Source organism: Macaca nemestrina, chromosome X, assembly GCF_043159975.1.
Source record: "Macaca nemestrina isolate mMacNem1 chromosome X, mMacNem.hap1, whole genome shotgun sequence".
Taxonomy (NCBI): Eukaryota; Metazoa; Chordata; class Mammalia; order Primates; family Cercopithecidae; genus Macaca; species Macaca nemestrina.
The window spans coordinates 61,128,526-61,200,614 of NC_092145.1; the positions used below are offsets into that span (position 1 = coordinate 61,128,526).

Sequence of the window (72,089 nt, forward strand, 5' to 3'; positions counted from 1 at the left end):
TTTATCTTGGATTCAAGGGTTGCATGACATGTGCAAGTTTGTTACATGGGTAAATCAAATAACACTAAGGCTTGGTGTACAAATGATCCCATCACCAAGGTAGTGGGCATAGTACCTGATAAGTAGCCTTCCAACCTACAGCCCCCTTCCACCCTCACCCTTCAAGCAGTCCACAGTGTCTATTCTTCTCATCTTTGTGTCCATGTGTATTCAGTGTTTAGCTCCCACTTATAAGTAAGAACATGCGGTATTTGGTTTGTAAAATATAATAAAAATAAAATACTAGAAAAATATTTTTGTACTTGGATATTACAAGTATGCATTATTTCTGTATGATTGTTTAAAAATATAAGTTTTCTTATTTATCTTGTCGTAGACTAATGACGAGCAGTTCATGAATCGACATGAATCCATTACTTTCAATAACACTGCCATAGATGCCTTAGTAAGACATGTGAATGCCAGAGAGTGGAAGATAAATTACACAGAAGTTCAAGACCTGCCACATTAGGGAAGAGTCCAGTGGTCTAGGGTATATTGGGAAAATTTCTTTCAAAATGAGAGACAAGTTGTTTTACCTTTTACCACCCAGCCACCCCCCCCCCCCCCACACACACACGAGACATAATGCTTGGCGGACCTCTTTGAATTTGGAAGGCAACATATAATACACTTGGCATGCTGCTCTGACAGTCTATTTGGTGATCTGTAGAGCTTCTAATTTTAAGTGAGTGCTAGAAAAGAATGGGCTCTCCCTTAGTTCCAGGCTGCAGTGCAACATGCTTGACTATTAAGGCTTTATGAGCCAAAGGTCCTGAAGGTATGCAAAGTTTTGTGGCAGAAAGAGATGTTGTATGTGATCTCTGGTAACTCCAACTGGACAAAAATAGCACAGAATTGCTGGGTTTAAGAGAAAAGTCTTACCCTATTTCCATTAGACAAGCAGCTCCTGCTTTATGAATGGGCCCTAGAAAAGACTGTATTGCTCATCATTAATTGGTGATATCTGATTCAGATAACCATGAATTTGGATGTGCACAGAAACTTTTCATTATAAAATAGAAATGATATATACCTGGCCTAAATATATTTGAAAGGCAACATAAAAATTATGAGCAGATGATCCAGCAATCGCACTTCTTGGTATTTAACTAAATTAGTTGAAAACTGATAGCCACACAAAACTTTGCATACAGATGTTTATAGTAGATTTATTAATAATTACCAAAACTTGGAAGCAACCAAAATGCGCTTCATTAGGTTAATAGACAAATAAACTGTGGTACATCCAGACAAGGGGATATTATTCTGTGCTCTAAAGAAATGAGCTATCAAGTTGTGAAAAGATATGAAAGAACGTTAACTCCATATTACTAGGTGAAAGAAGCCAACCTAAAAAGGCTACATTACCATATGATTACAACAATATGATATATGGAAAAGGCAAGATTGTGAGGACAATAAAAACTTCAGTGGTTGTCAGTGGTTATAGAGGGGCAAGGGATGATTAGATGGAACACAGAGAATTTTTAGGGCAACGAAACCATTCTGTATGATATTATAATGGTGGATACATGCCATTATACATTTGTCACAATCAGTAGAATGTACAACACCAAGAGTGAACCCTAATGTAAACTATGGATTTTGGGTGATGATGGTTTGTCAATGAAGAATTATCAATTGTAACAAAGGTACCACTCTCGTATGGAATATTGATAGTGAAGGAGGTTGTATATGTGTAGGAAAAAAGGTATATGAGAACTCTATATACTTTCTGGTTAATTTTTGTGTGAACCTAAAATTACTCTAAAAATAGTATATTAAAATTATGGACAATTATCTCAGGCTTTAATGTTACTTGATTATATTGTTTTGCCACTTGCCCTCAACCACACCTATTACCCCATGAGGAGTTCCTCATGAGTAGTTAAAGAGGAGGAGAAAATGTGGGTTTGATTTACCTATGGATATGCATGCTATGCCAATATGACCAAGAAGAAATGGTTGTGAAAAACAGTGGTGAAAGGAAACCCTTCCAGTTAGCAGAATATTTGGCAGTATATGTGGTTTTACACATCAGTGGAAGGAAAGATAGCTTGACATATAGATTTAGATCAATTAATGAACAAAGGCTAACAGGTTGGTTAGGGATTTGGAAAGATCATAATTGGGAAATCAGTAAAAAGAAGTCATGGGAATGGGGGAAGGTACTTGGATGAACCTCTTAGAATGGTTCCTCTTAGAATAGTGTAAACACATTCATAGCCCATGCAAATGCCAGCCAGGGGGTATCCATATCCGAGGAGGCTCTCAATAATCAGCTGGGCAAGATGACCTGTTCTTTCAATGAGTCAACCTTTCCCCAGTTACCTTGATGCTTATTCAATGGGTTAACATACAAAGTGTACATGGACTCAGCAATATGGTCTTTCCATTGCCAGAGCTAACTTGGCTACCAACTCTTCTGACTGCCCAACCTGCTAATAGCAAAGGCCAATGTTGAACTCCTATTATGGTATAATTTGCCGTGCATTAGCATGTGGCAGATTTGTTATATTGGACCCCTTCCCTTATTAAGGAGAAAACTTTGTCCTTGATGCGATAGGTCAGCACAATTGTTCTTGGACTTACAGAATGCCTTTATCCATTGCCGTGGCATCCCACACAATATTGTCTTTAACCATAGGACACATTTATAGTAATGAGTTCACACCTACAGAATAAACTGGTCTTATATAGCCTACTAAAGATTAATTTGTTATTCCAAATTGGAAAAAAAAAAAAAAAAAAACCTGCAAGGTTAGGACGCTATTCTGAACAATACAACGTGTGGCTTAAACCATGTGGCCAATAAGTGGTGCAATTTCTTTCATAACAAAGAATTAAAAGGTAGGTAGGAGGGGCTCTTCTTACTAGTACAATTCATAATTTCCTTGAACATTTTTTTTTTCCGTTTTCACAGTCTTGATCTTGGTATGTTTGGAAATCCTAGTGTACAAAATGGAAGAATATTTCTACCAGAAAAAAAGGAAAAAAAATCACGTGTTTGATGAGTAGGAAGCTGAGACTACCCCCATGGCCTTTTTTTGAGCTCCTGATGCCACTAAACCAACAAGTAGAGAAGGGAGTCACTGTATCGGACTAGGTAATTGGTTGTATTTTTAGGGGAAAATTGGGTTGTCGCTACACAATGACAGCAAGAGGATTATGTTTAGAATCCAAGTACTCCACTGGGGCACCTCTTGTTATTTACTCCCTTGTCCAATTGTCCTTGTCAACTGAAAACTGCAACAACCCAATAAAGGCAGGACCACAAAGTCTCAGATCCATCAGGAATAAAGGTTTGTTATACCCGAGTAGGTAAAGAACCCCATCCATCCAGGTGCTGGCAGCGGGTAAGGGGAGCATGGAATGGAGAGGAAAGGTAGCTATGGAAACCTATTTAGCCTCATGAACAGTTACAGAAGAGAAAGATGTAGCACTATGTTTTATGTTCCTTTTCCTCTCACCTTCCCATACCCCATCACTATTTTAATGAATAATGTCAGTGGTGGCTGATATTTTACTTGCAGTGTGATCAAACTGACATCACCTTGAGATGATATGAAACTTGTGTGACTTCATGAAACTTCTTGGCTGGAGACATAAAATGTTCACTCAGTCGAAGGACAAGAATGAATGCTGAAGTGCAAAAAAGGTGTGCAGTCCTGGGTATACCTTTCATTTGCCCCTCCAGCTCCACTCTCTATCCTTCTTTCACCTTCCCCGTGCCTGAGGAGGCTGACCTGTATAAATAACATCAATGAGATCCCATGACTTCTGATTTCCAATTGGGATCAGCTAATGGGGAAGCAGGGCAAAAGATCAGAAGAAAGAAAGGAAGTGAACTCAGAGTATTTATTTGTTTAAATGACAGCTCAGTTTTAGTCTCTTTGGGTCTAAAAGTAGTGATAGCTCATTGTTACTACCCTCAAGGTTTCCGCACTAGCCCTGTGGTTCTCCTACACTCTACCAACACCTTTGTAAATAGCCCTTTTGTAAATAAACCCTTTTCAAATTATCTGGAGTGTGCCATCTGTTAAATGATTGGATCTCTGATTGATGCAATCTCCCAGGGAATGCTCTTGGTACAGCCTACAGCCTGCTATCAGTGGCTGGGCAGGTATATGACAGATATTTACAAGAAATTTTTAAAGGGTTTATACATGTGCATATATGGTTATATATTGGGGATAATCAAATCTTGTCCTGCTAATTGATTGCAATGACTTCTAGAATATGATAGATAAAGATCTATGTGGTATTTCAAAAGACCATTGGACTTATAGAAATTATTTATATAGGATTCTTGGTTAGGTCCAGAAATACATGTCCATCAAGCAGGAGTAGTAACTGCTTAATGACCATAGTATGTCTTTTGTAAAGTCTCCATTTTTTTGGTTGACATTTATCTCTATTTTTATCTTATTTTTATGTACTGGAACATTATTAAGATCATTTAGAGTTACACTAGCTCGTGGATTTCATCCACTGGTTTCCCCCTGTTCATTTGTAATAGATGTAATAGGGCCTTAGCTGTGGTTCTTTACTTCGTATTATGTTTGTTGTACTAGTAAAATATTTATGTCAGTAAAGAGACTATAATAGAGAAAATATATTCTTGTGTATTATATCTGAATAGTGTCTAGATAAATTAATCCTGTGAAGGTTTGAGTAGTGGGTAAATGGGACACATCTTAAAAACAAATTTAGTTAAAGTAATTGAATGAAGATGGGACGGTGGGTGGATGGGTTGAAAATGAGATACTAAGTAATAAAGCTATTTGGGGGCACTAAAGGAAAAAAGGATTACAACGACTTCTTTGAAGGGAGATAATCTGTGTCTTTGATCTTTGTAAACAGCTTCTGGGAAAAGACATTTCAAAACACTAGAGTTCTTGACTAAATCATTCAGAGTAGTAGCTTATTGAAGGGAAAATAAGCATATCCATGCTCTCCTTAAAACAATTTTAACTTGCCAAGTTTCTGAACACAAATCATACTCATGCTGGGTTAATGTTACCTGTATCTATCATAAAAATTGACCCAATTTCTCTATTAATTCATATTTGAATATTTTTACATCCAAGAAGTATAAACTCTCAATAGCCTTCTGTATAATCAGTATTTTTAAATCAGTGCAAGTCGGATTAATGATGTCTGGCATATTTAAATATGGAAGATTTTTTTTTCTCTTGGTTCTAGCAGAAATTCTATGGACTGCATTAGATTTTCTTTCTTTTTATCTTGATATAAATGCTCTTAATACATACCAAATAATGGATGAATATTGAAAATATACCAAGTGAAAGAAGTGTCACAAAAGACCATAATTATATAATTCCATTTATATGAAATGTCCACAAGAGGGAAATATACAGAGTCAGAAAGTATGTCAGTTGTTGCTTAAGGCTTGAGAGAATGGGTGGGGTAGGAGTAGGGAAGATAAAAGGTACAAAGTTTCTTTTTGAGATGATTTACATGTTCTAACATTGTGGTTATATGGAATTCTTGTTTAGGTCCAGAAATATATGTCCATAAAGCAGGAGCAGTGACTGTTTAATCGCCCTAGTCTGTCTTTTATAAAGTCTGATTATGTCTCCATTTATTTGTAAATACACTAAAAACCATTGAATTGTATACTTTAAAGAGGTGAATTTTATGGTATATGAATTATATCTCAATTCAGCTGCTGTAAAATGTAAGGCAAGGAGCTTACACACAACATCTAGTACACTACATTCATTCAGAGTTTTCTTTCTCCCAAGTCTTGATCAACTAATTCAATTTAATGAAAATTAGGAGACACCCGTTATATGCAAAACGCCATGTATTATCATTGTTAGAGTTAAAAGATGAAGCAGGAGCTACTTTTTAAAAAGTTAAAATGCAGCATAGGAGGTGGTGATATCATAATAATGAAATCATCATTATTATGTCGTATGTGATAATGATGATAATTGGAGGTGGAGGATGAGAAAAACACATTTATTGAGCATTTACTATGTGCCAGGAACGTTTAAATACTTTCAATGTTATTTTATCTTATTTTCATAACAATCCTAGATATAAGTACTGATGTGGTTTAGATGTCTGTACCCTCCAAATCTCATACTGAAAAGTGATTCCCAATATTGGAGGTAGGGCCTAATGGGAGGTGATTGGATCATGGGGGTTGATCCTTCATGAATGGTTTAGTACCATCTCCTAGGTGACAAGTGAGTTCTCACTCAGTTAGTTCACAAGCGATCTGGTTGTTTAAAAGTCTGGGACCTCTCCCCTTGCCCTTGTTGCCTGTCTCACTATGTAAGGTACCTACTCCTGCTTCACCGTCAACCATGAGTGTAAGCTTCCTGAAGCCTTCACCGGAAGCTGAGCAGATGTTGGTGCCATGTTGTACAGCCTGTAGAACCGTGAATCAATTAAACCTCTTTTCTTTACAAATTACCCAGCCTCGGGTATTTCTTTACAGCAATGCAAAAATGGTTTAATACAGATACCATTTTCTCTGATTTTGTATATGAAAAAATTGTGTCATGGAGGTGGTGAAATAACTTATTTTGGGTCACATGTCAAGAAATGGCAGAATGAAAATTCCAACCTTGTGCTGAGCTGAGAGCTGAGGCTCATAACACGTAGAGTCCATAAGTCTACAAAATACATAATATAAAGCCAATTAAACTTAAGTGGCATGAAGAGTCAAGAAAAAGTGCTAGAGCCATATGATGAAAGAACACACTTTGTTTGCAGCTCAGGCAGGAATGAGAAAGTCAGTTCAACATTAAATTACATAGATGATTTTGAATGGTTGTCTATATTTTCATGAGACATGATGTAGTTACAAACCTGTATCTCAGATTAAATATGTCTTTTTTTGTAAAATAAATAGGGCCAAACAGAAATGACTACAGAAATGTTACAATGTCAAATGAAACTTTTCTTCAAAATAAATTTATAATTATCAAGAGAGTTGTCACAAGATAAAAAATAAGAACTCTAAATTTTATTGTTTCCTTATCTCCAATCTAAATCTTCACCTGAAGCCTGAGATGTTTCAAATTCCTTTTGTGATCAAAATTAAATTGTGAATTTAGAGTGTATCGATTTTTCCCATCTGCCATCTTCTTTCTTATTTACTCTCTCACTGCTGCCCTTTCCATAGCCAAAGTGAGTTGAATGTTATAGCTAAAGCTATACTCCTTACTAATCACATAAGGCAGATCACTAATAACCACTTTAGTGCTTTTCAAATAGGGACAAAATTATGTTGCTCTTAATTTAGAAGCTACATATTAAATGTTCAACTAAATCTATTCAGTCTATTATCCTCCATATTTCTATAGCACTTGTCTCTGCCATAAGTTCTATAATTAATATAAAAAATGCCATTCCTCTTCTTCATCAAGTCCTCATAAGTACTTTTAAAATTTCCTTCTCAAACACTTTACTGGAACTTTTTTACTGCAATCAACAGAATAATGTAGTTTTATTTCCTAGGCAGCATTTCTGATAAGCATGAAATATGGTAGACCACTCTCTCCCTCAATCATTACACAAAAACCAATGCAAATAAAATGAGTATTTCCTTCTACTATGGCATAAATATCACTTCTGAGTCAATCTGTAGACTATGGAAGAATGTGATACAAGGAGGTGAGATATTTTACATAAATAATTAAATAGATGTTCTAGAGTTCTGTGTTATTGGTCAGATTAGGTTAGGTGATTCCGCAGTAATAAAAAGACCCCAAATCTCAGTGGTTTCACACATAACAGTTTATTTATTACATTTAAAAAATGTACTGCAAGTCCATCAGCACTCCAGTCAGGTCCCTTCTATAAATAGCGACCTAAGGATCCAGGTTGCATCCGTCTTGTAAGTATGCCATTTGGAACATCTTGCTTTCAGGTCACCATGACAGGCAAAAGAAAACTGGAGGGTCATGCAGAACTTTTTACAGTCCAAAATAGAAATAGAAAATCACTTCTGTTTACAATCCCTCTGCTTGAAGTAGTCAAATGGCATTGCCTAACTACAAGAGGTTTGGAAGTGAATGGGAGCAAATAGATATACGATGAGCTGTAAATGCTTTTGCCATATTCTACAAATAATATAAGCTTATAAAAAGCATTTTAATGAACAATTCTGAAAAACTCTATATGGATACAAAATATCCCATAAATGTAATAGTTTTTATCAGCATAAACATATATTCTTAGGAAAAAGCCAAAGTTATGAAGCTCCAAGGTGATCTAACATGGCATCACTATATGTTCCAAGAACATTAATGAGAGATTCCAGTATTTCCAATGCAAAAAATTTGGCAAGCCAACATGTTATTTATGTAGCAGATGTTTTTTATCCTTATAATTTTACTTGTGATTGAAGGTAGCTGAGATAAAATCTGCTATTTAAAAACAATAGCTATTGAGCCTTTCATCATGCCAAAATACTTTGTACCTATGACATTACAATTAGCACATCCTCCATCACAGGTGGTTTTTGAGACACAAATTTATAATTTATGTTACTCTGATATATAAAAATGTAAAGTAAAAATATTTTTTCACTTATTTTTACACTAGTGGTAAAAGTGAATCAGCAACAGATACAAGGCACCAAATTGTAGTAAAATATGGACACAGGAAGATCAATGATGTCATTATCACCTACATTTAACTTCTATATAAATTCAATATTAATGCTTAAGACAACAATCTTTTCAACAACAATCTTACTAAGATTTTGGCAGTAGTTTCATGTAACACACGGCGTACTAGAGGTCTGGCACTCAACTTGCGTACAGTAACCAGCTTCAATATGAAGGCATTACATATTTTTTTTAAAAAAACCTTCTCACATGCTAAATATTTTGGCAAGGGTGCAATTAAATACAGTAATGAAATTAATATAGCAAGGTTAAGAAACTACAAACTTGAAACTTATATCCTAAGCATAAATCATATCTTAAAAAAGGATCACCAGTTATATAGAATATGGTCAGATAATTAAAACTTAACAGTATAAAACATGCAAAAAAATTTTCAGAATATTTCTTAATCAAAAAAAAAACAGGGTCTGTTTGGAATGATTCCCATACAAAATGGGTATAAAGTTATTTCAAATCATGTAATATTGTAATACTAAATATTATTCAGTACTGTATAGTAAACAGTGCTGAAGAAGAGGTAAATTTCATAGATACGGGGGCTTACTTATGCTGTAAACTTCTGTCCTTCTTGTTCACTTGAAGCAGCATACAACACCCCAGAATTTCATAAAGTAAGAAAAGGATGGCTGCTGCTCTGGCAAAAATAGGATGTGTAAGAGTCAAAGGCACACTATTCAGCTAGCCACAGTGATTAGCAAACACTTACCCTTCCCACCCCACATGCTCTTTCCCCATGTAAACAAAGATTCATAAAAGAAAAAAGTAAAATGAACTAAACTTATCTACAAAAGCAAGGAATTTGAGACATCAATATTAAGTCCTTGCATCAAAAACACCAACTACAATTGTCTGGAAATTACGTTTATATTTCACTTATGATGATATTTCAAAGATGTATTCAAATTAAATACATTTAACCTTAGATACACTTTTTTTTTGTCAAAGTTATTCATTATCTAACACATTTTACTTTAATTTCAAACATTTTATTCACTGGTATGACAACAGAATTTTAGCTCTCAGAGGAATTAACCATTGGAAGGAAGGACAAGCAAACAAAGAAACATGTATATTTAAGTTGCCAGCAGCCATTATGCCCCTTTCTGGCACAGTGGGATTTGACAGGCAACTCAAAGTCCAGAAATAATTCTACTAACACAGGGAAACTCGGCAAACTCATTCTTGCTTTTTTTCTTGATGTTATCTTGACTTGTGACTTGATCCAGACTTCTTTTTCTTCTTCTTACTACGTTTCTTGTGCTGTTTCTTCTTCTTCTTCTTTACTTTTTCCTTTGCTTGTTCTCGCTCTTCACACCGTCTCTTCTTTTTTGCTTGCACATCCTCTTCATAATCTGATTCAGATGAGGACTCAGATGATAAAGGTTTATCACCAGGATAACTTTTCTTTCTCTTCTTGCTGAGGCTTCTTATATCCTTTTCCTTCTCTGTTTCATCCTTTGACTTCTTTTTCTTTTTTACAGACTCCTTGCTCTCTGATTCTGATTCGTACGTAGAGCTTTGGGATGATTTGTATGAACGGTTCTTCTTTTTCTTTCTTCTTTTTCCTTGTTTCTTTTCCTCATCCTCAGAATCTGAAGAACTGCTTGAAGAATCAGAGCTTGATGAAGAAGATGAAGACCGACAAGATTTCTTCTTTTTCTTTCTCTTTTTTCCTCTTTTTTTAGATGAGCTCTCATTTCCACTTAATAATTTCTCTCTGCTTTTTTCAAGTTCTTTCTTCCAATTTTCATTCATTTTTTCTTCAAATTCAGCTAATGCTTTTGAGCCTGTTTTTTTATTTTCTAATTGTTTCTTTACTTCTTCCCAGGTGGGCCTGGGTCGATTTAGATAATCTTGGATTGTTGGGCCCACAGATTGAGTTGGGCCTCTCCATCTGGCCATTGCGATAGGATTCATATAGGCTACCCGATTATCCCGCTTCCCCATGGTGCCTGATGTTTCCAAGGGCAGACTCTCAGTTGCCAAAGAGAACAAAGATAGATGCTCTCCTTAAATTCTTTATTTAGAGAAATATTAAGCAAGCTCCACTCTGTAAGAGAAGCAGATGGAATGATTACAAATCACCTTTAATATAAAGACAAAAGAAACATATAAGCTTAATTGTTCACTGCCTATCACATAGTACAGTAGAAATTTCCAAAATCTTATACCATGGGAACAAACAATATATACATTTAAAAATTTTACATATTACAGACACTGTGGTATAAACATAATATAAACTAAAAGTGTTTCATGTACCTCATGTAAGATTCTGACAGACCCTTAAAATATTTAACAGCCATTTTCTCTCACATTGTATGATACTTACCCTTTTCCTTTATTTCATTCCTGCTTTATATAGTATTCATAGAGAAATTCATATAACTAAAATCTGTACCACACAGACCTTTGCCAATTCAGGAAAGTGCAACACAACCCTCTCCACTCCTTTTGACAGAAGTCCAGGAGTCATAATTGAAAAATCCTTCCCTCAACTGTCAAATCCAATACATTACTAAACCCAGATATTTAAACCTCCACAATAGGCCTCATATCCATTCACTTGTCTCCAAATATACTGTCAACTTAGTCCAGGCCATTATCATCTCTCACTTGGGCTATTAATCTCTAGTACCTAGTTAGTGTTTATTCTCCATCAAGGACTGCTTAGTGTTTGCAATGGATTATCTCATTCAATCTCAAGGCCAAACCTATGAAGTTGGTCCTATCATTGTCTCTGTTTCACAGATAGATAAACCGAGGTTTAGAGAATTCGAGTAAAACTCAAAATTTGAACATGAAGTAACATGGCTAATAAATGGCATATCCAGGATTTAACCGAAGGCAGTCTGATTCCAAACTCTGCACAAATAAGGCAACACCAAATTTTCTCCTTACATCAACCTCTTAATAGCATTTTTCCACCCTTACTCCCTTTTATTCTAGTCCCACACTGTAAACAGAGGGATCTTAAAAAACTCCAGTGGCTTTACATTTTAATGAAAATCAAATCCAATCTCCCATAAAGTCCTACATGATGTGCCCTACTTCTGTCTCTTACTTTTGTCTTGTTTCACTCACTCTTTTTCTCAATTCTTTTCATTTGGTTCCTGAAACATGCTGAATTATAGGCTTAGCCAGCATGGCCAATTCCACCTCATCCTTCAGGTTTCAGCTTAAATGCCAATTCCTCAGAAAGTCAACTATTAGGTTAAACTATGTAAAACTATTTTATGGGACACAAACAGTTTAAAGAGCAACAACTTTTTATGGCTTAACCTTATACTAAAGTGGTTTGCCTCTCTGTCTAACGCTCATCTTCATTTTTCTGTATGATAGTTCATTGTTTCTTTTATTCAAAACATTTATGAAATTGGTAATTATTTTATTTCTGATTATTCTGTTATACGTGTAACCACTGCTAAAGGTCATGTGTGGCCTATCTTATTCACCATGGTGTTCCCATTACATGACATAGAATCTGGCCCATATTAAGCACTCAATAAATATTTTCTCAATAATAAACAAACAAATAAATGCATGGATGGATGGATGAGTAACTCTGGGAGTGAGGAAGATTCAGGGGGAGCATTCTAGAGGTGGTGATGTCTGTTTAGGGTCTTAAAGAATGAACAGGCATTTACCCAGAAAATGAGGAAATTAAGGACAATCTTGGCAGAAGAATCATGAGAAAAGAGCAGCAGATATTTAGTGTTGATGGAACCTAAAGATCAAGAGGGCCGGGGGAAGGAGGTAAGTTTGCAGAGATAAAAAGAAGCCTAAATATGGAGGCCCTCTTAGGTCATTTGAAAATCTTGGATTTTGTCCTATAGTTGATAGGGAGCCAATAAAGTCTTTTATATAGAAGAGAAAGATGATCAGACATATCACAGATTTTTCTATCAGTCTCCATCTTAAATGTGAACCTTTAAGTCAACCTAGCATACCGATCCATCATAAGCTCAATGCTATAGACATTTCAGTGACTCTTGATGATAGTTTCCAACATCTTATTTTCTGTGTTCTTGATCTTATGCTCCTTCCTCTTTAGTTATAGGCAGCCCTTTTACGTCTTTCTGTAATTTTCATTTTTACTCTCAAATATCATCGTGTCTCTGATTTGACCATCTGAAAATCTTAAATACTTCAGTTCATATTCAACTGGCAGCTTCTTTCTGTTACTTGACACAATAGAATAATCCATTCTAATTTCAGTTCCTTGAGACCTAGTCCTGACATCAGCTAGAAAGATAGGCAAAGGCCAGGTAACAAATGCTTTGGGTGGTATGCTAAGGAAGTTGGAATCTCTCCTGTGGGATTTACAGTGAAGCTAATGGGGAGACATTATTTTAAGCAGAAGAATGATATGGTAATATTTGAGTGTTTAAGGACAATTATTTACAGAGTAAAAGATCGACTGAAGTCAGGTTAAGAAAGAAGGCAATGAGATCACTTAAGTTTTCATGTAGACAAGAAATGAAAAAGTCTGAACTCAAACAGCGACGCTGTGAATGATAATACTGAGAAATATATGAGATATGTTGAGAAGATTCTATTGAAATTAGTGACAAATTGGATACAAAGGGTGAAAAAGAGAAAGGAATCTGGGGTAAGGCTCTGGCTTGACACATTAGACCAAAGGCAATGACAATGACTAGGTAATAGAGAAAATGGCACAGACTTCAAGAAATGGTTGTAGTTTCCATTTTGGACTCCTGAAGTTTGAAGTGTCTCTGAGATTTATGAATAATTATGCATGTAAAAAAGAGGATGTATGGGTATTGGCCCTTTGGAAAGTGATCTGAGTTAGAGATACTGAGCTGGCAGTCACTGAGTGATAGCTAGGGTCACGATAGAAAACTAAATTACTTTGCAGGGAAATTTCAAATGAAAAATGTTTGAGCACTGGATCCAACTGAACACCAACATGCAAGGGGTTGGCAGTGAATGAAAAACCTACAAAGTATACGCTAAGAAATTAGCCAGAGTGGTAAGAGCAGGACCAGTATTAGAAAAGAGTCACAGAAACACAGGGAGAATAAAGTTTCAAGGTAAGCGTAAGAATCCTTATGACTCTGTAATGTTTAAATTTTCTACAAAAAGCAAGTATCCTTACCTTTGAAAAATTCATAAAAATAGAAAAGATGTTACAGACAACAGTATTAAATGCAGCAGATCAGTCAAATTCAGATCTGAAAATGTCCATTATACTTAGCTATTAAGAAGTCATTAGTAACCTTTGTTAATGCAATCTCAAGTAAGAGGTAAAGGCAGAAGCCAGGTGACAGTGGGTTAAAAGACTGAATTGAAAGGAGAATGTAGAGACCTAGAGTACATAGACAGAGTCGATATGGAAAGTAAAGAGATAAGAAGGCAACCATGAAAGATGTGGAGTTAAAATTCTTTTATGGTTTTTTTTTTTTTTTTTTTTTTTTACATGAAGAAACTTGAGCATATTCAGAGGGCATCTAGAAGGATAAAGTACAAAGAAAACATGTTTTAAAAACATAGGTAAGAGAAGAAATAGCTAATGTGGCAATATCACAGAGAAAACAGAAAGGAGCCGGGCGCGGTGGCTCATGCCTGTAATCCCAGCACTTTGGGAGGCCGAGGCGGGCGGATCACAAGGTCAGGAGATCGAGACCACGGTGAAACCCCGTCTCTACTAAAAATACAAAAAATTAGCCGGGCGCGGTTGTGGGCGCCTGTAGTCCCAGCTACTCGGGAGGCTGAGGCAGGAGAATGGCGTGAACCCGGGAGGCGGAGCTTGCAGTGAGCCGAGATCGCGCCACTGCACTCCAGCCTGGGCGACAGAGCGAGACTCCGTCTCAAAAAAAAAAAAAAAAAAAAAGAAAACAGAAAGGAATGAAATTAAACTCAGAGGTAGAAAGAATTTCTTTTCCCAAGAGAATGGATGCAGGATTTTTTGGAGGGTGGTAGGAGGTAAAAGGGAGAAAGATGAAGTACTTCTCACATAATAGCCTTCATTTTCATTCAGTGGTAGGTGCCAAGGTCGTCTGTCTGCTAAGATTAAGACAGGATAGGAGTTTTGAGACCAGTAATTAAAATTTCGAGTAACAGCAGAGAATGGGAGAGGGTGTTGTCACCATGTAAGTGTTGCTGGAGTTATTCTGAACTGAAGAATCTGTATGATCCTTTCCTAGAGGATAAATCATATTGAGAAAAGAGAAAAAGTAACACCAACAAAGTCTCTTGCTCAAATACTCTGTTTTAAAAGCATTGTGGCTTACCTTCTCTATTTCTATTATAGAACAAGAGTAACTTGATTTTCTGTACATCTACTTATTTTCATGAAATACGGTAAAATCCTATAAAGGTTAGATGTAAATTGTGACAATCATGCTAGTAATCTGGATATTATAATAATATTTGTTCATTGATTCTTACAATTCCCTTTTGATCATATATTATGTGCCAGATACTATGCAATGGATATGACAGTTTAGTAAAGGTAATAGTTATTACACAAATATGAAACAAATGAGTATATAATCATAATCATGATTGGGGAGATGAAGGAAAAGTACAGGATGCTATGAAAGAAACAGAGACATAATTCAGAAGGGAAGGTCAAGTCTGAATTACTGACATATCATCTGAGACCTGTGGCATAAACCAGAGCTAGCCAGAAAAAGCAGTTAAACAGGATGGGAGTAATAAAAGAGCCAAAATTGATTCAATGCCCCAAGCAGAAGGAATATCAGATGCTAAGGCCTTGAGGTACAAAGGACAAGCTGAATACAGTGCAAAATATTCATATTACTTTTATAAACTAGTAATCATCTCAATTTCTCCTTTTTGAAAATGATTATACCATCTGTTATGAAACATACTTAGGTAAATGTCAATATAAATGTAAGCTCACAGAAAAGATATTTTAATGTTTCACAATGTAGTTTCTACCACAAATATCACTAAAACTAGTTATTTTAAAGGCCACCTCTACATCATTTAAAGATTACAAATAATTCCAATGAATTTTCACTGAGATGCAAAATTGTAGATAAATTTTCACAGATACATAAATTTGAGTTGAAACATCTTTTTCAAAGTAGCTGGCAATTCCTCTAAGCCTTAATCTGAAACATTCAACTCTTCTGCAAATATCTGGGCATTTGGATGAGGCTCCTATTTAAAAAATCCTTAATGTTCTTTGTTCACACTAGCTCATGTAAGTTACCATGCTGCTGAAACAAATGTATCTTAGAAAGTTTCTGAAAGGATTTAAGATAGGCATGGGTCTGTCAAATTATAAAATGACAATAATCTTCACATATAACAATATCTTTAATTATCACAATATGTTTGGCCATTTCACATTGGATGATAATATAGAAAATAACAATAGTGCAATCTAAGTCACAGGATAAATGAAAAATAAAGAGGGTTTTTTGGAAAATTTAATCATATATCATAATTTCCATGAAATATATAGCTCTAGCAATGGTGTGTAATATAATATCTTTTTTTCCCTAAATAAAAGCCAAGCATGAGCACATCCTATTCTAGTTGTCAACATGACTGTTCTGAAGCAGAAATTATCACTCTTATCCTGACTGGAATCAACATGGTAGAAAACTGTGCAGTGTGGAAACAATTCTTCTCATGTATATTCCCTCCAGCATAGTTCTGTCATGGAGCATTAGTCATTCTAAGGAAAATGTGAGAATTTAAAATATGTCTTCCTCTTTCTTCCCTCTACAGAACTGTCAAGTGACAAACAGTCAATCTCTGCCATCTTAAGGATGATATCTGAAAGCTTATAGAAGCAACAAAATATTGTAGATGGAAGTGATAAGATAGAAAAGCATGATGTGAGAGGGTAGAAGCTCCAAGTATAAATTTTTGTCAAATGTTTGTTTTGAAGAAATGAGCACTTCACCCTCTCATTTACCTTAATATAGTAAGACATTTTGAATTTTGTGTTCAGAAAAACACATCATCACTATTGTTTAGCTTTTATGCCAATCAAGTGATATGTATTTTTAAACATGCTTTTTATTTAAAAAAGTTTTAGGTTTACAGAAAATTTGCAAATATTGTACAGAGAATTCCTGTATCCCCTGCATCTAGTTTCTCTTACCATTAATATCTTACATTGATATGGAACATCTACCACAACTAATGAACCAATACTGACACACTATTGTTAACTAAAGTCCATACTTATTCAAAGTTCCTTAGTTTTCAGCTAAGTCCTTTTACTGTCCCAGGAATCCATCTAAGATGCCATATTACAAGTAGGCATCGTGTCTCCTAGACTCCTCTGAACTGTGGCAGAGGAATTTGTTTTTGATGACTGTTACTGTCTTGAGGAGTAATCATCAGATATTTATTTTATAGAGTGTTTATTTTATATTTATTTTATTTTATTTTATTTTATTTTATCTTTGAGACAGGATCTCACTCTGTTGCCCAGGCTGGAGTGCAGTGACACCATTTCGGCTCACTGAAACCTCTGCCTCCTAGGCTCAAGCGATTCTGTTGCATCAGCCTCCTGAGTAGCTGAGACTACAGGCACGTGCAACCACATCTGGCTAATTTTTGTATTTTTTTGTAGAGACAGGGCTTCACCATGTCACCAAGGCTGATCGCGAACTCCTGGACTCAAGTGATCCACCTGCCTTGGCCTTCCAAAATGCTGGAATTACAGGCGTGAGCCACAGTGCCTAGCCTAGAATGCTTTTCAATTTGGGTTTGTCTAGTACTTTTTTTTTATCATAGCTATACTTAGATTGTAAGTTTTTGGGAGAAATAACACAAAGGCAAAGTACCATTCTCATCACATCATATCAAGGGTATGTACTACTAACTTATCACTAAGGTTACTAACCTTGATCACCTGACCAAAGTAGTATTTATCAGCTTTCTCCACTCTAAGATTATTCTCCTCCCATTTCCATACTGTACTCTTTGGAAAAAAAGTCACTATGTGCAGCCCACACTTACAGAATGGGAAGTTACGTTCCAACTTCTTGATGGCGATATGCCCACATAAATTTTCTGGAACTCATCTGTTACAGGAGATTTTTCCATTCATCCCCATGTGTTAAGTCACTTATTTATACGAGTATGGATTCATGATTATTAATTTTATACTTTGGGTAATATTTCAATACAATTTTATTTTGTTGCTTAAACTATTCCAGCTTTGGCCATGGAAAGCTCTTTTAGTTAGCTCCTGTGTCCCTCTGACATTAACTCCCTCATTTTGTTTCTTAAGTACTCCTTTACTTGCTGGTTCTTACAAGATGCTCCAGTATAATTTTGTATAACCCTTGCATTAGCCCTAGAATCAGCCATTTCTACAGAGCCCAGGTTCCTTTTACTGTAGAACTATAATAGGAAACAAGACCTTGGCACTGGGTGTGCTCATTGCTATTGGGTATTGTTTCTTCTAGGCCTTCTCAATGGACAGAGCTACAAAATATATAAAATGTTTTCAATTCATTCAATCACATATTAAGTTTAAATTAAGTACTTGGCACCAGACAGGAATTATTTAAAGATGATATATAGAATACTGTGTTGACTATAACGGACATCTAGGTGATATGACTGTGTTACCATTGACAAAGTCCATTTATTTCTCAAGTAGCAGGAATGGATCTGTCCTGTATATACTTCTGAAATTATTTGAAAGTCTAAGAGTATAGTCTAATAAAAAGAGTAAAGGTCGTCAGAGAAACTAAATTCACAAGCTTTGTCCCTTTAGCACTTTACCCTAGTCAAGAAGTCATGAACTAAATAACAACAGTTTCTATAGTTCCAGTGTCAATGCTTTAGGAAATCCTCTGTAGAAAACCATTATATACACAAATACCAAATTCAAATATGCATTTTCCAAGAAGGTACTTGTTTTGAAAATGCATTTCATGTTTTGGATACTCACTAGCAACTTTCTTGATTCTTTCGTGACAACAGATTTTGCTCTAGAGCACTATGTTCAGATATAGTGGGACATGACTATACATGAAGTAACCAAAATGCCCTAGAGCGCTGAAAATTCCAGCCCCTCTATTCCACGGGTCACCTTACATGAAACAAATCTAATAAAATACTAGTTTCTTTCCATCTGTGTGATATGACTACTCATATAAAAATACACCCCAAACAAATAAGGTTTGCCCTATGTTCTCTGCCCATTGTCCTCGCTCCTATTTAACAAATGTCTTGTAAGTTTTGTAGAAATCCTTGACAAGGTTCTTCAAATTACAATCTTATTAAGCTAGTGTTGTTCAGCACTGAACACCTAAAATCAATTTTATTTTGATTTGACCAGTATGCAAATGAAAAATTATTTCAAACTTTCTTGGTGAGATCAAACTGGATTTTCCATTTATTTCTTATAATTTCATCTACATTTTAGTTTTAAACTAAAGCAATATATTTTATAGTAGAGGACCATAATACACCCTTTGAGGCAATGCACTGTGCATACAAACTGATTTGCAATCTAAAATATGTCAACAATTCCCTAGCATCTAGTGCCAAGATACATTTGTCATCTCATCTAACAAGTTATCAAAGATAAGGCCTTAAGCATAGGAAGCAAAATACCAGGGGAGTTCTTTACTATTTTTCCCAGTGAACATAATTCAAAACATATCTATTTGTGCATGGCTTTAAATAGCATTACTTGGTTTTACATGTATCAGTGCCTTCTGCAAACTGCCACTCCCACATAAATTTTTTAATGTATTTCTGAAAACAGAACAGAGAATTTGATGCAAATATACTGGCTGAGAAACAGCCAAAAGTAATACAGTTATTTATTGAAGCTGGATATACTTATATGAGTTTTAGATTTTCTCACATTAGAAATGTCTATATATATGTACATGTCCTTAAAATCCAAAGGCCAGAGTACATTTGTTAACATAACTAAATTATAAATGGCTACTGAAAATAATAGCATGGAATGGTCAGAAGCATCAAAAACTGTGCTAATTGATATTATCATTATCATACTGGAATCAAAAAGGACTACATTTCCATAACTGGCATGATTTGAAAAACCAAGTGGAGGGATCACTCAGTATTCATCCTCAGAGGGAGAAAATTTAAAATGGAAAAATGTCTTAAGCTGAGGTTGAAACTGGATGGCAAAAATATATAATCTGAATGTAGGTGATTCATTCATTCACTCAACAAATTTTTACTGAGATCCTACTGTGAACCACACACTGGTATTAGAGAAGGCTTTATGGGGCTTACTTTTTAGAGGAGGAAAATAATTAGCAAATTTGGGTTTTATTCCAAATATATCAGAATGAGTCTAACCAGGACTTTAATAGAAAATATTGGGAGTGGCAGTTGGGAGATGGATAGAGGAAAAAGTTAAGTGACATAATGAGAAAACAGGCAGATAAATCTAGAATGTAGAAGATTCCATAAAACAAACAGCTGATTTCTTCTAAAAATCAATTTCATGGAATAAAAGAAAAATTATTTTAGGAAAAAAACTTTAAAGAGATATAAGCGTGATTTAATCCTAGTTCAATTAAAAAAAACATGTATCAGAGACTTCTTTCTAGAATGATGAAATGCTTTCAGATTAAGATGATGGCTGTACAACTTTTGTAAATTTGCAGTAAATCATCAAACTGTACACCTAAAATAAATAATTCTCATGGTATAAAAACTCCAATGAAACTTAAAAACTGGGTGCAGGCATCGAAGATATCTAATACTGATTAGGCATTAGATGATAGGAAAATAAGTAGCTTAAATATGATAATACTGAGATTACAGAGAATGCCTTTATTTTTAGGCAAAATATGCTGCAATATGTGCATATGAAGCATCATGAGGTCTGTAACTTACTTTCAAATTATGCAGCAAAACAGAGAAAGCAAATAGAACAAAATGATAAAAGTTCTTGACTCTAGATTATGGATATATAGGTGTTAGTCTTCAGGTTTTCCAAGTGCTTAAAAATTTCATAAGAAAAAGTTGGAAAATATATTATTTTTAAGAGATTAAAAGAAAGTCACTGGAAGATATTAGGTAGGGAATGACAATCTGTTGTTACTGGTCATATTAACAAACAAATTGGACCTGCTTACTATATGATTTGATCAGTTAGACAGAAATATCTCAATGCTGTGAATACTGAATACATTTAGTATTTATTAGAAAAAATAATTGATGATGAAACTACAGATAGACTTGGCCTAATGTCATGTGTGCGGCATTATGAATAGTGGTAATGCAATTCACCTTTCCTTTCTGCTTTCTCTGTCCCATCTTTTACCTTTCAGTTTTGGCTAGTTTACTTTTGTTACGCCAAACACATAAAAGTCAAGAATCCCTAAGGTACATGGCATAATAACCAAAGACCTTAACTAAATCTATGAACTCCAACCTAAATAATTTAGCCACTGATTAACTCTTCCTCTTTATCTTCTGCCAAATTCATTCTCCCCTCTGTCTGTACTTCAAGCTCAGTAGCTTCTTTCTGTCAGTATCCCTGATAGGCCATATTCCCTCTGCCCAAGACCTTTTCAAGTACTATTCCCTCCCTAAGTGCAACCTTAGTATCATTTACATAGGGAAGTCTTTCTTGATGTCCTTGAAAAAGTTAGGTGTGGTAATTATACTCTAATTATTTGTGTAATCATTTATTTAATATAATTTCCCCCAACTAGATAATGGATTCTATGAGGAAAGGATTAATGTCTTGAGAGTTCACCACTGAAGCTCTCAAAAAAATAAGCAAATATACATGCTATTATTTATCTCATTTATAAACCAAAAGAAACCACCTGTATTAACCTCATTTCCTCTAAAATCTGTTGCTCCATTTCTCTGCTTACTGTTTTAGCAAAACTCCTGGAAATAGCTACTTACAAAAAGTTTTCAACTCCTTTCTTCTCAGTTTCTCTTGAATTCATAGCAATGCAACTTTCACCTCAACCACTCCATGGGAATTTTTCCTGTCTAGGTTATGAGTGACCTCCATGTCACTAAATCTCATGATCAATGATTATTCTTCATTTTAACCTCATGGATTAGCGTAATTTGACAGAGTGGATCACTCCCTCTTTCTTGAAACACTTACCTCAATTGGCTTCCAGGATAACACACACTCTAGGTTTTCCTCTCACCTTTCCCAGCTGCTTCTTTCTAAGTTCCTTTTCAGGTTCTTCCACTTTTACCACAGATAAATGAGAAATAAGATAATGTTTGTCAAAGTTGTTGCACTAACATGGCAGTAAATTTTAGGTTACAGAACTAAAACTTAGAGTAACGAAAAATGTAAGAAAATTTGAAGAGGTACGTGACCAGAACAAAACATTGTTTTATCAGGCAAATTAATCACCTTTTTTAGAAAGTTACAATTAGCACTTTCTTACCATTATTGTTATTTATTCAATTGTAAACAACTATCTACTATAAAGAACTATAGATTGGTCCCTGCTCTCCCACTTTTTCTACCTATAATTGTCTACCTAATGTATTCCTTCCTCACTGCCTATTGAAACCACTCTACCCTCAATCTAATCATTGTTCTAAAACCCAATTTCTTTAAACAAAATTCTTCCCCATCACCTATACTTCTTTTTTATATTTCAATAGTACTTTAAACCTAATAAAGTAAATTAATGAAAGAGTGACTGTGGTAATATTTATAAAATAATTTTCCCCACCCTAAGTAATCTAAGAAATAAATTCATTTTTAATGATCCTCAGTTTCTCTAAACTTTGATTGTCAAAAAAAAACCTGATGAATATAGAACTCTCTCACAGTAAAAACAGCTATTCCTACAAAACAGGGACTCAAAGTATGGTCTCATGACCATGGGGATCTTCAAGATCCTTTCAGGGAGTCTCCAAGGTTCTCCTTTTTCTTACCATGTATTTTTGTAAGGTCTGATGTTCTTCATATACTTCAACTAAAATATCATATCACAACAGACTGAATGTAGAAACAGATAAGAGAATTATTAAGCTAGGCATTAAGGAGATTTTTAAAAATATGCAATAGTATATCTTGTTTTCCCTAAATGTTTTTAATTTGGAAAATAAAATTATATTTTATAAAATATACCTGATTAACAGGTAATGTGTTTATTCTTGGTATTTTCAAACGGGTTAAATATTGTAAACATTTCTCAGTTTTACTTCTAATACCACAAATATCAGTAGCTACTATATATCAGATATTATTTACCACATAAACAAATGCTTTCTAAGGTTCTTGGTAATTTGTAACAGCGTAAAGGAATCCTGAGACTAAAAAGTTTGAGCAACTTCGCTCTGAAAAAATGTTTCTCAAATAATACCCACTGACCACCTGCCTTTTTTTATTCAAAACATATTTTTATTTTTAATATATTGACTTGCCTATTTTTTTTATATATATATATATATTTTACATTTTCAACATGGACTCCAGTTGATTGTTATACACATTAAAATTAGAAAAATCAAGGGAAGGGGTATATAGACTTTGAAGTCTGATTAATTCAAACTCTAGCTCGGACACTTCCTGGTTGCAACCCTAGCCTATACTACTCTTTTTTTTTTGAGACGGAGTCTTGCTCTGTCACCCAGGCTGGACGCAGTGGTGCGATCTCGGCTCACTGCCAGCTCCGCCTCCCGGGTTCACGCCATTTTCTTGCCTCAGCCTCCCGAGTAGCTGGGACTACAGGCGCCCACCACCATGCCCGGCTAATTTTTTGTATTTTTAATAGAGACGGGGTTTCACTGTGTTAGCCAGGATGGTCTCGATCTCCTGACCTCGTGATCTGCCCGCCTTGGCCTCCCAAAGTGCTGGGATTACAGGCATTAGCCACCGCGCCCGGCCCCCATACTACTCTTAAGCAATTTCCAGCTCTTAGTTTCCCCTCCCCCTATGTCCGGAATCCTATTCTAACTGCATATATTCAATTAAATAATTGCTCATCTCTTGAAGAAGCTCCAAGATTTTGTATCAGAGAAGTTTTAGAGGCAGTAATCTGGGTCTGAGAGAAAGGACACTGGAAAGGACACTTGTACTTCCGTAAGAGGCACGTTGTTTTTACTTAAATTGTTTTGAGGTGGCTATGAGAAGATGATGGCGATTTTAGTGGGATTCTGTTTCCCAGGCTACCCCTTGCCATTGACACTTACCTATTTGCTTCTGCTATAGAACAGCAAGGGCCCCCTCAAAGGATTTTATTTCCTGTTCTTCACCTCCAAGCATATGGCGGTGAAGACGGCAGCCATTTTGTCTTGCCCTAGCCACAACCCGAATCAGTTATTCTTATCAAACTGCCTGCTACCTCCTCAATGCTCTTTGTGGTTTGAATACACAGTTCTGACCAATCACAGGCTTAGAACTGGTTAGAATGTTTCAATTCAGTCAGTTAACAGAAACCTAACAGAAACCCATGACATTTTGCCCAGCAGTGAACCATCCTTTTAAGAAAGTTTTCCTCTGTATAAGAGTGCTGCTCATAGTTCATTAACCCTCCGGATGAGAATTATACATAGCGATGTTTAAAAATGCAGATTCCTGTGTTTCATCCCAGACCAAGTGTATCCGAATCTCTGGGAATAAGACCTAGGAATTTAAAAAATGTCTTCCGGGCTAGGCATGGTGGCTCATGCCTGTAATCCCAGCACTTTGGGAGGCGAGGCGGGCAGATCACCTGAGGCCAGGAGTTCGAGACCATCCTGGGTAACACGGCGAAACCCCGTCTCTACTAAAAATACAAAAATTAGCTGGGCGTGGTGGCGGGCGCCTGTAGTCCCAGCTACTCGGGAGGCTGAGGCAGGAGAATGGCGTGAACCCGGGAGGCAGAGCTGGCAGTGAGCCGAGATCGCACCACTGCGCTCTAGCCTGGGCGACAGAGTAAGACTCCATCTCAAAAAAAAAAAAAAAAAAATTAGCCGGGCGTGGTGGCATGTGCCTGTAATCCCAGCTACTTGGGAGGCTGAGGCAGAGGAATCGCTTGAACCCAGGAGGCGGAGGTTGCAGTGAGCCGAGATTGTGCCATTGAACTCCTGCCTGGGTGACAAGGCTGAGACTCCATCTCAAAAAAAAAAAAAAAAGTCTTCAGAAACTAAAGTCTGAAAACCATTGCCATAGGAAAAATTTCACATTAAAACAATACAGAGAATAGGAAAAATATGCATATTCTCTATCATCACCTAGTTCTTTTACCAATTGCAAACAGATGGATGTTGTCACCAACATGCCCTTCTATATAGACATATTTGTTTCCTTCCAGTTAGACACTGCTATTCTGTCAGTGTCCTAGTAGTACCGGGAGTAGTGAGGCTAATTCTCCCTATCTAAAGTCATAAGATATTTAAGTATAAATCAGAATGCCCGTGCAATAGCTTATACTGGTAAATATTATAAACACAGGAATGTTTAGTTTAATAACCAGCATATTCTGTCTCTATTAGAGCATATACATACTTTTGTATGGATATCACACATTAAAATCATAATCAGAGTTTTCCTTGGTGAGCCTGGAATCATTAAAAAGGGAGTCAGTAGATTTTTTTAATGATCACTGCCTCAAGGTTTAATTTGATGTACTTACCCATCTCCATTATTGAGATGGGGACTGGAATATTCCAATCTACTAATCAGGACACTCTCTTTCCTAGACAGTGCTGGAAACCTGCAGCCAGCTCTCTGATTTTCCCTAATGGAGTTTTCTTTCTGATAATTCATTCTCCTGTTAAATGATTAGATTTCACTTTTTCAATTTATAATCACGGTCTATTTGTGTCTCCTTCAGACTCAATCAAAACTCTGGGTGCTTCCAAATTGAATTATCTACTCACCAGTCATCTCTTGGGTTAATTTTGCAGGTGTTTTATCTTACTGGGGATTTAAACTTTTCCTAATTTCACCTTGAATTTCTGACCCTTTGAATTGATTTCACACAATACATCGAATTTTAAAGTACAAGCAATCAACTTTTAAAGAGATCTCAAGAATATTTAGTATAAAGTTTATTATTGTAAAAATCCCATGGCAGAAGTTTTTCATTGTGTTATATTAACTGGAGAATATTTTCAATGTGGTTTACTGCATCAAAAGATATTCCATATGAAACCATTATAAACAAGCATGTAACATCTTTCTCAAAAGATGCTCAGTAATATTGACATTTTTCATCTGCATTTTGCATTTCTACCTGTGCTTCTCTTGATCTTACTCTCACCTTCTAAACATATAAGATGATCCCTGTGCTGCCAACCCAATATTATTTTTTCTCTGTGCTCACTTGTTCTTTCCCTTTAAAAAAATGTACCTTGGGTTTTGTAAAAGGTCTAAAATACAGGTGCTTTATTGTACTGGATAATAACCAACATTTTAACTTTAACAAATATTATATTCATAATCTATTATCTAGGTAATTCTTTATTCAACTTTTTACACTGTGGAAATACTTCAAAAGAGCAATTTCAAAGAAGCAAATGCTAACCTTGTTGTTATTTCAAAGTTAAAACTTTCTTATAAAACTTTTATAAGAAACATTAGTTACAAAAAGCAAAAGCAGTAAAATTATTACTAAAATGCATGGATGCATGCTACCTTTAGAAGGGGTTTGGACTTCAAAAAGCATTCTAATGTTGCATCTTAACTTGTACTGGTTATGAAACCATAGGCTGATCTTTTAGCCTTTATTAGGATAGTCTTCACATTGGTACAATGAAAAAAGCTGTCTCTATCTTGTGAGTTTTTGTGAAAATCAAATATGGCACTAATATGAGCACACTTCCAAAAGGCAAATGTGTCATACTGATGTAATTTCATATTGTTAGAATTGTTAATATTAAGAATTATCATGCTGTCACAAGGATATAAAGGGAGGACCATGTGGCTCTATTTAACAAAAATTCCAAAGCAAATTTTGAAATTAAAGAATATATATCTCAGTGACATTACACTCTCTCTCCCTCTCTCTCTCTCTCTCAGGTCAGCTTTTAGGAGGATCCTATACATAATACAGATGGCTATGCAAATATTGTACACTGGGTTTGCCCAGCTTGCATACATATTATTTACTCTTTTCTGTGTCCAGTCCATCTTCCATACTGCCAACTCTAATTACCTACTTTAAAATAAAACCCTGACTTTTTAAAATGTCATTAGTTTGTCAGAAAGACCCTGGCTTCCACTTGCTTCTCCAAACTCATCTCCCCTTAACTTTCTTCTTCTTATTCTCTTTTCTTCCTTGACTCATCACTATGACTCCTATGCTACAGCCCTAGAAAATACCTTACAGTTCCTCAGATATTTCTGGGTCTTTTCTAACTCTTTGACTTTAAACAATCATCATTGTTTCCTTTCACTGGAAACCTTTCCTTTAATCCCTGACTTTTCTGGTCCTCTTAGTAGGAAATAATTTCCTTCTACCCTATATTTCCATGACATGTTGTTCACTCATTCATTCAAACAGTATTTATGGAGTGTCTATTATGTTCCAAACACTGTGCTAGGAAATGCTTATAACACGGAGGTAAACAATACTACCATGGTTCCTAACCTCACAGATTTTATGGATGTTCATATTAAATAAATCACAAGTAACTACATAATTAAAAATATGACAGTGCCATAAAGGTTCAATGGCAGCACATTACTACTGCCTAGTCTACAGGATCCTTAGGGCAGCAATGATGATTTATTCATCCATTATTTCCTGTGGTATTGAACACATAAGAAGTGCTGGAATATATCTTTTGTTTACTTAAATTATGTAGCCAATCTCAGTAACTGTTTTATCACCATGCTAAAACATAGAGTCTATTCAATACAAAAAAGGAAACTATTCAGTAACCTAAATGTTTTGTCTTTATAAGACAAGTGGTAGTTTAACTGTTTTTTTGACTGAATTGGCATCTCAATACATATTATGTTACTGAGCATTTGGAGCTAGAAGCACTTGGAACATAAATTCTCGTAAACATACACAGATGACAGAACTTCCAGTTATGACTAGATGAGAAGATCAGGAAATCCTTTCCCCCAAAAGTATTACAGGTTGAGTATACCTAATCTGAACATCAGAAATCCAAAGTGCTTCAAAACCCAAAAGGTTCTGAGTGGCAACACGACATTCACAGGAAATATTTATTGGAGCATTTTGGATTTTGAATTTTCGATTAGGGTTATGGAATCGGTAAGTATAATGCAAATACTTACCTGTATAAGCGTGGACAAAATTAACAAAGCAACCATTTTGGTACTCTGGAAATTAACCAAAAACCTACCTCCATTTGAGAAGCATTTATGCTTGAAAAATCTCTGACTTTTGGATAAGAAAAGTAACTGTAACCTATAGCTGCTCCCATACTCCCCACCCCCAGCTCATTTAGCTCAGAGGTTCTATCAGGACTCATACAATGAAAAACATAAAACATTACTGAGTATATACCCAGTAATGGGATGGCTGGGTCATATGGTACATCTAGTTCTAGATCCTTGAGGAATCGCCATACTGTTTTCCATAATGGTTGAACTAGTTTACAATCCCACCAACAGTGTAAAAGTGTTCCTATTTCTCCACATCCTCTCCAGCACCTGTTGTTTCCTGACTTTTTAATGATCGCCATTCTAACTGGTGTGAGATGGTATCTCATTGTGGTTTTGATTTGCATTTCTCTGATGGCCAGTGATGATGAGCATTTTTTCATGTGTCTGTTGGCTGTATGAATGTCTTCTTTTGACCCAGCCATCCCATTACTGGGTATATACCCAAAGGATTATAAATTATGCTGCTATAAAGACACATGCCCACGTATGTTTATTGCAGCACTATTCACAATAGCAAAGACTTGGAATCAACCCAAATGTCCATCAGTGACAGATTGGATTAAGAAAATGTGGCACATATACACCATGGAATACTATGCAGCCATCAAAAAGGATGAGTTTGTGTCCTTTGTAGGGACATGGATGCAGCTGGAAACCATCATTCTTAGCAAACTATCACAAGAACAGAAAACCAAACACTGCATGTTCTCACTCATAGGTGGGAACTGAACAATGAGATCACTTGGACTCAGGAAGGGGAACATCACACACAGGGGCCTATCATGGGGAGGGGGGAGGGGGGAGGGATTGCATTGGGAGTTATACCTGATGTAAATGACGAGTTGATGGGTGCAGCACACCAACATGGCACAAGTATACATATGTAACAAACCTGCACGTTATGCACATGTACCCTACAACTTAAAGTATAATAATAATAAATAAATTAAAAAAAAAACATTACTGAAAGAAATTAAAGAATATCTAACTAACTAAAGAGACATTTCATATTCTTGGGTTGGAGGGATCAGCACTGTCAACATGGCAATTCTCCCTAGTTTGACTGATAGATTAAATCCAATGCCTACAAAAATACCAGCTGGCTTCTTCACAGAAATTGACAAGTTGATCCTAAAGTGGACATATTGATTGGAAAATTCATATAAGAGTACAAGGGATCCAGAATAGCTGAAACAATCTTGAAAAAGTAGAGTAAAATCAGATGACTCATACTTTCTGATTTCAAAACTTACTATAAAGCCAGTTAAGACAATGTGGTGTTGACTTATAATATAAATAAGTGGAGCAGAATTGATAGTTTAAAAACAAATCCATACATTTATGGTCAATTGATTTTCTACAAAAGGACAAAGACAATTCAGTGGTGAGATAGTCTTTTCAACAAATGGACATTTGTATATCCATCTTTTTTGGAAAGAAAGAAATTAGACACTTCACATCATATATAAAAAGTTAACTCAAAACAGATCACAGACCTAAATGTAAGACCTAAAGGTAAGAGCTAAAGTTATAAAATTCTAGAAGAGAATATAGGAGAACATTTCCATGAGTTGGGGTTGGGCAAAGAGTTCTTAGGTAAAATATTGAAAGCATGTTTCAAAGAAGAAAAAAAATTATAAATCAGACTTCATCAACTTGTGTTACTCTAAAGTCATCATTAAAACAACATAAGAGAAAATATTGCAAATCATACATCTGATCATATCCAGAATATTTGAAAAACTCTTACAAGTCAATAATTATTAAGACCAAAAAATTAAAAATTGGCAAATAATTTGAATAAATATTTCTTCAAAGAAAATACACAAAATGGTTAAAAGGGATATGAAAAGATGTTCAACATCATTCGTCATTAGGGAAATGCAAATCAGAAGTCAACAAGAAACTACTACATATACACTAGAATGACCATAATAAAAAAGGCAAATTATACCAAGTGTTGATGAGGACACACAGAAAGTGGCCCACAGTGCATTTGCTGCTGGTAATGTCATATAGTACAGTCACATTGGAAAATATTTTGGTAGTTTCTTAACAAATTAATCACAAATACACTATACAACACAGCAATTCTACTCCTAGAAATATATCCATGAGAAACAAAAACATGTGTCTACACAAATACATGTATGTAAACATGTATAGTAGCATTACACATAATAACAAAAATAACTGGAAACCGTCCAAATATCCACCACCTAGTAAACAGATGAATAAAATGTGATACAGTCATACAATGGAATAGTATTCATCAATTAAAAAGAAAAACTATTGATCCATGCTATAACATGGATGGACCTCAAAAACATAAGTGAAAGAAGCCAGGCACGAGGGGGAATATACTGTATGATTCTATTTAGATAAAATGTACAGAAAAGGCAAATTTATATAGACAGAAACCAGAAGAGTGTTTGCTTAAGCCTGGATGTAAAAACAAGTATTGACTGCTAACAGGCCCTAGATAACTTTTTGGGGAGACGGGAAAATTCTAACAATTATGGCGATGGTCACACAGCTCTCTATAAATTTACTAAAATTATTAAATTATACACATATAATGAGTGAAATTTATGTTATGTAATTCTATTTCAATAAAGGTTTTTAAAAAACACACCGGGATATAGTAAATGAAAACAATTTGTGGATTTTCTTAAGTCCTTACTTAGCTTTATTAGGCTCACCGTATGCACCGATTTTCGTAATTTCTACTTCTATACTAACACTCTTTACACCTAAATCTATATCTCCAGCCCTGACTTCTAAGCCTTTTTTTTTTTTTCCAGTTTTCATCTCATACAGTTGGTTACCTCTTATACTCCTCCTGGCAAAAGGTAACTCCTCCATCTCTTGTTTTCTTTCTCAATTTTCCTATACCTATTAGTGGTACCTATATTTTCCCATGTTTCTCACAACTTCAGTGTTGTCTTCAGTCTCCTTATCTTAATCCCATATTAAATTAGAAACCTAGTAAAACTGATTTTCTCCAAAGCATCTCTTAAATGTGCCCTTTCCATTGTCTCATCAAATAAGTCTTGCTGGTTTTATATCCTTATGCATAGGTCCTAAAGCAATCTACCTCATGTTCTATCTTCATATCACCACAGTCCTTGAAAACTTGTAGTGTCTTTAAATTTACATATGCATTTTTTCAACCAAAAATATCTCCTGAAAAAAAATACAGATAAACAAAAAATAACCATGGAGTACACTACTTATATGTAAACATAGTTAATACCGTGTTGATTATACTTCCAGATATTTTAATGCATATTTATACCCTTTATTTAAAAAAAACAAGTTTATATACAAAATATTTTGTAACTTGCTTGCATGACTAAATACTATATCATGATCATTTTTCTAAGTCAATAAATATTTATCACTATTGACAGCAGATTAGTGTTTCTTTGGATATATGGACTTTATTGTATTTAATCAACTATTACTTTTACCAAAATTTTTAAAAATTTAATTAAAAAATGATTGCTGTGGCCAGGTGCAGCAGCTCATGCCTGTAATCCCAGCACTTTGGGAGGCCGAGGTGGGAAGATCACCTGAGGTCAGGAGTTCGAGACAAGCCTGGCCAACATGGTGAAACCCCATCTCCACTAAAAATACAAAAATTAGCTGGGCATGGTGGCAGGCGCCTGTAATCCCAGCTACTTGGGAGGCTGAAGCAGGAGAGTCACTCGAACCCGGGAGGCAGAGGTTGCAGTGAGCCGAGATCGTGCCATAGCACTCCAGCCTCGGGGATAAGAGTGAGACTTCGTCTCAAAAAACAAAAGCAAAAATGAAAAAATGATTGCTGTTACCTATTATATTAAATCTAAATTTATAACCGTTGTATTCTCCAATACCATGTCTATATTTTCCAACATAATCCCTTTATGCCAGACAAAGCAATCTGCTTGTACCACACATACATATATATATAGTTATATATATACACGTATATATACACACATATATGTGTGTGTATATATGTGTATATATATAGTTAAGTCATGCATTTACATTTTCTTATATCCTTAGCACTGATATTTAAAATTTTTGCATTATTTATTTTACTTATTTATATAATTGTTCTGGGGGTGTCTCATACTTGTATTTTTTTCTCTCCTAAGTCAGATTGTGAGCTACTCCTAAAGCAATTTTCAAGTTTGTTTTTTCTGTCCCCCCAAAGCAATCAACATGGTGGTACATATACAGTAGGTAATTAAATTAGTATTGATTTAAATTAATGACTCACATTCTTGCATTCATTCATCATAAGTTCATTTGGCAAAAATGATTTCGAGAAAATGAAATGAAATGAAAAAACTTTTATTATAAGGTAATGAACATCTACTACATACATAACACTGGGTTATCAAGAAAACAAATAAATAAATGATACATGATCTCTCCTCTCAAGGGGTTTATAATCTATATGGGAAAAGTGAGGCACATAAATAGTTAGACAAAGATACAAGACTACCATTGAAAAAAGATATTAACAAGCAATACATGATTAAAAGAAAATGAGGAAACAGAAAATCAGTGATTCAAGGACCAGAAAAAGGAGAACTAAGCCTTAGAAAAGATAAGTTGAATATTAAAATATGAGAGATTTGGAGAAAAGGCAACCCTTACACACTACTGATGGGAATGTAAATTAGTATAGCCATTTTGAAAAAACAGTTTGGTGGTGCCTTAAAAAACTAAAAATAGAACTACCATATGATCCAGCAATTCCACTGCTGGGTATAGATACCTCTGCCAACAGAAAAAAAAAAAAAGAAAAGAAAAGAAAAGAAAAATCAGTATATCAAAGATGTATCTATATTCCCATGTTTATTGAAGCAATTTTCATAATAGCCATGATATGGAATCAACCTAAATGTCCATCAACAGATGAACAAAGAAAATGTGATATACAAACATAATGGAATGCTATTCAGCCATAAAAAGAGTGAAATCCTGTCATTTGCAGCAACATGGATGAATCTGAAGAAGATTATGTTAAGTGAAATAATCCAGAGACAGAAAGATTCCACATGGTCTCACTAATATGTAGAATGTAAAAAGTTGCTCTTATGGAAGTAGAAAGTAGATCAGTGGTTAACAGAGGATGAGGAAGGTAGTGAGTCCATCTGGGGATGGGAAGAGATTGGTCATTGCTACAAAGTTACAGTTAGGAAGAATAAATTCCCGTGTTCCATTGCATAGTAAGATGACTAGAGTCATCGACAACGCATTGTATATTTCAAAATCGCTAGAAGAAAGGTTACTGAATGTTCATCACATAGAAATGATGTTTAAGGTGATGCATATGTTACTTGCCCTAGTTGATCATTATGCAACATATATACATGTACCAAAACACCATGTTGTAACCCATAAATATGTATAACCATTATGTGTCAATCACATATCTTTTTAATCTTTTAAAACATTTTTAATTATATTTCAATAGTTTTTGGGGCACAGGTGGTCTTTGGTTACATGGGTAAATTCTTTAGTGGTGATTTCTGAGATTTTGGTGCACTAATCACCTGAGCAGTGTGCATTGTACCCAATATGTAGTTGTTTATCCCTCACCTCTTCTCATCCCTCCATCCGAGTCCCCAAAGTCTATTATATCATTCTTATGCCTTTGCATCTTCATACTTAGCTCCCACTTACAAGTGAGAAGATATGATATTTCTTTTTCCATTCTTGAGTTACTTCACTTAGAAAAAGAGCCTCCAGTTTCATCCAAGTTGCAGCAAAGGCCATTTTATTCCATTTTATGGCTGTTGTATATATACCACATTTTCTTTATCCACTACTGGTTTATGGGCATTTAGGTTGGTTCCATATTTTTGCAATTGTGAATTATGCTGCTATTAAACATGCATGTGCAGTCATACATCTTTTTACGAAGTAACAGGTCAAAAGCATTTCAGGCAGTGGGAATGGGCTGAGTGAGAAGAGCAGATAGGAAAATTCAGGGCTTATGCAGAGGAAAACTAAGTTTGAAAAAGTAGGCTGAGGCCAGAAAGTGAATGGCCACGAATGCCTGATAAACGAGTCTAGATTTGTTAAAACAGCCCTTCACTAAGCACTATTATGTGACTGGTGGGTCACATGCCTAGTGGGCATCTTTTGTACATTAGACAATGGAAATCCATTTCCTGTGTCTCATGGCACTCTTGTTTTCTTTCTACAGTAGTCAAGTGAGACTATGACCAGCAGCCTCATCCTCCTATAGCCAAGTAGCAAATAATTGGATTGAAAATGACTGATGTTCCAGTTTATCTCAGCCTCAACATCATGATTAGACTATTCTGGCTATGGGGCCATGTTGTACTCCCTGTTTCCTTGGTCTGCAGGGCTACTTCAGTTTCTGCCTGTTTCCACACCTAACTCACTAGCCTCCCATTGATTCTGTGAGACCCTGATATTTTTCCAATGAATTAAATATTACATAAGTTAGCCAGAGTCTATTTCGGTTGCTTGTAACTAAAAAGTCCTAATTGACATAGCTATGTATTATTTTCCACGTTTCACTGAAAAGAAGACTATGTATTTGTGAAAGTAAATTCCCAAGGCTACACAGCTAGCGACTGGCAAAGGTGGGTATGTTTGACTATGGAATCTAAGTTGTATAAAATTACCTACTAGAGGCTATGTGGCAGGCCAAAGTTTAAACTCTAAATCTTCAAAACTGATGTTCTTATCCCTATGTCATGCTGGCTTTAAATGAGAAGTGACTGCAGATTTTAGAGAAGGGAATGATATGAAGAAAATTACATTTTAAAAGGGTTAATTTCTTTTATTTTTTTCTTTTTTGGGGGGGGGCAGGGTCATGGAGTCTCACTCTGTCACCCTGGCAGGAGTACGGTGGCGCCATCTAGGCTCACTGCAGCATCTGCCTCTCAGGTTCAAGTGATTCTCCTGCCTCAGCCTCCCGAGTAGCTGGGATGACAGGTGCCTGCCACCACGCCCAGCTAATTTTTGTATTTTCAGTGGAGACCAGGTTTCACCATGTTGGCCAGGCTGGTCTTGAACCCCTAACTTCAAGTGATCTGCCCACCTTGACCTCCCAAAGTGCTGGGATTACAGGCATGAGCCAGCATGCCCGGCAAAAGGGTTAATTTCAGAGTATGTACGTTGGAAGGGAAGCAAGAGAGCTTGAGGTTGGAAGATAAATGAAGGTGAGGTGACTAATCCATGTGCGAAGTGACAGAAGTCTAAACAGTGAAATGATGATTGGAACGTAAGACAGTGTAGAAGGGAACAATTATTAGAATATTCTATCAGTGTTCATGGCTATCTCTCTGAAATTTGCATACTATTAATTTTTCTTTTTACTATTTTATAATAATGTTGGTCCCATGACTTCAAATTTCAGTCCAGTAAGCATAAGTCTTACTGAATTAATAGAATCTCTTGGTAAGCATATTATAAATTTATAAGCATGCATAGATCATTTGCAGCTAAATTAGGTACACATCATTTGCAGAAAAAGTGCAATCTGCCTAGTGATTTTGTGATCAAGCAATATTTTATAGGTTGAAATTTCTTCAAATCATCACAAAACTATAGGAAAAAAGATATCGTAAAATTAAAATGGACATTTGTAGAAATTGGCTCAAGTTTTTCCTACAAGAGTAAAAATAAACTTATCAGAAGAATGATTAGCCAACTCACGATCTTCATTTTTCAGGCAAGAAAAGTCTCTAGAAGCAATAGTCATTTTCTCCATTAAAAACAGCTGTATGAGTCAATAAGCCAAAGAACATAAGTTTTGAAATAAGAAGAAACAATTAAAATAAAAGTAATTTCACAGAACTTAGACAGTGAACATAATGGAGAGGAGGATAGTACTGCCTCTGATAACTTTATAGTCATCCCAAGAAAATACCATGCTATTTGGAAAGAACAATACATAAAAGCTTCAAATACCTATCAGAATAAAGCATAAACTCTTTAAAAATGGTACAATTTACATGGCACCCATGTATGATGATACCTCAGAGCAGCCTGTATGAGTGCTGTTCAAGTGAAAGATAGTTCCTACTTTGCAAAAGTAGTAATTGAAACACTGTTTCAGCTCTCTATATAAGCTTTGACCAAATAATGACCCAATTTAAGCAAACAATGTTATTCATTATTGTCTCAAATGTTTGTTTTTTTAATTATAAAAATAATACATGCTTGTTTTAAAAATTCAAAAAGTGATTCAGATAGAAAATAAAAAGTTAAAGCTTTTCCTTCAATCTAATTTCACTGGTTCGATGTATATATTGTCAGACATTTTTCTATGTAAATGAAAACAAACACACATGCACAAACATATATACATCTATATTTTTTATATAGATGGGATCAAATAATAGACATTGTCTCACAACTTACTTTTTTCATTTGAAACTCTATTATGGACATCTTTTTTTACATATTGAGAACCAGCTCTGTTGTTTTAAGTTACCAAGGCAGATATGTCCTTAAGCTCTGGTTTCTGGCATTTTCCCAACCATCTAAATGTTTCAATAACTGACTTTTGTAATTAAAAAAATTTGACTTCTTGCACAAAAAGAGGCACATAGTTCAATAGAGCAGAACAGAAAATCAAAAAATTAATCCACATATCCACAGCCAACTGGTTTTTGACAAAGGCTCCAAGAACACTTATTGGGAAAGGGCAGACTCTTCAATAAATAGTGCTGGGAAAACTGGATAACCATAGGCAGAAAACTGAAACTATACTCCCCCACCTCTCTCCCTATACAACAATAAACTCAAAATGGATCAGACTTAAATGTAAGACACAAGACAATAAATCTATTAGAAGAAAACATAGAGTAAATGCTTCAGGACACTGGTTTGGGAAAAGACTTTATGAATAAGACCTCAAGAACACAGGCGACAAAAGCAAAAATAAAAAAATAGGGCTATATCAAACTAAACAGCTTATGCACAGCAAAGTAAACAATCAACAGGCCGGGCGCGGTGGCTCAAACCTGTGATCCCAGCACTTTGGGAGGCCGAGACGGGTGGATCACAAGGTCAGGAGATCGAGACCATCCTGGCTAACATGGTGAAACCCCATCTCTACTAAAAAATACAAAAAACTAGCCGGGCGAGGTGACGGGCGCCTGTAGTCCCAGCTACTCGGGAGGCTGAGGCAGGAGAATGGCGTGAACCCGGGAGGCGGAGCTTGCAGTGAGCTGAGATCCGGCCACTGCACTCCAGCCTGGGCGACAGAGCAAGACTCCGTCTCAAAAAAAAAAAAAAAAAAAAAAAATCAACAATGTGAAAAGTCTACCTAGAGAATGGGAGAAAATATTTGCAAACTATTCATCCAACAGGGAATTAATATCCAGAATATGCAAATAACTCAAAACGGCAAAAAAAAAAAAAGTTTTTTTCAAAAATTGGCAAATTATCTGAACAGACACTTCAAAAGAAGACATACAAATGGCCAACAAATATATGAAAACATGTTCAACATCACTAATCATCAGGGATATGCAAATCAAAACCACAAAGAGATATCATCTCACCCCAGTTAGGATGGCTATTATAAAAAAGATAAAAATTAACAAATGCAGGTGACGATGTATAGAAAAGGGAACTCATACATTTTAAGTAGTAATGTAAACTAATACAGCCACTGGAGAACAGTATGGAGGTTCCTCAAAAAACAAGCATATATTATTTTTATAATTATAATAGAAATATGACTTGACTTTCCAAAGAAAAGTATCTTTTAAACAACAAAGAAATTGGAGGGAAGTTGTTTTCAGTAATTTACGAGACAGGAAAATGCAATGTGGCAAGTTTGATTATGCTTAATTCAAGCAACAGATTCTGACAAGAATAAAAGTAATTGGGTCATTAGGGTAGCCATTTTATGAGATATTCAGAGTACTGTTTATTAAAATAAGAAGCTCTGGTAATTTGATCTATATTTTCCTTTAAATGCTCATTATATGTAAAGCAATTTTGCAATAATTATCTAGGAATATTGTCCTTTAGAAATAAAATACTAATGAAATAAAAGGGTTAAATAAATAGACATTTTAATTTAATATTAAGTGTGGATCATCATTAGATTCCAAAATTTTTCTCCTGAAGACTCTGTGTGTCCTCCTAACTGTTAATAGTTTATGAGGTGTTACTATTTAGAAGTTGGTTGGCAAAACACCAATTCTTTAAAACCTGAAAATTTAGTAAACTAATGTAATTTGTTGCATAACAATTATGCATCAGTAAATCAGGCACAATTAAGAGACAATTGTTAAATTAGAATGCAATTAAAGGCTAAAACAAATTTTATTTGAACAGCAAGTAAAAAATGGTACTGCTGGCTGAACGTGGTGGCTCACTCCTGTAATCCCAGCACTTTGGGAGGCCGAGGCAGGTGAATCACTGGAAGTCAGGAGTTCGGGACCAACTGACCAACAGGGTTAATCCCCATTTCTATCAAAAATACAAAAATTAGCTGGGCGTGGTGGTGAATGCCTGTAATCCCAGCTACTTGGGAGGCTGAGGCAGGAGAATGGCTTGGACCCGGGAGGTGGAGGTCGCAGTGAGCCGAGATCACACTATTGCACTCCAGCATGGGCAACGAGCAAAAGTTTGTCTCAAAAAAAAAAAAAAAAAAAAAAAAAAAAAAAAAAAAATTGGTACTGCTGCAAGGAAGCCAGTTCATTTGTTTAAGAAGTTAATTAGTACAGTACTAAATGTATTCTTGTGCAGAGCAATTCTCTGAGAGAGGACAGAGGATTATAAATAAGAAAATATCTTGGTCCGTCTCCTAGGTAAATTTAAAATATACATAGGAAAAGAACATGTGTGTGTACACGCAACAAATGATGTATGTGGCTCTGTTATAATGTTTATCATAAAGCACACAAAAATGTAATACACCCCAAGCAAATAAGCTCTGAAGGAAAGACAGAGTTAAAGAACTATGTTCCATTGGGTAACTATTCCTGGAGAAGATAAGTTTAGTAAAAACTGTTTGGACATGCACCATGTTATAAGAATTTTACATGTACTATGTCATTTCAAGCTCACCATTGCTCTGTGAGGTGGGCACTATTATTATCCCCATTCTACAGATGAGGAAATTGAGGCATAGAGAGTGAAGAAATTTGCCCACGGTCACTAGAGGGTAAAGGACACAGCTTGTACTTATACACTGGTTTGATTCCAGACAGTGGAGTATCACTAAAAGTTTAGGATTAGAGAAAGGATATAAGTGTTTTCAGAAAGACCTTTCTAAGAACTATGTATAGCATATCTGAGAGGCTAAGGAGCAGTTTGGGGGCTGCTACAAGCAGATTGGTCAACTAGTCTAACATTTACATAATTTTCTTTTCATGTCATATTTAATCTTTCTTACAAAGAAGGCTATAACACATTCTCATGATGTAAATAATGAAACAGTTTTAATTAAGGTATCCAGTTACCTCTAAACAAACAAACAAAAATACTCATTCTTTCAGATAGACAAATGCTGGTTATAAGAGAAGACAGACAAACGTGGTCAATATTATCATTTTAAAATTTTGTTTACACCTGTTTTAAGAGAGTTGCTAAATCAAAGTAATGAATCTAGAGAATGCATGCCTCTATTTCTTCTTTCTCTGAGAAGCAGATTTTTTAACCAAAAGCAACAATTAGTGCATTGACATCTTGTTTGTTTACTCACTTCTTAGAGAATTGTGAAGTGTTAGCTATCATTCCCTTGAAAGTATCAACAGCAGATTTGCTGAAGCATTAGTCTATACTACATACTAAACATATACTTTCATAGAAACATCTACCAGAATGGAGAACTATTTTTTTTCTCAGAGGAGGTACCTAATGAAATTAATTAAATATATTTGGATATTCTGGAAAAAATTCGGCAGAAAATGTCACTTTGGGCTTCTTCTAGTTTGTCCAAATAAATTGCAAAATGTGCATATGATATATATGTATATATCTTATATGATATCTTAGATATATCTATCTATCTATGCATAGATAGATAGATAGATATATCTAAGATATCATATAAGATATATACATATATATCATATGCACATAAGATATATCTATCTATATATAGTAAGCATTTTTCATTTTTCAAAGTCTGGATTTTTCCTTCCTTTTTAGTAAAATTAAATAAAATACTTTCAAACTTGCAATAAAAAGGTCTGCTTTACTTGAATTTTAGGAGAGAAATTCTTCAGATGAGTACTACAGGCAAAAAAATCTTCATTACCCTTGTAAAAATATTCTTCTGTGATGTGGTTTTACATTTTGAAAAATACATGCTGTTTGTACATTCAAAACTAGCATTAGCAACAAAAGCAAAAATAGACGAAAGGCATCACATCAAACTAAAAATGTTCCTAAAATAAAGGAAGTAAATGAGTAAAGAGGCAACATATGGAATGGCAGAATATATTTGCAAACCAAACATATGATAAGGGGTTAAATATTCAAAATGTATAAGGAACTCATCAAACAACTCAGTAATTTAAAAAAACATAATTTAAAAAATGGGCAAAAGATCTGAAGAGAGGTTTTTCAAAAGGCATACAAATGGCCAATAGGTATATGAAAAAACATTTGACATCACTAATCAGGTAAACGCAAATTAAAACCATAATGAGATATCATCTCACGCCTGTTAGGATAGCTATTATCAAAAAGACAAAAGGTAAGTGTTGGTGAGAATGTGGAGAAAAGCTAACTCTTGTAAACTGTTGCTGGTAAGGTGAATTAGTATAGCCATTATGGAAAACAGTATGGACATTCCTCAAAACTACCTTAAGAATGGAACTACCATATGATCTAGTAATCCCAGTACTGAGTATATATCCAAAGGATATGAAATCAATACATTGAAGAGATATCTGTACTCCCATTTTCATTGCAGCATTATGTACAATAGCCAAGATATGGAATAAACCTAAGTGTCCATCAATTGATAAATGGATAAAGAAAATATTGTATATATACACAATGAAGTATTGATCAGAATTTAAAAAGGGAAATCTTGTCATTTGTGGCAACATACATAAACCTGGAGAACAATATGCTAAGTGAAATAAGCCAGGCACAGAAAGACAAATACCACGTGATCTCACTTACATGTGGAGCATAAAAATGTCACATTCATAGAAACAAAGAGTAAAATGGTGGTTACCAGATGATTGGGAGTTGGGGGTTTGAGGAGCTACTGTTCAAAAGACACAACATGGCCTGGCACAGTGGCTCATGCCTGTAATCCCAGCAATTTGGGAGACCAAGGCGGGTGGATCATGAGATCAGGAGATAGAGACCATCCTGGCTAATATGGTGAAACCTCATCTCTACTTAAAAAAAAAAAAAAAGGAAAAGAAAAGAAAAATTAGCCAGGTGTGGTGGTATGCACCTGTAGTCCCAGCTACTCGGGAGGCTGAGGCAGGAGAATCACTTGAACCCGGGAGGTGGAGGTTGCAGCAAGCCGAGATGGCAAACTGCACTCCAGCCTGGGCGACAAAGCGAAAAAAAAAAAAAAAAAAAAAAAAAAAGACACAACATTTCAGCTAGACAGGAGGGAGGTAAGAGAGATTTTGAGGGTTCTCACCAGAAAAAAATAAGTATTTAAGGTAACATATATGTTAAAATGCTTGATTTAGTTATTCAATAATGTATACATATACCAAAACATCATGTTATATGGCAAAAATATATGTAATTTTTACATGACAATTAAATTTTCTTTAAAAAAATAGCGCTATGTTAAATATCCAAATTGGGAAATAATTTTCCTTACCTTACATTGCATTAATTTTAACTTCCCTTTTAAACACCATGCAGTTAAGGGTATAGTGCTAGAAATGCAATTCAGAAATGGTTCCTTAAAAAATAAAAATCTATAACAACATACCATTTTCTGTTCATTTGAGTATATCCATATTATAAGTATAAAATGAAATATTTTTGTTTGAAAACCACTGCTATCGTTTAAAATGTTATAAAACAGCAAATGTTTTATTTACTACTATTAATAATAGCAACATCATAACAACCCATGTTTTATTATTATTCTTTTTTGAACCATAATTTATTAACAGCTTGAATATACTTTCTACTTAATATTTCCATTTTAGCAAGTAGGTCTCTCTTTATCAGATGTGAGAAAAACAGGGCATTATTTGTGCTCCTGAATAATGCTAACTACCATTCTTGTGGCTGGGCTGTAGACATCTACACACTGGCAACTCCACAAAATAGAAGAACATTTATGTTTTTTTTTTTTTGTTATTTCTGTTCTAGGTTTTTACTGCTGTTATCTGACCCTCTATCTCACATAGTTGGGAGCAGAAGTGAAAGGTCAAGGATGAAGATCCAGCTCCTGTGACTGTCTCCATTGTAATGAAATTCTGTTATCACACAATTTTGTTCTCATTCTTTCCCAAATGTATCTAACAAATGGATAACTACCGATTGTGTCATTAAAATCAGTACACAAAGGAACAGATTAGAGAGTCCAACACAGACCCACATATACAAGGACAGCTAATTTTTGACAAATGTGCAAAGGCAAGTCAGTGGTGAAAAGACAGTCTATTCAACAAACAGTGCTGGAAAAACTGTATATCTACATCAAAAGAAATAAACCTTCAATCCATACCTTGTACTTTTCGCAAAAATGTATCACACCTAAATGCAAAACCTAAAAGTATAAAACTTAAAAAAAAAAGGAAGAAAATAATTGTGACTTTGGGTTAAGCAAAGATTTCTAAGAGATGACACCCAAAGTATGCTCCATAGAAGAAAAACAAGATAAATTGTACTTCATCAAAATTGCAAACTTCTTATCCCAATTACCTTGATTTGACCATTACACATTGTATTCATGTATTAAAATCACATGTGCCCCAAAATATGATGTATGATGTATCAATATAAAAATTACTAATGTTTCCTCTTTAAAAACAGTAAAAGACACCCTTAAGAGAATTCAAAGAAAATATGCAGTCTGAGAGAAAATATTTGCAGAAGTTATAACTGACAAAGAACTTGCATCCAGAGTATATAAAGAACTCTCAAAGAAATATAAATTAAGATCACAATGAAATACTACTGAATACTTATTAGAATGGCTAACTTTTAAAACACTGCCCATATCAAATGTTAGCACTGTTGGTGGAAATGCAAAACAACTACTTTGGAAATAGGTAATTTCTTAAAAAGTGAAACATACGCCTACCATGTGATCTAGTCATTCCACTCCTATGTATTTTGCTAAAAGAAATTAAAACATATGTCCATACAAAACTTATATACAAATGATCATAGCAGGCTTATTTGTAGTAGCCCAGAACTCAAAACAACAAAAATGCCCATCAACAAATCATAGTATTGCCAAGTAATGAATAATTACTCGGCAGTAAACAGGAAAAGTAAACTCCTGATACACACAACCACATGGGTAAATTTCAAAATAATTCTGCAAAGACAGGCAAAAAGAGGAACATACTACATTATTCCACTTATATAAAATTTTAGAAAATGCAAATTCATCTATAGGAACAGAAAACAGATTAGCTATTGTCTAGGGACAAGAGGAGGGATTCAAAGGCATATGAGGAAACTTTCAGGGATGATACAATTTTCATTATTTTGTCTGTGGTGATACTTTCACAGATAGACACATTTGTTGTGTGCCTATTATACATCAATAAAATGGTTTTTAAAAAAGAATTAACTTGTATATTCAGATAAAACTTGTCCAAGAAGAACAGGAGGAAGAGTCATTCAAAAATAAATGAACTTGCAATGCTTCGCTTCTTAGATACCTACAAAAAAAGATAATGCTGCTACACGTGTCATTATACACTTTGTGTGTTTGTGTGGCAGGAGTGGGTGGTGGAAGGGATTGTGTGTATATTCATATTAAGGGAGGTATCAACAGATGTTAATGTACCATGTTCAGTCTGAGTATACTATCAGATTCTGTGTTATGTATCATCTCATGTAGAAGCATTAACATTTAGCCGCCCTCCCACAAAAAAATCATCTAGTAATTGAACAAAGAACATATCACTATGCAAATAATTTATATATAACCTTATTAAGAAAAATAAGCATATGATATGATAAAACTAATATGTACATTTCACAGTAGAACAAATAGGATATAATGCAGCAATTAAATTGATTATGAAGAAAAAGCTTATTTTATTTTAGATACCTACTACATAAAATTAAATAAACTAATCAACCAAAAAAAAGCTACAAAAATAAAAGTGTGTTACAAGATACTTATGGATACACAATTAAAGTAGAGAATTGTGATTAGAAAAAATCATCTACTTTCAACATTTTCATTGCCTATATCTAGGAAAAAATAATTCCAAATTGAAAATCACAATTGTTGATTAATACATTATTTTTATATGATGTTTTTGTAAGCTTTTTTCTATTTTTCATCTCCATGTTCCATTCCAAACTTTTCCAGGATCAGTGTGAGTGGTTAAGTAGTTATCCGTAATCCTTGAAAAGCATCCAAAAAAACCCCCAAGCATCCCCCCAAAAAAAACCCAACCAATTTTAATATGAAATTTAGTCACATTTGCCCAATATCATGCATTATTTCCTGAAGAAATCATAGTTGTCTTAAGTAAGTCAAGGCCAAAATCATTTTACCTTTAGGATTTCACCATTGATTAACTTCTTGCTTAATTCAGTAGAAAACAAAAAATATGAATAGACAGTTCTCAAATAAACATAAACATATGAAAACACAATCTTACCACTAATCTAAGAAATACAAATACTAATATTGATAAATTAATTTGGAGATGTTGATTACAAATGTAAATGTAAGTAGTGATTACTTCTCAGTTTTATTTTGAGTTACTTTTAATTTCTTCTTTGTATTTCAATGTATTGTCTGACTTTATCAATGAACACATATCATTTTCACAAAATGTAAAGTTATCTTAACACCGACTCATTAGTTGTTTGCAACTAATGGATCAGAAAAGAATTTAGAAACAGACCCAAGCAATTTATTTAATGTGATCAAAGTAGCATTTCAAGTAAGCAGGAGATAGAAAGATTACCAAATAAATGGTACTAGAAGAATTAGCTAGCTAATAAAAATAAGTATTTTAAAAATCTGGATCCCTACCTCATGACTCACTCTAAAATACTAATTCCTGATGCTACAAAGTTTAAAACATAAGAGCATACTTTTTGTAAAATCTCCATAATTTAAAAAGAAATAGTGAGTCTCAGAACAATATTTATGGTATAACACCATTGATGTAAATCATTGTTTCTATAACATATGCTTTGATTAAAATTATTCAACGAAAGGATATGCACTTAGTAAGTTTCATTCACCATTATACTACAATTCTCTACCACATTTGCCCAGCATACGACAGGCACAAAAATATATTAGCTGAATGACAAAAAAAATGAACCTTTATGCACTGTTGGAACTGTAAATTGTGATAATCATTCTGCAGAGAGTTTGGCAATATGTATACAATAATAATTCCATAATATGAAATGATCATTCCCAGGCCATTCATTTCTAGGAATTTATCTTATGACCAATTTTCAGAAGTGCATAGAAATATATGCTTTAGGTATCCAGGGACACTTTTATTATAGTAGGAAAATAGTATGTATATAAGGGGAGAGATGGTATAGAAATAGCCACCCTATAAGAGGAATCTGTTCAAATAAATTAAGGCAATTATTTCCATAGAATATGCACTTATTTAAAAATAAGATGTTGATCATTTGCCATGAAAATATAGCCATTAGTAACTGATAAATTACATGAAAAGACTACAAAACATAATATGGTATCACATAGATAAAGCAGTATACATAAATAGGCAGGTATGTATATGCACAAGGAAATTTCTAGAAGGAAGTGCATCAAAATGCTAGTAATTCTTATCATTTGGTGGTTAAGATTGTGTGTTTTTACTACTGTTGGAATTTTCTGTATTGAGGTTTTATCTTTGCAATGTTCACAGACTTTGACAATTAGAGATATACAATAAAAGTAAATGCATTTATGAGACAGAAAAGCATTTCATAACTTTTAAAAACGTGACTACATGACAAAGCACAAATTCTATAAAGATTAATCTAACTTCAATACAGTTCCTCATTTGAAATGAATAATTTATCATATTTCATATTTTAATTTACAACTTGTATTCTATGACCAGGTTAAGATAGTTAATGTGGTTAAGTAGGCTATTGTCTACATTAGTATGCCAAATTACCTCTGTGGATTTTCCTGTTTCCATAGAATTATCAAGATTATTATCTAAAATAAATCTCTAAATGACTGCATCCTGTAAACTTTTATTCAGATGGAGATGAGTAATTTTTGTCATTCTTTAAAATGTGCTAAATATGATCCTTACCTTTCAATGAAAAGTAAATACTCGTCTTTTTTATTGTACCAAGGTAGTTGTTCTGTAGCAGAAAAAAAAAAATCCTGTAAATAAAAATAACAAATACCCGTTTTTAAACTTCATTTTGCAAAAGTTTATTCACATATTACTGGACTTGTAAATCATACTATAGTATGGCTAGAATTTTACAACATTAGAAGGAAATTGGTGGCAGATGACATCGCATACACTGACAGAAGATGCACATTCATTAGCACAAATTCCCCCTCCCATCCCACTGTTCTTGGAATTGAAACCTGCTGCACAAAAGTATAACGCAAATCATTTGCTTTTTAACAATACTACCTAACATTTAATACACTCTTTGTTTTATCTACAAGGTTGTTGCAAGCATTGAGAAGGGCTACGTGGCAAGTTAGCAGCAAGGTTGGGGTATATAATATGCCAGCCTAAAAAGAGAAATATAATAAAAATGGTGTAACTGACTCACGGCAACATGGGTTCGCAAACCTTGTAGATGGATATAAACCAGGCTTGCCAAACATCACAGACAGCACTTATTAAATCAGCTTCGTGGAATGCAATACGCCTGCTGTCTAGTCCCTCCCCCCTCTGCCAATAACCGACTCTCCCCTTTTTTATCCAGTGTAAAAATACTGCTCATAGAATATTTAGAGAAAATCGTTTTGTTTTTAAATCGTCCACAGTCACACTACCCAATGACGCCATTTGGACCATTTTCATTCAATTTTTTTTTTTTTCTTTTACAGATTTTTGTCAAGAGACCCGTGACAAACTAAACGGGAATTCAGGATGGGCGGATGGGAGAAGGAAGACACGCCTCTTCTGCCCTTGTTAGGAACTATGGCTGGTATTTTTACCTCATGTCTACGCTTTTTTTTCCTCTTTTAATTATAAAACTATAAATATAGACTTTTTGGGGGGCTCGGGGACACCTTCCAGGGGGTCGCACCTCAGCCGGCGAGCAGCGTCTGGGAAGGTGGGCGGAGCCAGGAGTAGTGGCGTTTGGCCGTTCGTTGGGCGTACGGTTTGTCAATTAAGGTGGACCAGCAAATGAGGAGCGAACTAAAGGCACACTGGGAACGAAATTAACGGGAGGTCTGACTGCGAGGGGAGGGGGCTCGCGATCTAAAACGAGAAGAGATCTCGGGGTCTCATACTGCGCCATTCGGCTGCGGTACATCTCGGCACTGTGTAGCTGCAGCCGGGAGAGGCCTTGCCGCCACCGCTGTTGCCCAGGCCTCCACTGCCGCTGCCACCTCAGCGCCGGCCTCTGCATCCCCAGCTCCAGCTCCGCTCTGCGCCGCTGCTGCCATCGCCGCTGCCACCTCCGCAGCCCGGGCCTCCGCCGCCGCCACTCAAGCATCCGTGAGTCATTTTCTGCCCATCTCTGGTCGCGCGGTCTCCGCGGTAGAGTTTTTCAGGCTTGCAAGATGGCAGAAGCAGATTTTAAAATGGTCTCGGAACCCGTCGCCCATGGGGTTGCCGAAGAGGAGATGGCTAGCTCGACTAGTGATTCTGGGGAAGAATCTGACAGCAGTAGCTCTAGCAGCAGCACTAGTGGCAGCAGCAGCGGCAGCAGCAGTAGTGGCAGCAGCAGCAGCAGCAGCGGCAGCGGCAGCAGCAGCAGCAGCGGCAGCACTAGCAGCCGCAGCCGCTTATATAGAAAGAAGAGGGTACCTGAGCCTTCCAGCAGGGCGCGGCGGGCCCCCTTGGGAACAAATTTCGTGGATAGGCTGCCTCAGGCAGTTAGAAATCGTGTGCAAGCGCTTAGAAACATTCAAGAAGAATGTGACAAGGTAGACACCCTGTTCTTAAAAGCAATTCATGATCTTGAAAGAAAATATGCTGAACTCAACAAGCCTCTATATGATAGGCGGTTTCAAATCATCAATGCAGAATACGAGCCTACAGAAGAAGAATGTGAATGGAATTCAGAGGATGAGGAGTTCAGCAGTGATGAGGAGGTGCAGGATAACACCCCTAGTGAAATGCCTCCCTTAGAGGGTGAGGAAGAAGAAACCCCTAAAGAAAACCCAGAGGTGAAAGCTGAAGAGAAGGAAGTTCCTAAAGAAATTCCTGAGGTAAAAGATGAAGAAAAGGAAGTTCCTAAAGAAATCCCTGAGATAAAGGCTGAAGAAAAAGCAGATTCTAAAGCAGACTGTATGGAGGCAACCCCTGAAGTAAAAGAAGATCCTAAAGAAGCCCCCCAGGTAAAGGCAGATGATAAAGAACAGCCTAAAGCAACAGAGGCTAAGGCAAGGGCTGCAGTAAGAGAGGCTCATAAAAGAGTTCCTGAGGAAAGGCTTCAGGACAGTGTAGATCTTAAAAGAGCTAGGAGGGGAAAGCCTAAAAGAGAAGACCCTAAAGGCATTCCTGACTATTGGCTGATTGTTTTAAAGAATGTTGACAAGCTCGGGCCTATGATTCAGAAGTATGATGAGCCCATTCTGAAGTTCTTGTCGGATGTTAGCCTGAAGTTCTCAAAACCTGGCCAGCCTGTAAGTTACACCTTTGAATTTCATTTTCTACCCAATCCATACTTCAGAAATGAGGTGCTGGTGAAGACATATATAATAAAGTCAAAACCAGATCACAATGATCCCTTCTTTTCTTGGGGATGGGAAATTGAAGATTGCAAAGGCTGCAAGATAGACTGGAGAAGAGGAAAAGATGTTACTGTGACAACTACTCAGAGTCGCACAACTGCTACTGGAGAAATTGAAATCCAGCCAAGAGTGGTTCCTAATGCATCATTCTTCAATTTCTTTAGTCCTCCTGAGATTCCTATGATTGGGAAGCTGGAACCACGAGAAGATGCTATCCTGGATGAGGACTTTGAAATTGGGCAGATTTTACATGATAATGTCATCCTGAAATCAATCTATTACTATACTGGAGAAGTCAATGGTACCTACTATCAATTTGGCAAACATTATGGAAACAGGAAATACAGAAAATAAGTCAATCTGAAAGATCTTTCAAGAATCTTAAAATCTCAAGAAGTGAAGCAGATTCATACAGCCTTGAAAAAAGTAAAACCCTGACCTGTAACCTGAACACTCTTATTCCTTATAGTCATGTTTTTGTGGTTTCTTGGTAGTCTGTATTTTAAAAATTGTCCTAAAAAGTGTCTAAGTGCCAGTTTATTCTATCTAGACTGTTGTAGTATAATATTCTTCAAAATATGTAAGCTGTGGTCAATTATCTAAAGCATGTTAGTTTGGTGCTACAGTGTTGATTTTTGTGATGTCCTTTGGTCATGTTTCTGTTAGACTGTAGCTGTGAAACTGTCACAATTGTTAACTGAAACAAATATTTGCTTGAAAAAAAAAAGTTCATGAAGTACCAATGCAAGTGCTTTATTTTTTTCTTTTTTCCAGCCCAGAAGACTAAGCGTTTAAATCTGCTTGCACTAGCTGTGCCTTCATTAGTTTGCTATAGAAATCCAGTACTTATAGTAACTAAAACAGTGTATTTTGAAGTTTGACTGCTTGAAAAAGATTAGCATACATTTAAGAATGTCAAGACCACATTTGATTCAACTGAGACCTTGTGTATGTGACATATAGTGGCCTATAAATTTAATGATAATGATGTTACTGTTTACCACCGAGGTGTTAATATGACATAGTATTTTTAAAAAAGTTTCTTCATCTTATATTGTGTAATTGTAAACTGAAGATACCATGTTTTCTTTGTATTATGTTCTACCTTCCCTTTCACTGAAAATGATCATTTGATAGTTTTTCATGTTCTTTTATTGCAACTTAAAATAAATAAATATTAAAGTGTGTTATACTATGAAAATCTAGCCTTTTCTCCTGACTATAAAAGAGGGATGCTTATCATAGAAAAAAGTAGAGGATCACAAGGAAGGGGACAATTTAATAAAAAGATAACTATTATTAACATTCTGATGTATTTCCCACATCTTAGCTTTTCTGTTGGAGGACACTCATTCAAGATTTTGGAGAGCAATGGGACAAGGAGAAGGAACAGGGCATGGAGGGAAAGGAAGGGAAAGGTAGAAGAGGGTGGGGATGGGTAAGGGAGGAGGGAGAAAGGAGGGGTGGAGGAGAAAGAAGAGAGAGGTGAAAAAGGGAAAGGGAGGAAGGTGGGTAAGGGAGGAGGGAAAAAGGAGGGATGGAGAAGAAAGGTGAAAAAGGGAAAGGGAGGAAGGTGGGTAGCAGAAGGAATGGAGGGGGCAAAGGGAACTGGAGAGAAGAGGGGAGGGAGAGCAGGAGTACCTCACTCACAACGCCACTTATATGTAAGACAAGCTATGGAAGGTCACACTACCTTGACTCATTTTTTCTTACAGGTGACACCAGGCTTTCATCTCTTCACCATGCAGCTGGTCACAGAGAGATCCTAAGATTTTGCTTTGAGATAAGTGTGAGGAGGTTCCCTCACACTTAAACTCAGTTTACCAGGGAGTTTGCACTGGACATAAAGGGAAAAGCACAACATATAATAAAGTGGTGTCTTATTTCACATTTGTCATTTCTGGGTCCACATATGTTTTCCTTGAAAACCTCATAGGAAACTGTAGCCAAAGTAAGACAGGATTTTAGAATTTCTGGCTCTCTAGGCATAAAATGATCTATAATAGTCTTCCATACCACACCATATATAGTTTAGCATCTTTTATTCTGCTTAACAATAGTCACTCCCCAATTTCTATAATGTAAAAATTTTAAAACCGATGTCATATTTAACCAACCACGTGTTCAGATAGTTAGGTTTACTTTATGATTTTCCACAACATGAGGAAGCAAATTATTGTTTCTAGCAATACCACAGCGTTTTTTGTTTTGTTTTGTTTTGTTTTTGTTTTGTTTGTTTGTTTTGAGACAGAGTTTCACTCTTATTGCCCAGGGTGGAGTGCAACCTCCGCCTCCTGGGTTCAAGTGATTCTCCTGCCTCAGCCTCCAAAGTAACTGGGATTACAGGCATGTGCCACCACACCCAGCTAATTTTGTATTTTTAGTAGAGACGGAGTACCTCTGCGTTGGTCAGGCTGGTCTTGAACTCCCGACTTCAGGTGATCTGCTCACCTCAGCCTCCCAAAGTACTGGGATTACAGGCATGAGCCACTGCGTCTAGCCCACTGCATTTTTTTTTTTTTACAGTGCCTATTTTATTTTTGAGATTTTTGCATCCATGAAGAATGGATATGGCAGATTCACTTATATGCCAAAACTAAAATGAAGAATGTAACAAATATAGTGTACCTGGCTCCTGATGCATAGGTACCCAAATTGGATAAAAACTGTACTTGCCAGACATCACAAAGAGCAGAGCCCTTAAAACTTCTGCATAGGATGCAATATACTTTTTGCATCTTAGAACTCTTAGCAAAGTATTTAACACCTTCCCTTTCTGTGTTCTCCATATTAAAGGAACACATGTTATTATAGAATATTTGCAAAATAGAAGCAGAAATGCAGAAGATAAAAATCACTCAGAAGCACACTATACTAAGATACGCTCTTTTGTGGATTAGTGTATTTTTTCCCAGTTTATCTCTTGATAAGGTTTTATTACTGCTCTTTTTAACTTTAAAGTTAGATCTAGGGACGGGGCAGGGTTTCAGAGAGCCAAAGATTTATGCATCAGTAAAATGGGACACCGGAAATGCAATCAGCCAGTAGTAGATGCTTCAGCCACCTCTGCATGTTAAGGAAGATGGGTAGAGCCAGAAAACTCGTGGGCTGGCACACGTATTGGGCTGCATGTTTGCCCATCACACTGGCTCAGACAATGAATGATGTTAGAAGGAGCAGCCCGCTGGGAACTAAGCTAAGGGGAAGAGAAGATAGAAGTGTTCAATGAGTCATCTTCTGCACCTTCCTTATGGTTTGCTGTTTCTTGTTGCTGTAACTCAAAGCCGAGGCCAGCTGCCCCCAGCCCAAGGAAAAGGTCACCTCCTCCTCCAGACTGCTCCTCCACCCCCTCTTTATCTTCCTTTGCAGTCCAGACCACCTCCTTGTTAATGAGCTCATTTCCCTCCTGAGTTGGGCTCTGAGCATCCACCTAGTCATTCTAAATGTTGGGTCTTTTTTGTTTAATGTGGCAGACTCAGATAACAAGAGACATCTCTAAGCAGCAGCAGCAGAGACTACTGAAAAGGTAATGGAAGGAACCTGAGCTGTGAGCGAAGAAAGTGACAACACGGTCAAAGGATGCAAACGTCACGTTCTGCAGCCTGGAGTGCTCCAAGCCTGGAGGTGCCACACTATCTGGCAATGCCAGTTCATCTGCCGTTAAAAAGCTTCAGGGTGATGTAATAAGATAGAAGCTGATTTTTTTTTTTTTTTTTATCAGGAATTGCAGGCTCTGGGAAAAGGTATATATCTTCACTTTATGAGGTGTTTGAGCCCACCAACACATGTATGAAGATGTGGGATTACGCCTATAGATTACAAAGTGAATGTCCTGACAGTGATGAGGTTTTGAATAAGGAGAATCTGGATTCTAAGGTAACTGGTAAAGCTGAGAAACAAAAGGAGGGGCAAAGATGGGAAAGGAGAAAAATGATTTAGAAAGAAACTCCTTAAAGAACTGAGCAAGTGCTGACTTTTTGAAGTTATAATTTATATTTTATTTTAACAAAATATTTCAAAATTAAGGTGTTGAAGAAGATAGGAGCTGATGTTAAAATGAGATTTCCTGATCCCTTCCTCTTTGAATATTCAGAAAATGAGGTCTGTAAAGAATGTCACATACATCACAGGAAAATAAAAAACATCCCTCTAAAAGTAAGGTAATCACATATTAAATCGGACACTCCAACCCAAACTGAAGAAGTTCCCAAAGTCTCTTTATTTCCTTCAGTGCTTTATTTCCTTTAGTGCTTTATTTCCTTTAGTTCTCTTGAAACACAGTGCCTGAAGGTGGAACCCATGAAGAAAATAAGTCAGGTTCATTTGTAACTTTGTGATTGCTGGAATTTAAGTTACATTCTTTTCTAATTCAGCAAAGAGACTTACACTAAACAGAAGAGTCTGTTGGAACCTAGGATGACAGCAAACTGGAAGGCTGACAGATCTTGATCCAACTATTTATAAGACGGAAAAGCTGAGTTTTCGAGATCTGGAAAATACTTTGAACATCTGAACTCAGAAAACAACATGATTTGAAGAAGCAGAGTATATAACCTGCAGTATAATATTTCAATACAATTATGCATTACTTAAAATTTTACATTTTGTGTTTTTTATAGATTATATTTTCAAAATATCAAAAGTGAAATGTTTTAGTATTAAAAGACATAGTATTTAGAAGTATACCTTTCTTTGAGATGAAGAACACAGCAAATTCTCTAGGAAATCTTTATTTATTGCTATGTAGTTTAGTCCTCATGATATATTTTTATCATATAGCTATTAGAGAGCAACAGTAAAAATTATCAGAAGTTTTCAGTAAAGCTAATATTTACTTGAGGAAAAATACACTTGAAGAATGAATCCAAGTATATGTTCGCCTCCAGCTCAGAAGTAGGAAGGGTTTAAGTCATCTTGTACCAGGTGTACATGCATTATTTTGCTATACAAATAGACTTATTTATTATGCAATGGTACATTACAAACTACCTCTTGAATAAAGCAACATAGAGCTAAGAATTTTCAGAAACCCATTGACATAAATTCTCCTAGATTATTTATAGTTTTGAATTTTGCATGACACAAATTTATAAAGAAAATAAAATAATACTTAGACTATTGCTTCCCATAGTAGTGTCATTAAAAGTTACTGTTTGCAAGTGATTTTTCATTCATCTTTTACTCTTCAATTATATTTGTCATTTTTAAATTATTATGCTTAATCACCTTAGTTTGAAGATGATTAAGCATATTTTCTTTGCATTGTGCTTCACTAAAAGCTATCATATTGTTTTATTACATCTTCTGATTATAAAATGTGTTCACTATAGAAAATTTGGAAGATATTTTGAAAAGTACAAAATAATTTAAAACTTTACTTGAAATTTGACATTTTATATGAAAACATATCTATGTATATGTCTTTAAACATAACTACTATTTTATACTTTTCGTATTTCATTTCTTATATTTTGAAGTACTATCTACATCAGTGCATGTAAATCTTCACTCTTTTTAGTCGTATTTGATTTATAATTGATGTGTAATAATTGTACATTTTTTATATTTATATTCTTTCTTTAATTACACTTTAAGTTCTGGGATACATGTGCAGAATGTGCAGGTTTGTTACGTAAGTATACACGTGCCATGGTGGTTTTTTGCACCCATTAACCCATCGTCTACATTAGGAATTTCTCCTAATGCTATCTCTCCCCTAGTCCTCCACCTCTTGACATGTCCTGGTGTGTAATGTTCCCCTCCCTGTGTCCGTGTGTTCTCATCGTTCAACTCCCACTTATGAGTGAGAACATGTGCTGTTTGGTTTTCTGTTCCTGTGTTAGTTTGCTGAGAATGATGGTTTCAAGCTTCATCAGTGTCCCTGCAAAGGATGTGAACTCATCCTTTTTTATGGCTGCATAGTATTCCATGGTGTTTATGTGCCACACTGCTTTATCCACTCTGATGGGCATTTGGGTTGGTTCCAAGTATTTGCTATTGTGAACGGTGCTGCAATAAACATACGTGTGCATGTGTCTTTATAGTAGAATGATTTATAATCCTTTGGGTATATACCCAGTAATGGGATTAATGGTTCAGATCCTTGAGGAATCACCACACTGTCTTCCACAATGGTTGAACTAATTTACACTCCCACCAACAGCCTAAAGTTGTTCCTATTTCTCCACATCCTTTCCAGCATCTGTTTTTTCCTGAAATTTTAATGACCGCCATTCTAACTGGCATGAGATGGTATCTCTGGTTTTGATTTGCATTTCTCTAATGACCAATGATGATGCCCTTTTATTTTCATGTTTGTTGGCCACATAAATGTCTTCTTTTGACTAGTGTCTGTTCATATACTTTGCCCACTTTTTGATTTTTTTTTTCCTTGTAAATTTGTTTAAGTTCTTTGTAGATTCTGGATATTAGCCCTTTGTCAGATGGATAGATTGCAAAAATTTTATCCCATTCTGTAGGTTACTTGTTCCTGCTGATGACATTTTCTTTTGCTGTACAGAAACTCTTCAGCTTGATTAGATCCCATCTGTCTATTTTGGCTTTTGTTGCCATCACTTTTGGTGTTTTAGTCATAAAGTCTTTGCCTATGCCTAGGTCCTGAATGATATTGCTTAGGTTTTCTTATAAGGTTTTTAAGGTTTTAGGTCTTATGCTTAAGTCTTTAATCCATCTTGAATTAATTTTTGTATAAGGCATAAGGAACGGGTCCAGTTACAGTTTTCTGCATATGGCTAGCCAGTTTTCCCAACACCATTTATTAAATAGGGAATCATTTCCCCGTTGTTTGTTTTTTGTCAAGCTTGTCAAAGATCACATTGTTGTAGATGTGTGGTGTTATTTCTGAAGCCTCTATTCTGTTCCATTGGTCTATATATCTGTGTTGGTACTAGTACCATGCTGTTTTGGTTACTGTAGCCTTGTAGAATAGTTTGAAGTCAGGTAACATGATGCCTCCAGCTTTGTTCTTTTTGCTTAGGATTGTGTTGGCTATACAGGCTCTTTTTTTGGTTCAATATGAAATTTAAAGTAGATTTTTCTATCTGTAAAGAAAGTCAATTGTATCTTGATGGGAATAGCATTGAATCTATAAATTATTTGGGAAGCATGGCCATTTTCATGATATTGATTCTTCCTATCCATTAGCATTGAATGCTTTTCTATTTGTTTGTGTCCTCTCTTATTTCCTTGAGCAGTGGTTTGTAGTTCTCCTTGAAGAGGTCCTTCACATCCCTTGTAAGTTGGATTCCTAGGTATTTTATTCTTTTTGTAGCAATTGTAAATGGGAGTTCACTCATGATTTAGCCCTCTGTTTGTCTATTATTGGTGTATAGGAATGCTTGTGATGTTTGCACATTGATTTTGTATCCTGAGATTTTGCTGAAGTTGCTTATCAGCTTAAGGAGACTTAGACTCAGACAATGTGGTTTTCTAAATATATGATCATGTCATCTGCAAACAGAGACAATTTGACTTCCTCGCTTCCTATTTGAATACCATTTATTTCTTTCTCTTACCTGATTGCCCTGGCCAGAACTTTCAATACTATGTTGAATAGGAGTGGTGAGAGAGGGCATCCTTGTCTTGCACCAGTTTTCAAAGAGAATCCTTCCAGCTTTTGCCCATTCAGTATGATGTTGGCTGTGGGTTTCTCATAAATAGCTCTTATTATTTTGAGACATGTTCCATCAATACCTAGTTTATTGAGTTTTTAGCATGAAGTTGTGTTGAATTTTATTGAAGCCCTTTTCTGCATCTATTAAGATAATAATGTGTTTTTTGCCATTGGTTGTGTTTATGATGGATTACATTTATTGATTTACATATGTTGAACTAGCCTTGCATCCCAGGGATGAAGCTGACTTGATGGTGGTGGATAAGCTTTTTGATGTACTGCTGGATTTGGTTTGCCAGTATTTTATTGAGGATTTTCGCATTGGTGTTCATCAGGGATATTGACCTGAAATTTTCTTTTTTTGTTGTGTCTCTGCCAGGTTTTGGTATCAGGATGATATTGGCCTCATAAATTGAGTTAAGGAGGAGTCCTTGTTTTTCTATTGTTTGGAATAGTTTCAGAAGGAATGATACCAGCTCCTCTTTGTACATCTGGCAGAATTCAACTATGAATTTGTCTGGTCCTAGGCTTGTTTTTGGTTGGTAGGCTATTAATTACTGCCTCAATTTCAGAACTTGTTTTTGATCTATTCAGGAATTCAACTTCTTCCTGGTTTAGTCTGGGAGGGTGTGTGTGTACAGGAATTTATCCATTTCTTCTAGATTTTCTAGTTTATTTGCATAGAGGTGTTTATAGTATTCTCTGATGGTAGTTTCTATTTCTGTGGGATCAGTGGTGACATCTCCTTTATCATTTTTTATTGTGTCTATTTGATTCTTCTCTGTTTCCTTTTTTATTAGTCTGACTAGTGGTCTATTTTATTAATCTTTTCAAAAAAACCAGTTCCTGGATTCATTGACTTTTTGAAGGGTTTTTCATGTCTCTATTTCCTTCAGTTCTGCTCTGATCTTAGTTATTTCTTGTCTTCTGCTAGCTTTTGAATTTGTTTGCTCTTGCTTCTCTAGTTCTTTTAGTTGTGATGTTAGCGTGTCAATTTTAGATCTTTCCTGCTTTCTCCTGTGGGCATTTAGTGCTGTAAATTTCCCTCTAAACACTACTTTAGCTGTGCCCCTGAGATTCTGGTACGTTTTGTCTTTGTTCTCATTGGTTTCAAAGAACATCTTTATTTCTGCCTTAATTTCGTTATTTACCCAGTAGTCATTCATGAGCAGGTTGTTCAGTTTCCATGTAGTTGTGCAGTTGTGAGTGAGTTTCTTCATCCTGAGTTCTAATTTGATTGCACTGTGGTCTGAGAGACTGTTATGATTTCCGTTCGTTTGCATTTGCTGAGAAGTGTTTTACTTCCAATTATGTGGTCAATTTTAGAATAAGTGTGATGTGGTGCTGAGAATAAAGTATATTCTGTTGATTTGGGGTGGAGAGTTCTGTAGATGTCTATTAGATCCTCTTGGTCCAGAGGTGATTTCAAGTCCTTAATATCCTTGTTAATTTTCTGTCTCATTGATCTAATATTGACAGTGGATTGTTAAAGTCTCCCACTATTATTGTGTGGTAGTATAAGCATCTTTGTAGGTCTCTGAGAACTTGCTTTATGAATCTGGGTGCTCCTGTATTGGGTACATATATATTTAGGATGGTTAGCTCTTCTTGTTGCATCGATCCCTTTACCCTTATGTAATGCCCTACTTTGTCTTTTTTTATCTTTGTTGGTTTAAAGCCTGTCTTATCAGACACTAGGATTACAACCCCCGCTTTTTTATTTTTTTTATTTTTTATTTTTTGCTTTCCATTTGCTTCGCAAATATTCCTCCATCCCTTTATTTTCAGCCTATGTTTGTCTTTGCATGTGAGATGGGTCTCCAGAATACAACACACTGATGGGTCTTGGCTCTTTATCCAGTTGGACAAAATCTCTCAGCATTTGCTTGTCTGTAAAGGACGTTATTTCTCCCTCATTTATGAAGCTTATTTTGGCTGGATATGAAATTCTGGGTTGAAAATTCCTTTATTTAAGAATGTTGACTATCAGTCCCTATTCTCTTCTGGCTTGTAGGGTTTCTGCAGAGAGATCTGCTGTTAGCCTGATGGGTTTCCCTTTGTGGGTAACCAGACCTTTCTCTCTGGCTGCCCTTAACATTTTTTCCTTCATTTCAATCTCAGTGAATCTGATGATTTATGTGCTTGGGGTTGTTCTCGAGGAGTATCTTTGTGGTGTTCTCTGTACTTCCTGAATTTGAATGTTGGCCTGTCTTGCTAGGTTGGGGAAGTTCTGCTAGATAATATCTTGAAGAGTGTTTTCCAACTTGGTTCCTTTCTCCCCATCACTTTCAGGTACATCAATCAAACATTGGTTTGGTCTTTCACATAGTCCCATATTTCTTGGAGGCTTTGTTTGTTCCTTTTCGTTCTTTTTTCTCTAATCTTGTCTTCATACTTTATTTCATTAAGTTGATCTTCAATCTCTGATATCCTTTAATATTAAAATGTTAATCTGCTTGATTGATTAGGCTATTGATACTTGTGTATGCTTCACGAAGTTCTCATGCTGTGTTTTTCAGCTGCATCAGGTCATTTATATTCTTCTCTAAACTGATGATTCTCGTTAGCAATTCCTCTAACATTTTTGCAAGGTTCTTAGCTTCCTTGCATTGGGTTAGAACGTGCTTCTTAGCTCGTAGGAATTTGTTATTACCCACCTTCTGAAGCCTACTTCTGTCAATTTGTCATACTTATTCTACGTCCAGTTTTGTTCCCTTGCCGGTGAGGAGTTGTGATCCTTTGGAGGATAAGAAGCATTCTGGTTTTTGGAGTTTTCAGCCTTTTTGCACTGCTTTTTCTTCATCTTCGTGGATTTATCTATCTTTGGTCATTGATGTTGGTGACCTTTGGATGGGTTTCTGTTTGATTGTCCTTTTTGTTGATGGTGATGCTACTCCTTTCTGTTTGCTAGTTTCCCTACTAATAGTTAGGGCCCTGCGCTGCAGGTCTGCTGGATTTTGCTGGAGGTCCACTCCAGAGCCTGTTTGCCTGGGTATCACCAGCAGAGGCTGCAGAACAGCAAAGATTGCTGCTCGTTCCTTCCTCTGGAATCTTTGTCCCAGAGGGGCACCTGCCAGATGCCAGCTGGAGCTCTCCTGTATGAGGTGTCTCTCGAACCCTGGTGGGAGGAGTCTCCCCATAGGAGGCACTGGGGTCAGGGACCCACTTGAGGAGGCAGTCTGTCCCTTAGTAGGGCTTGATCACTCAGCAGGGAGATCCACTGATGTTTTCAGAGCTGGCAGGCAGGAACGTTTAAGTCTGCTCAAGTTGCACCCACAGCTGCCCCTTACCCCAGGTGCTCTGTCCCAGGGAGATGGGAGGTTTATCTATAAGCCCCTGACTGGGGCTGCTGCCTTTCTTCCAGAGATGCCCTGGCCAGAGAGGAGGAATCTCAAGAGGCAGTCTGGCTACAGCGACTTTGCTGAGCTCTGGTGGACTCCGCCCAGTTGGAACTTCCCACTGGCTTTGTTTACACTGTGAAGGGAAAACTGCCTACTCAAGCCTCAGTAATGGTGGACACCCCTCCCCCGACCAAGCTCGAGTTTCCCAGGTCGACTTTAGACTGCTTTGCTGGCAGCGAGAATTCCAAGCCAGTGAATCTTAGCTTGCTTGGCTCCATGGGGGTGGGATCCACTAAGCTAGAACACTTGGCTCCCTGGCTTCAGGCCCCCTTCCAGGGGAGTGAACAGTTCTGTATCGCTGGCATTCCAGGCACCACTGGGGCATGAAAAATAAATAAACTCCTGCAGCTAGCTTGGTGTCTGCCCAAATGGCTGCCCACTTTTGTGTTTGAAACCCAGGGCCCTGGTGGCATGAGCACTGGAAGGAATCTCCTGATCCATGGATTGTGAAGACCATGGGAAAAGCATAGTGTCTGGGCTGGAATGTACCATTCCTCACGGCACAGTTCCTCACGGCTTCCCTTGTCTAGGGGAGAGAGTTCCCTGACCCCTCGTGCTTTCCAGTGAGGTGATCCCTCACCCTGCTTCTGCTCGCCCTCCATGGGCTGCACCCTCTGTCTAACCAGTCCCAGTGAGATGAACCGGGTACCTCAATCGGAAATGCAGAAATCACCCGCCTTTTGCCCTGAACTCGCTAGGAGCTGCAGAAGGGAGCTGTTCCTATTTGGCCATCTTCAATCTGGGCAGTAATTGTACATATTTATGGGGTGCAGTGTGATGTTTCGAAGCATGTATACATTATATAATGTACATCAAATAGATAGCCTATAATTTATTTCATCAGTTCCTTATAATGTCATTTAGGTTACAGTCATCTTTTTATATGTGATTAGTAATTGTAAGCACCGAATTAAGAAAAAATGTTGCATATGTTACAAACATTGCTTTTTCAGCTTGTTATTAGATTTTTTCCTACAGAAGTTTTAATAGTCATATTTATCTTTTTTCCCATTATGGAATTGGGGTATTTTGATCAGAAAAATCTTTCTGTGACAAGATCATTGTTTAAAATTACTGATGTTTCTTCCAATACTCTTATAGTTCTATTTAAAGCCTTAATCTTTCTGGAATAATTTTGACGTGAAGATTAAGATAACTACACCACTATTTTTTTCTCTCAACACAACTCACCAGTTTTTTCAACACCGTTTATTTAATATTGAATATCCAATATAATTAATTGCTGCCTTCATTACCTAATTTATTATTGTATGTGTTTGGGCCTATTTTTGGACTCTTGTTCAGAGGGTTATTCTTGTAGCAGTGTAAATCTTTTTAAACATAAATTTGTTCGTATACATTTCAATATCTAGTAAGAATAGTTTCTTATAAAACTAGTTTTTAAGATTTTCTTGAATATTTTCACCTATTTTTTTCCCCATATGATTTGCAGTATTACTTTTTTTCAATCCCCTCTCCCATCAAAACCCACTGATATTTAGATTGGTGTGTTTTGAATTTATAGACCAACTTACAGAGATTCAGGAACTTCATATTATTCAGTGTTCTTATGCAAGGTCAAGGTGTGCTTTTCCATTTGATTGTCTTTTTTATATCCTTCAACAGAATTTTGAAGTTTATTTGTCAAATGACGTCTGAATCATTTTCAAAAACTTGTTTTTAGTTTTTCCCCCACTTGTTTGTCCTTTGTCTATGCTGTTTTGCTGGTTACTTTTAAATCATCTATGATTAGGCATTGTGTCATTTTTTTCAGCTTTGAATGGAAGTAACTGTTTGCTGAAGTGCAATATGTGAAGAGGTGGGAGGAAATGAACTTTGGCATCTCAGAAGCTTTAATTCAGGTTTGTCTCACTATCATCTCACTCTAAATTGTCTAAATTGTCTTCCACTGAGGTTATTTCTCCTCTTAATTTAGGGGAGGAAGCTCATTCCACAGCTCACTGCAATCTGTGGAATGAGCTTTAGGTCAATATGACTCAGTGAAATGCCTTGAGTTAGAGGTGTACAATGTGATCTTGTTTAGTTAATTTGTTTTTGACTCACTGGCCAACATCTGTGTAACTGTGTGTTGCCTGTATATTTCCTGTGGAGGATCTCAGAAAATGAAGGTGATATTTTGGTATAATTTCCCCTTTCCTCCAGCTCCGCTTCTGTGTTATAGGACTGTTTTCCTAAGGAGGTCATTCCTATTGCTTTCACTGTGTAACACAGCCCTGAATCAAATCATCAGGGCTTGAACACTTAAGAGAACCTACGCCCTGCCTGAAATCTATGGAAGCAAACATTGACTCAGATTCCTGCATTGCTTTGGTCCAAATTTCACTGTAACTGGAAGATATTATTTTCAATGTGCAGTGTAGGGTTGTGGCTATTTCTTTCATTCATTGAAGATCCTTTATTCTTTAATTTTTTATTCAGATGACTCTGAGGCACAGCCAAGATTGACAGCCATAGAGCAACACTGAGGGGAATCTCAAGTTGGAAGTATGTAGTATTCTCTAACTGTATTGATCTCAGAAAACTTTCTCGCCAGCACAACTAACAACCACTCTCCTAACTAAATAGTGTTCCAGAAACACTAGCTTGGTGAATACTGACTTTGGCCAAATAGGTAAATTAGCCCAGGTTTACTCACAAGTAAAAGCATTCTTAATCACTAATTTTTCTTAACTTTTTATTTTGAGACAATTAAATACTTACAGATAGTTGCAAATATAGAACAGAAAGGTCCTGTGTACCCTTCACCCAGCTGCCCCTAATGGTAACATTTTACACAACTATAGCGCAATACCCAAACCAGGAAATATTTTAACATTGGTACAATCTGCAGACCTTATTCAGATTGCACTAGATTTTACATGCACTCTTGTGTGCATGTGCGTGTGAGTGTATTTCTAAGCAATTTTATCACATACATGGATTTATGTAACTACCACTACAACCAAGGTTCAGAACTTTTTCATTATCACAAAGATGCTCCCTTATACTAACCTCGTACTTTCTTTCTCTGATTCCTGGTGACCACTGATTTGTTCTCATTATTTAAATGATAAAATAATATAGATGGTTATATAAATGGAATTATACAATAAGTAACCTTTTGAAATTGTCCTGTTTTCATTCAGTATAATAATCTTGAGATTCATCCAAATTGTACCGGTATCAATAGGTTGATGTTGTTTTTTTTTAATTGCTGAGTGGTATATCCCGTTGTGTTAACCACTAATCTGTGACCATTCAATAGGAAATAAAACCAGGTGGAAAGGGAGTAGTAGCGCTGCTGGTGGCCAGAACTGCCCACAGGGACAAAAAAAAAGAAAAAGAATTGCAAGGTTTTCCTTTGTAACGTATGAAAGTTTAATAGTATCAAGAGCAAATGGTTATATAGTGTTTACAGTACACCAGGTATGTACAGATTAAGTAATTTTCCCAAGTTCATACAACTGGTAAGTGGCAAAGCCAGGCTTTAAACTTGGCAGTCTGGCTTGAGTTCCTATTCTTAACTGTTATGTAACATCACCTCTTCACCGTGCTATACCACTTAGAAAAGTACCTTCCTTGTCCATACTCAGGACTAGATAGGGCCAAGGGAAGGAGCAGAGAAGAAATAAGTACAAAATGAAGGCAAGGGGTTGAGGTGCCCATCTAAAGAGGAAAATTAAGTAGTACCCCCCTGAATCCACTTGTAGCTCATGTCTGGGTAACTTTGTCAAGATTTGTAGCTTAGAATGACCCCTGAGTGTAGGCCTCTGAAATGGCCCCTTTGGGTGCTGCTGTCTTTTACGGTCAAAGACGATGGGATGAAATAAGCCCTGGTCTCCTGTAGTGCTCCCAGGCTTATTAGGATGAGGAAATTCCCGCCTAATAAATTTTGGTCAGACAGGTTGTCTGCTTTCAAACCTTGTCTCCTGATAAGATGTTATCAATGACAATGCGTGCCCAAAACTTCATTAGCAATTTTAATTTTGCCCCATCCTGTGGTCCTGTGATCTCGCCCTGCCTCCATTTGCTTTGTAATATTTTATTACCTTGTGAAGCACGTGATCTCTGTGACCCACACCCTATTCGTACACTCTCTCCCTTTTTGAAAATCGCTAATAAAAACTTGCTGGTTTTACGGCTCAGGGAGCATCATGGAACCTGCCGACATGTGATGTCTCCCATGGACACCAACACCCAGATTTAAAATTTCTCTCTCTTGTACTCTTTCCCTTCATTTCTCAGACCAGCCGATGCTTAGGGAAATGGAAAAGAACCCATGTTAACTATCAGGGGCAGGTTCCCCTGATATTCATATATTTCATTTAATTATTCCTGCCCTTTCTTGTTTTTGTCCCCCTTAATCAATAGCTCTTCATTGATTTCTGGTAAACACTTACTTTTTTGTATCATCACTACATCTTCACTCTTTCAGTGTCACTTTGAATTTTTATCTGTTCCTTCAAAGGGCCAGTACTCTACATAATCTGTCGCCTGTGAAAGTCTAGTATATACACTTTTTTCCTTAGTTATATTGAATATAATGGAACCCTTTCTAGAACCCTAGACCCCTATTTCTATGTTTATATTTCATTGATAACACCAGTGAAAATATAAGATAGGAATTTTAAAACTATTTCCAGTTTGGAATGCTTTCCTCAAAACCTCTTTTAGTTTTGGCCAGAGTATTAATAGGGGATTCAGAGACCAGTCAGTAATTTATTGAATTGGTTTTGAAAAAATATATTTTTATCAGGAAATCCATTTTTCTGGGGCAAAATCGTTGCCTTTTTAAAAATTTTTAATTTTTGTTGGAACATAGTAGGTGTATATATTTATGGGATACATGAGATGCTTTGATACAGGTGTGCAATGCATAAGCATCACATCAGTATAAATGGAGTATTGAACACCTCAAGTATTTATCCTTTGTGCTACAAAAAGTTTAATTATAATCCTTTATTTTTTAAATGTATAATAAATTATTGTTGACTGTAGTCACCCTGTTGTGCTATCAAATATTAGATTTTATTAATGCTATCTATTTTTTTACCCATTAATTATCCTTACTCTCCTGTGCCCCTCCCTGACCCTTCCCAGCCACTGGTAATCATTCTTCTATTCTTTATTTCCATGGGTTCAATTGTTTTAATTTTTAGCTTTCACAACTAAGAACATACGAAGTTTGTCTTTCAGTGCCTGCCTTATTTCACTTTACATAATGACCTACAGTTCCACCCATGTTGTTGCAAATAACAGGATCTCATTCTTTTTAATGACTGAATAGTACTTCATTGTATATATGTACCACATTTTCTTTTTCCATTCATCTGTTGATGGACACTTAGGTTGTGTCCAAATCTGGTCTATTGTCAATAGTGCTGCAGTAAGTATGGGAGTGCAGATATTTTTTTGATATATTGATTTCCTTTCTTTTGGATATATACCTAGCAGAGGGATTGCTGGATTGTATAGTAGTTTTATTTTTAGTTTTTTGACAAATATCCAACGTGTTCTCCATAGTGGTTGTACTAAGTTACATTCCTACTAGCAGCGTCCTAGGGTTCTGTTTTCATTGCTTGCAGAAGTTTAAGAGGACACAAAAGGTGAAAGGGAATGAATGACATACCAAATGGCACCTATTTAAAATATTTGCACTGTACCCAGGGAGAAATGACATTTGAGGAAAGTAGAGGTCTTTCTCAAAATATTTTCCTTAAACTATTACCACTGTTTACAACTTCAGGCCAAATATTATAATGCTGATCTGCTGGAATTGGTATTAACTCACACCAGCCTGGCTTGCATTAAACAAAACAGTTTCTTTAATCTAATAGAAAACAAGGACTCTGGGAATAGGATGCATTACTCAGAATAATTTAGGTGTAGTTCAAGTTTTAATATAATTCTCCAGTCTTTTTATTGAAAAGTAAATGAAAAAAATGCCCGAGGAAAAATAAATCACATCTATTTATTATTTTGTTAATTTTTTTCCTGGCTTCGGGGTACAAAGAAAGCATTTCAACAAATGTAATATAACTGTTAATATTGGAAGAAATGTGTTTTCACAGTGTAATAATTGTGTCAGCAGGTTGTCAATTAATTGAAATTCTTCTGTGTATTTAAGTAGTATTTAAGTAGTCTGTATTTAAGTAGTCTGAAGTCCTAGGGAAAGAACATGGCTATTTTAAAAAATCTACCTAGATGATGAAGCTTTAGAAAAATAAACCCTGACTTGTTTCAGTTTATAATAAAGGAACAACCTTTAAGCAGTACATGGGAAAGTCTTCAGAAAATTTCTCTAGCATAGAGAAATCCCTGGTTGATTTTCTGAACAACAGTTTTAGAAAGGAGTCTTTTCAAAGGCTGCAATTAGGTTTGTAAGGATAGTGTAAGTATTTCCTCCTGTATAATTATTACTGATGAAGTAACTTTACAAGAACCAACAAAACAAATGCTACGTATTAAGGTACAGTTTTGAAGAAGTATTAACCCAGCAGTTTGATTTTTATTTCAAGATATTTTTATGAGGAAACGAGATCACAAATGGTATTGGCAAACTTTAATTATAGTAACATTTATATGCAAAAAGAGAGAATCGTTTTTTTTGGGAGAAGAATCATGTATTTGGTATTAAATATAGCTCCCACAAAGTGTTTGTGTATTTATAGCCAGTAAAAATGAATTAGGCACTTTTTAAAAAAATATATCAAAATTTCTTGATGTTTAAGTTTCTTTACTTCGCCTGTCTTCTGTATCTTGCAACTTGCTTTGTGATAGTTTTCCTAATCGTAACTTATACCTAAAGAAAGGTAAAAGAGACTGAGTTACATTCCTCATTCAATTTCAGGATCTGTTTTGATATTTGCAAGCAAAGACCATACTAACACCATTTGTAAAAAAACGTATAAATATAAAACTACTTGTAAAAGAAAGGAATAGGCAATTCAGAAAAATTAAAAAAAAATTACCTGTGCTAGTAATAAGAAAATAAAAATTAAAATGACAATGCACTGTCACATACTGCAAGTGGAAAGGTAAAAGAGTACACATAGCTGGAGTACTGTTTAATGATACTTAACAAAAACCTGAAAAATGTGCATACTCTTTGAACCAACAAATGTTCAAGGAGTTTGTCCTAAGGAAATAATAGTGAAGAAAAAACAATTTTAATACTGTTCATTTCAGTATTGCTTATAATACTGAAATATTGAAAACAATGTAAGTGCCCAGCAATAGAAAACTCAGTTTATAAGTTACAATTTATTCACAAGTTTGAATAATTTGAAGACCATGTAAAGTAATAATGTAGATCTATACGGACACTGAAAGATACCTAGGATAAATTGTTTAATGAAAAATGTCACAGAATATGGAAATATATGTATGTATGCTTAAAAACAGGCATACTTTCTAGTGTTAGGTGATTTTGTTGTTCTGTGAACATCATAGAGTATACTTACACAAACCCAGATAGTATAGTGTTCTACACACCTAGGATATACGGTATAGTCCATTACTCCTAGGCTACAAACCTATACAGCATGTTACTGTACTGAATACTGTAGGCAATTGTAATAAAACAGATAGTTATGTATTTACATATATTGAAACACACAAAAGGTAGAGGAAAATACAGCCTAACAGATGGCAACATGGTACACTTGTGTGGGACACTTAACGTGAATGGAGCTTGCGGATGGGAAGTCACTCTGGGTGAGTTAGTGAGTGCTTAGTGAGTGAATGTGAGGACCTAGGACATTGCTGTACATTCCTGTAGACTTTATAAACACTGTACAATCAGGCTACACTAAATTTATATATATATAAAAAAAACTTTCTTTCTTCAATGGTAAATTAACCCTAGCTTACTGTAACTGTTGACTTAAATTTTTTTTTTTTTTTTTTTTTTGAGACGGAGTCTTGCTCTGTCACCCAGGCTGGAGTGCAGTGGCCGGATCTCAGCTCACTGCAAGCTCCGCCTCCCGGGTTTACGCCATTCTCCTGCCTCAGCCTCCCGAGTAGCTGGGACTACAGGCGCCCGCCACCGCGCCCGGCTAGTTTTTTGTATTTTTAGTAGAGACGGGGTTTCACCGTGTTAGCCAGGATGGTCTCGATCTCCTGACCTCGTGATCCGCCCGCCTCGGCCTCCCAAAGTGCTGGGATTACAGGCTTGAGCCACCGCGCCCGGCCCAAAAATTTTTAATTTTTAAAAATATCTTCACTCATAATAGCAGTTAGCTAAAAACACAAACACATTGCACAGTAGACAAAATTCTTGTCTTTATATCCTTATTTTTTAAACCTTTTCTATTTTTAAATGTTTTATTTTCATTTTTTACTTTTTAAAGTTGTTTTTGTTAAAAACTATGACACAAACACACACACTAGCCTCGGCTACACAGGGTCAGGGTCGTCAATATCACTGTTGTCCACCTCCACATCTTGTCCCGCTGGAAGGTCTTCAGAGACAATACTATACATGGAGCTGTTACCTCCTATGACAATACTTCCTGAAGCACATGTCTGAGGCTGTTTTGTAGTTATTTTTTAATAAGTAGAAGCAATAAATTCTAAAATAATGATAGGAAGTGTAGTAAGTATACAAACCAGTAACAGTCATTTATTATCATTGTCAAGTATTATGTACTGTATGTAATTGTATGTGCTGTACTTTTCTATGACTGGAAATGCAGTAGGTTTGTTTACACCAGCAAACAGATTACACACAGATGAGTAGTGTGTCGTGCTACGATGTTTGGATGGCTGTGACTTTATTAGGTGATAGGAATTTTTCAGTTCCATTATAAATTTATGGGTCCACCATTTATATGTGGTCCATCATTGATATCATTCTAAACTTGATATCATGATCAGAACTTACAGTTGTGATCAAAAGAAGACAAAGTGGGAGAAAAAGAAACGTGTTAGAATTATGGTGGATATATACGGGTCAAGGAGAAAATTATGTGCAGCTAAAGTAAAAAAACAAACATAAAATTGTGCAAGTGCTATATAGGCACATATTTGAGCTATGCAATATTAGAATTACATTTTTTTTTAAATGTATTAAAGCATACACACAGGAGTTGTTCCCTTCAGAATGGTCATCTTAAGAACAAATATTTATTTTAGCAATGCTGACAGCAACAGAATGTTAAAGATTACCTATTTCCTCATTGCATAGGTGAGAAATCTTGGGCTCATTGCATCTAATTCCTGTCCAAAGTCACAGAAAAGCTAGTTAGCAGGAGGTTCACAAAACCATGCTTCTTTCTCATTCCATTTTTTGAATAATTAACTACTACTAAAAAACAAAGATTTTCCAACATCTCTGACCTTCAATGGTTACTTTTCCCTTTAATACCGTAATAACCTAGTCTTAGCATTCCTTTCCCCAAGTAACCTAACTAATCTGACCAGGTAGACTAATCACAACCTAGTTTCCTTCTCCAATTTTTCTGAGAAACAGCAGAGAAGGCTTGGTTTTATGGTCCAAAAATGTGTCTGTTTCTTACTTTTCAGTTCTTTTTATAAATTTTTGTGCATACATAATAGGTATGTTAATATACGAGGTACATAAAATGTTTTGACACAGGCAAACAATGCATAACAATCACATCAGAGTAAATGGGATATTGATCACCTAAAACATTTATTCTTTCTTTGTGTTACGAACAATCCAATTATACTCTTTAAGCCATTGTTGACTGCAGTCACCCTGTTGTGCTACCAAATTTTGGATCCTATCTATACTATCTAAACTATATTTTTGTACCCACTAACCATCCCCACTACCCACCCCACCTCAAAACCCTTCCCTTTTGTTTTACTCTCTATCTCCATGAGTTCTATTGTTCTAATGTTTACCCCCCACAAATAAGTGAGAACATTCAAAGTTTGTATTTCTTTGCCTGGCTTATTTCACTTAACATAATGACCTCTAGTTCTATCTAAGTTGTTGCAGATGACAGGATCTCAATCTTTTACGGCTAAATAGTACTCCATTGTGCATATGTACCACATTTTCTTTATCCATTCTTCTGCTGATAGACATTTAGGTTGCTTCCAAATCTGGGCTATTGTAAATAGTGCTGCAATAAACGTGAGAGTGCAGATATCTCTTTGATATAGTGATTTCCTTCTTTTGGATACATACCTAGCAGTCGGATTGCCAGATAATATCATAGCTCTATTTTTAGTTTTTTGAGCAAACTAAAACTATTCTCCATAGTTATTGTACTAAAGTACATTCCCACCAACAGTGTATTAGGGTTTCCTTTTTTCCACATCCTTGCCAGCATTTGTTATATCCTGCCTTTTGGATAAAAGTCACATTAGCTGAGATGAGATAATATCTCATTGTAGTTTTGATTTGCATTTCTCTGATATTGAGCACCTTTTCACATATTGGTTTGCCATTTGTATGTTCTATTAGTCCATTCTTGAACTGCTATAAAGAATCATCTGAGACTGGGTAATTTATGAAGAAAAGAGGTTTAATTGGCTCATGGTTCCACAAGATGTACAGCAAGCATGATGCTGACATCTGCTTGGCTTCTGGGGAGGCCTCAAGAACCTTACAATTGTGGCAGAAGGTGAAGATAGAGCACGCACATCACATGGCCACAGTAGGAGCAAGTTGTGGGGAGGTGCTACACACTTTCAAACAACCAGATCTCATGAGAACTCTATCATGAGAACAGCACCAAGGAAACGGTGCTAAGCCATTCATGAAGGATCCACCCTGTGATTCAATCACCTGATCCAAGGCCCTACCTTCAGTATTGGGGATTACATTTTGACATGAGATTTGGCTGGGGACTCAGATATAAACCTTATGATTTCTCCACTGGACCCCAAAATCTCATGTCCTTTTTAAATTGCAAAATATAATTATCCCTTCTTAATAATCCCCCAAAGTCTTACCTCATTTCAACATTAAATCAAAAGTACAAAGTTCAAAGCCTCATCTGAGACAAGGCTAGTCCCTGCTGCCTATGAGCCTGGAAAATGAAAAATGTGTTGCAATGGGGGTACAAGCATTGGGTAATTATTCCCATTCCAAAAGGGAGAAATAAACCAAACAAAAAAAAAAAAAAAAAAAAAAAAAAAAAAGGAGCAACAGGTCCCATTCAGATCCAAAATCCAGCAGGGCAGTAATTAAATCTTAAAGCTTCAAAATAATCTTATTTGACTCCATGTCTAACATCCTAGCCACAGTGATCCTAAGGGTGGGGTCCCAAGGCCTGGAACAGATCTGAACCTGTGATTTTGCAGGGTTCATTCCCTGAAGTGGCTCTCATGGGCTGGTGTTCAGTGCCTTCAGCTTTTCCAGGCACACGTTGCAAGCCAGTGGATGTAACATTCTGGAGGCTGGAGGAGGGTGGCCCTCTTCCCACAGCTACACTAGGGAGTGCCCCAGTGGGGACTTTTGTAGGTGCTCAAGCCCTACGTTTTTCCTTCACATTTCCCTACCAGAGTTTCCCCATGAGTGCTTCTTTCCTGAAGCAGGCTCCTGCCTAGACATCCAGGATTTTCCTTACATCCTCCGAAATCTAGGCAAAGACACCCAAGCCTCAATTCTTTCACTCTGCACCCACTAGCTTAACACCACATGGAAGCCACCAAGGCTTATGGCTTTCACTCTCTGAAGCAGCAGCCTGAGCTGTACCAGGGCCCCTTTGAGCCATGGCTAGAGCTAAAGCAACTGGGATATGGGGAACAATGCCCCAAGGCTGCATAGGACAACGAGTCCCTGAGCCTGGCTCATGAAACCATTCTTTCCTTCCAGGCCTCCTGGTCTCTGATGGGAGGGGCTGCTGCAAAGGTCTCTGAAATACCTTCCAGGCCTTTTCCCCATTGTCTTGGCTATTAGCATTTACCTGCTTTTTACTTATTCAAATCTCTGCAGCCTTCTTGAATTCCTCCTCTGAAAATTGACTTTTCCTTTCTATTACATGGTCAGGCTTAAAATATTCAGAACTTT

The 72,089-nt window shown here is 36.0% G+C and overlaps 2 protein-coding genes across 4 annotated transcripts; one reads left to right on the forward strand and one right to left on the reverse strand.

Moving 5' to 3' along the window:
* Window positions 1-7,803: 7,803 nt before the first annotated feature.
* On the reverse strand, window positions 7,804-47,453 carry LOC105487983 (family with sequence similarity 133 member A). Of its 3 annotated transcripts, XM_011751631.2 has the most exons (4): window positions 46,927-47,453; window positions 46,446-46,519; window positions 21,802-21,891; window positions 7,804-10,764 (listed from the first exon to the last, which is right to left on the reverse strand). In XM_011751631.2, exon 4 carries the CDS (start codon window positions 10,659-10,661, stop codon window positions 9,915-9,917), a length of 747 nt encoding a protein of 248 aa, XP_011749933.1. In that variant the 5' UTR covers window positions 10,662-10,764; window positions 21,802-21,891; window positions 46,446-46,519; window positions 46,927-47,453; the 3' UTR covers window positions 7,804-9,914. The 3 variants fall into 3 exon arrangements, with proteins under 3 accessions (XP_011749933.1, XP_011749939.1, XP_011749937.1); XM_011751637.2 differs by lacking the exon at window positions 21,802-21,891; XM_011751635.3 differs by lacking the exons at window positions 46,446-46,519; window positions 46,927-47,453 and adding an exon at window positions 23,856-24,291 and having other exon boundaries at window positions 7,809-10,764.
* A 148-nt stretch (window positions 47,454-47,601) lies between these two features.
* On the forward strand, window positions 47,602-49,540 carry LOC105487982 (nucleosome assembly protein 1 like 3). The gene has a single exon (XM_011751629.2). The coding sequence runs from the start codon at window positions 47,891-47,893 to the stop codon at window positions 49,418-49,420; it is 1,530 nt and encodes a 509-aa protein (XP_011749931.1). The 5' UTR covers window positions 47,602-47,890; the 3' UTR covers window positions 49,421-49,540.
* The last annotated feature ends 22,549 nt before the right edge of the window (window positions 49,541-72,089 follow it).

Bases quoted from the DNA above. Each gene is read 5' to 3' on its own strand.
- LOC105487983 (XM_011751637.2), bottom strand. From the start codon at position 10,661: ATGGGGAAGCGGGATAATCGGGTAGCCTATATGAATCCTATCGCAATG.
- LOC105487982 (XM_011751629.2), top strand. From the start codon at position 47,891: ATGGCAGAAGCAGATTTTAAAATGGTCTCGGAACCCGTCGCCCATGGG.